This window comes from Fulmarus glacialis, unplaced genomic scaffold (genome assembly GCF_000690835.1).
Source record: "Fulmarus glacialis isolate BGI_N327 unplaced genomic scaffold, ASM69083v1 scaffold32951, whole genome shotgun sequence".
Lineage (NCBI taxonomy): Eukaryota > Metazoa > Chordata > Aves > Procellariiformes > Procellariidae > Fulmarus > Fulmarus glacialis.
Window position 1 is genome coordinate 1 of NW_009191426.1, and position 60,028 is coordinate 60,028.

A 60,028-nucleotide genomic window follows, 5' to 3' on the forward strand; every position below is an offset into this window, starting at 1 on the left:
CCTTTAAGACCTCCTTCTTGAAGTCTTAAATAGTACCTGCCTCCACATACAACAGTTGGGCTTTTATCAGAGCAGGAGCTGCTGTCTGCCATCAAAGCCAGGTGGGCTTTTGTCTTCATAAAACACGATTGCACTCAGCTTCTGCTGAGCTCTGGCTTGCTCTTGTGCAAAGCAGAGCCTTTGGTGTCTGCAGGTGTCAGCAAGAATTTAAGTGCTAATGGGAGGCTTCTTGTCTGTTGCATGGGAGTACCAAGATCCTCCTCAGTTTGTAAATAAAACCTCGTAATTTTTCACTTTATTTAGTAACTTGGCATGCACATATGACTCTACATTAAAATGCAAACTTAGGAATGGCCATAGCTTTCCTGGTTTTGGTGTGGTGTGCCTTACAGTATTGGCAATTGTAATGGAGGTGGTGGGGAACGGGGACAAACTGGGTGACTTCTACAAACAAGTGCTGCTTGTAAGAAGTAAGAGGATCAGAAATGTGAACCTTTGGAAATGTATTTAATCTAGTTAGCATGAATTAACCTCATCTTTGCTTCCATAGCTGAGGTAACATTAAAATACAACAGGTCCCGTTGACTCTTTTGGCAAAAGGGAGATACAGCAATGGGGGGATGTGCACATAAAAGGTGGCTTTTCATTAGTTTTTTGATGCCTAAGGTTTCAGACACTACTTAGTGTCAGGCAGAACTTCAAAGACATTTCACCTTTCCCAGGGGAATAATGGTAATGCAGATACATTGAGATAGAGCCAGTAAATTATTTTGGTTCCTATGAAGTCTGAAGATTCAGGGAGGATAGGTGAGGCTCAATCCAGGAATCACAGCCACAGAAAAACCACTAAAAGAGGCAAACTTCTTGCATTCACCTGAAAGCCAGAAAGGGAAATAAATAAGAGACGTCAGGAACTTTTTATTTTCTTTCTACGAGAGAATAACAAGTCTTGCGTATAGAGAAGAAGTAGATGTTTATCTTAACTTTACTTACTTTACTAAATAACTTAATTACTATCTCACATGACATTCTTACACGCAAGCTGGGGAAAAAAAATGGTCTTGATCACACTCCTATAAAGCAGGTAGAGAGACGGTGGGAAATCTGCACCCAGTCTGGAAACCAGTCGGTTCCCCACGGGGAGGACAGCCTGCCTCTGGTGCAGAAGTTTGTCTGTGATTTGGTTTTATTCAGCCCTTCTGTTAATGACTTGGATGACAGAACAAAAAGTAAACTGATTAAATTCACAGTTGACACCAAGCTGGAAGGGCTGTAAATACACTGTGGGGAAGGATTAGAAATTCAAAATGTTCATGACAAGCTGGAGAAACAATAAGAGGTGGGGGAAATAAAAAAAAAGGAGGAGGTAACTCAATTAAGACAAAGGTAAAACCCCATACTTGGCAGGAATAGTCAAGTATGAATATAAAATGGAAACAATTGCGCAGACAGCAGTTCTGCAGGAAAGGATCAAGCAAAGATCACATCGTGACAGAGAGAGTAATATAGCCTGCAAGACAAGTGCAGTAGTAGTCCATGCTGGTGCGCTGACGCGCTGAGATATTTGTGCACTTCTTTTCCAGAAAGAGGTGCACAGTCCATAGGAAAAGATCATCTACTCAACATAGGAGCCTACAAAATTTAGGAGTAAAGCTTAAAAGAATTGGGACTGCTTAGCCGAAAGAGGGAAGGGCCGTTGGTACAGAGTTAAACTCTCAAGTTTGCACGAGGTTGTTGCAAAGAAGAGAATAATCTGTCCCCCATGTCCGCAGTGGATACAACCAAAACACGGGGTCTAATCTGCAGCAAGAACCAGGCTAGCGCGCGGAAAAACCTGTAAGAGAAAGGATAGTCAAGCCATGGGCGATGGTAGATTCTTCGTCAACGATGAGTTTTAAGAATAGGATAGTCAAGATTAAGTCATGATTTACATAGGTATGGTTGGGTACGGTGTCTCTAAATCTCTTGGCACAGATACAAAACAAGGGGTCATGACTGGACACACCACCACTTTCCTAGTATTCTTTAAAACAACTTGTATTTCTTTGCACGGTTTTGCTTTCCTCCTACTCTTTAACTGCACTCCTCCTATCCATGATAGTCCATAGCCTTTCAAATAAATTTCGGAGGTTATTTAAAGAGAACACTGGGTTATGTTTTGTTGAAATAAAGCAAAGTGTATCTGTATTGCAATATGTGAATCAAAAGAGTTTAAACTCTCTTATTTGAAGTACTGTCTGCTGCTTAAGTGAAACCAGACCAATCCTTTACATACAAACAGAAGTTAAACTGAAATGTGTGAAGAAGGATCAGGCCAGTTTTGGGACTCTTAAACTTTTTGCCTGTAGAAGTACCTGTAATTCCTCCTTTCCTGCCTGTTTCCATCTCCACTTCTTGCAGTGGCTCTTATCTGCCCTCTCTCACCTTGCTGACGTGCTCCTGAGGACAGGGACAAGCCTGGGCGAGGACTGGGCTTGTTCCTGTAGGAAGGGACCGAGCTTCCCCTTTTTGGTCCTGGGAAGTCCTGCTGCCTCCTTGTCCTGGTTTCGGCTGGGATAGAGTTAAATTTCTTCCTAGTGCTGTGTTTTGGATTTAGTATGAGAAGAATCTTGATAGCACACTGATGTTTTTAGTTGTTGCTAAGTACCCTACTGGTCAAGGACTTTCTGCTTCCGTGCTCTGCCAAGTGAGCAAGAGGCTGGGAGAGAGCATAGCCGGGACATCTGGCCCAGCTGGCCAGTTGGGTATTCCATACCATGTGATGTCATGCTCAGTATATGAATGGTAGGCGTTCCAGGAAGTAGTGATTGCTACTTGGTTATTGGTCCACGTGGGTGGTGAGCAATTGCATTGTGCATCATTCATTTTGTATATTCTTCCCCCCGCCCCTTCCTTTTCTGTTCCATTAAACTGTCTTTATCTCAGCCCACAAGTTTTCTCACTCTTACCCTTCCGATTCTCTCCCCATCCCACTGGGAGGGAGGCTGCGTGGTGTTTGGCTGCCTGCCGGGTTAAACCATGGCAGCCCTACTCGAGTAGGAGGCCTCAAGTCTGCCGCTCCCAAGAAACACCAGGCGGCTGTCGGTACCCGCAAACCCACCTCCCGCCCCAGCGGTGACAACAGCAGCACCGCCGCGCACACAAGCAGAAGGCAGGGATTAACCCGTTATCAACGGTTGTGTCTCTTTAGTACACTGGAAGGATAGAAATATCTGAAAATCGTGCTCAGCTCATCTGTGATGATCATTAGACTTCTGAGACACCCGCTATTAAGTGTCATAAAAAGAGAGGCCGTTTTGTATTTAGTTATTTATACGTAACGGCTGCTCATATATCTGACCTGCTGGCCCAACCTCCCTGCGGCTCCTGAGCTTTGCCTTGAAGCTACACACAGTGCTGAAGTTGTGCAAATATGCGCAATGTGTGCAATGCGCACTTTGAAATAAAAAAAATAAAGATACTTCTATTTATGGCCATTGGACACTGAACTTGAGGAAAGTCTTGTGTTTATTTCTTTTCTCCTGTCAAACAGCAAACCCCTCCTCAGATTAATGCTATGCAGCAGAAAGGATAAACATTTAAAAAAGGATCAGGGAATTAATGGAAAAACAAATAATAAACTAAATTATCTAATAGCGGGGTTCCATCCCTGCTTTTTACATTACATATTTATATTTTATATCCACATGTGAAGATGAAATTCTGCTAAATTAGTTTGACAGACCTAGAATGAGTTTCTGAATGCAGCTTTTTCCAAAAGCTTACTTACAGTTCATCTCTCCCTCAGTCTCATAAAATGATTTCTTCTCAAGCTATTAAAGAGGAAGAATTTCAAGAATTTTTCAAATTGGCTGTTGTAGAGTAGTTTGACAGTTGCATGATCTTCTATTTTCAAGAGAAATTATTCCCCAGAGAGAACAGTGTTGTTTCCCTTTTGTATATTTATTTAACTTGATTTTTTATGGGTAATGCCCTGAAAAGTTGGAAATGCATATAGCTCTTTTGCAAGAATATTATAAATGGATGCTTATCTCAGGCACTAAATATCTTTATTTCTTTAAATAGAAACACCAAGTCAAGGAACAGGAATAAACAGAACAGTAAGCCTAGACCAGTGACAGGTTTTCTGTTTGCTACAGCAAGATTTTTCATTTTCTTTTCTTTTTTTTCTCCTTATAGCAATTGCAAACGAGTTCCTCCACCGTGATTTCTGCGGGACGAGGTGCTGCTTGCAGTCCAGCACCAGCCCCATGCTTACCACGCAGGCTAAAACCCCTCAGTCCGGGACGAAGCCCCTCTCTCATAAGCACCGGAGCTCCACGAGGCATTAACAGGCTGTGTTGGACAACACGACAGGCAGTAAATAGCCAAAGTCATTGCACCTTTGCGGACACCCTGGCAGCATTTCTGCTTTCTAAATCCTGCCTGACTGAGCAGCACTGCTCACAGCTCTGCGGCTGAAAATCAACACTGCAGGCTTTACCCGCAGAGCCACAGGCAGGTACGGGGACACGCCGGACGTCACGCGAGGCTGGTGCTGTGCTCGCAGGCAATTGCTGCGCGTAACAGGTACGATACCATGCCAAACTCAACATGTGGAAGTTTTGGTGCCCTGCAGCCCCTATACAGCAAGCAGGTAACTCCCCACACCACAGCTGCCCGGTGCCCTGCTGCTGCCTGATGACCCAACTGGCTCCCAGGCTGGGACCATGACTCAGACATGGCAGAGAGTGCCCTGGACTGACGGAGCAGGTTAGGTGCCCAAAGATCTTGACTCTGCTTCCCTCAGGCTACAAACATCCCCTTCTTTCAGCGGCTCCAGCCTCAGCCATACGTAGAGAAAAGCAGCCAGCTCCATCACCCACTGCAGAAGACGTAAAACCTGCCTTCTCCGGGTGTCATTTTTATGGAGAATCATTCTACCATAAAATCACTGAGAGCAGATCCAACTGCTGGAGACACAAAACAAGGCTACTGCTTGCTACGAAAGGATGTTGTCCTATGCAGCGTTTCTTCATCACGTTTAACTCTACACCAGACAAATCAAATGACGTTAAGTTGAACAGCAGGGTGATGCAATGCGACGATGTCACCACAAAACAAACCCACCAACCAACCAACCAACCCTGAAGGTCATAGCATGGATTGAGAACTTGTGAGCAGAGCCGCGTATAAAGTCCATTGTAAAGCCTATGAGTAAAGCTAAGTCTGTTTTTTCTACGTGGTCTAGAGAGCCTTGCAGAAGTTGTTTTGATGACTCTGTCTTGTATAGCCCAGGACACTCCAGGACATTGCATGAAATTCAGGATATGGTAGATCCTGTACAACTGGGACAAAAGCAGAGGTCTATTTTTTAAACAGGGATTGTAACACAAGTACAAGTGCATGGTCAGGTCACTGTGGGCTTTCCTCCCATTAACCGCACTCTGCTTTAAAGGCTGTTAGCCCATTATTCGGCACCTCTTTTTAACCAGAAAACTAAAACATAGGCAGTGGGTAACAATAGACTTTAATGATATACCTGGTTAGTACTTAGCGACTTCCATCTTTCAGACCCAGACTGAATGCCAAATCACCCTGGCAATTGCATTTCTTGTAGTTATCAGCCCTTCTCCTTTTTAAAATACATCTTTCCGACAGCAGCCCACAGCTAGTATTTTCTTTTCATTCTCTGAAGTGCAGAGCACTACAAATACATCATTTAGCTTTGCTGCAGTCCTTTCTGTCCCTTTGATCATCTCCTTTACACCCTTCTGCATTTCTGCTTCGTTCCCGCATGTGCAGTACATCAAAAAAGAGCTTTGCAGCAAGTATCTTGGGCTTTTCAGGGTGTTTTTTTCAAGGACAGAAGCCCAGCTGGTGTAAAACAGCACAAACGCCACTGAAGTCAGCAGCATTATTGTACTTAAACCAGCTAAAATTCTGACCCTAGTTCCTATTTCAAAATGCCTTATAATTCAACTAAAGCTTTAAAATTCTTTTCTGGGAGCGCTGACTGCTGGCTTGGAAATTTCCTTGCAGAAGTGTTAAAGTCAATTGCAGTGCACCACTTTGTGACTCAAGGGGTAAACCATGAACGATGCTCTTTTCTTCCTTCCATTCATCATGTCCCCTTAAAAATGGTTTATGATGCTAAGAAATAGTTTTTCTAATAGTACCTAGAGACTGGACAGTTGCTTCTTGCATTTTACAAACTTAAACCATTCCCCTTTGCATTTGACTAGTTGTTAGTTGAATATTTTTTGCATATATTTGTAAGACCTGATTATAAAACATGTTACTTCTTTCAAATGCTTTAAAACTTAGCAATTTCATAGTATTACCATGTAGCAAGTATGGATTTCCCCAGCTCAGAGACTGCCAGCGAATGAACTTGGGAAAAGGCTGCAAAGGAGGTAGCATTAGGCTTGGGGTGATGGGCAATCCTGGCTCTCGGTCTTGGAGTTCAGCTTCCACTGAACACTGCATGGTTCCCACGAGCACAGTAATCTGAACAACTCGTAAATACCCTGAAGAAAAGAGATACTAGTTGTCCTAATTCATAGATTAGGAACTGAAGCCCAGGGCTAAAGTAACACATTCAATATCCCAATATGCCAAGCAGAAGTCAACTCTCTTTCCAGTCCCTGGCTAATGATCCAAGTAGTGGACACCCCTTTAGCTCTACTCTCCCTCATAGAGAAAGAAAAAAACCCCAGCTCTCAGATAACTGAGTATCTCAGATCTGATGTAGAATATGATAGCAGTAAGATTAACACACACAATTTTACCATTCCAGAAGCTGACAGTCACATTCCTTATGCAGCTGGCAGTAGACATGAACCAGGGAAAAGGATTTTCTTTGCAATTTTCTTGCGTTGAGAATTGTTCCTGAGTAATAAGAGCTACTCTTCTCTCTCTACAGAAATCTCAGCCTGTTAAATTGCTCTTGTGACAGCTGAATCCACATTTCAGCTACAGCAGTGGGAAGCGCTGCAGGCAGGGCAATGCCCCCAAGAGGAGAGCGTTTCTCAGTTCACGGGATGATGAAACACATGTGAACTCTCCGTGCTCCAGCCAGCTTCTGGGAAACAATTTCTCTGTGCCTCAGTCTGATGTTGCGCTGCCTCAGTACTGCTTACTTCTCTCTTTGGAAAGAAATCACTGCTGTCTCCAAAAAAGAAGTAAAAATGGTTTCAGTGCTGCAGATAGCTTGGCGAGTAAAGCAGCAGACACTACCTAGCCCTAAAACTTCACAGAGAAGCATCGCTGAAACGTACCTCAACATCTACAGTTTGAATTCAGGTTTTAAAATCACAGAAACTTTGGTATACGTCCATGTGGAACAGTTGCTCAAGCACCACTTTCAATTTTGACTAATGAAGAAATAAAAATGCAAACCAGCTCCAGGACAACCCACACATAAGTGAGTGAACTGCCCAACTGTGCCTTAATAAAGCTCCTTCCTCTCCCCTCACTGCATGGTGAAGGTCACTGGTTTTAGATAAGCACATGAAGTCATCAAAAGGGAGATTAATTTAAAAGCTTGATGACTTTTTTCCTTTTTTTTGGAACATCGGTGAGGCCCGAGAGCCAGACTAACAAACTAACCAAGAAAGGACAAAGTGTTCACCCTGCCCAAAACAAAAATGCCTAAAACTTTTTCCGCCTCCCTCTACTCCCTCCCACGATTCTCCGGTGACGCCTCCCCTGAGCCAGCGTTACCTAACTTTTACACAAACACGCAGTTCCCATAAGCATCAACTTCAAACAGCTCTGGCTTTCTGTCTGATCACATCTCGTTTTAGGGGAGCAAAGAGCTACTCCTGAGGGGTTCTGCAGCAGCTCTGCAAGGTAATCAGCTTGTTGGATTTTTACTTTCCGTTTGTAATGCCTAACTAGTGGTTAAGTAGATGGACCAAAAAAATCCACCTGGCAAACTGTCTTGCTGGAATTTGTAGTAGGAGAAAAGTCTCAATACAAACTCAAAAATAGATTTAATAACACTTTGGCTTACTTGCTTCCTGCAGGGAAACAGAGATAGTTTTTAAGATCAAGATCTAGTGGAAAATGTATTTCTTTTAGTCACCGGGTGCCAGTTGTGTGTGTTTAAACATGCGTATGCGTTCCGATTTAGTTTCAGTTCATCACATTAGACAGATTTAGAAAGCAGCAGTCCACCGGGACCACGCTCCAGCTGTTTCGCTCAGCCCCGCCACAGGCTACGTGCCTTTCTCCCCAGCCCTACTGCTGCAAAACGCTCTTAATTCTTTGTAGCTTCTTGTACCTTTTGCAGGCTCTGAATTGCCAAGATGCTTCTGCTTCTTTCCCTGGTCACTGGGCTTGCCCTGTCTGCCTCTGGTGTCATGACAGACAAAGAAACTGATCCAAGCCGAGAGTCATTTCATGACATACAGAAAAAAGTGAACGACCTCTGGCAGAATTTGCTCTATCCGGTACTGCCTGGTAACGAGACTGATGGGATGATTTACGCCACTTGTGAAATGAAGCCCAGCTCCAAAATAGAGGCTGACAAGCCACAAGTGACTGGACAAGTCTTATTCAGACAGTATTACTCATATGGAAGATTAGAAGCCATTTTTTATTTGGATGGGTTTCCGCTGGATAATAATCAATCTGCTAGAGCTATACACATCCACGAGCTTGGGGATCTCAGCAACGGCTGCGATTCTACAGGAGGACACTATAACCCTTTCAGCGTGAATCACCCCCGTCACCCGGGGGATTTCGGCAACTTTTTTCCCAAAGAAGGCAAAATCAGAAAATGCAAAACAAATCTCTTTGCCACTATGTTTGGTCCATATTCCATCATGGGCAGATCCGTTGTGATCCATGAGCAGGAAGACGACATGGGCAAGGGCAACAATAAGGCCAGTTTGGAAAACGGAAATGCTGGGAAACGTCTGGCTTGCTGCGTGATTGGGATATGCAACAAGAACTTGTGGGAAGAGAAACTGTCTGAGGTTACAGACAAGAAGAAGAGAGGGCTCAAACAACGAACATAGAACCAGGCTTAAATGAAGACCAACAAGCCGACTAAAGCCTGGGCAGCACAAAGTACCTTAGGCTGTGCCACTGGCCACTAAGAAATACGGCTAAGGGATTCCCATTTCCATTCACTTGCTCCTCTAAGAAATGCCTATCACTTTGTAGAGCGTCCTTTCTGTAAGCCCATCAATAAAAACAGCATCAACTCAACATTGTAATGTATTTTCTTAGAGAAAAGATTCCCTTTTGTGCAGTTTGGGAGTTGAATGCATGTAAGTAAGAGTGCTAATGGATATGGTCGATAGTTTGTAAAGAGTCTGTGTGCTGTAAGGGGCTCTTAGGGGATCGTGAGTGAGATACCAAAGGGAAAAAAAAGTTAATATGAATAAGTAAGAAACTGCCTCTCATTAGATGCTATCCTGTATTTAGCTGCAAATCTGAAAGGCAAAAAGATCTCTACGCTTTCAACAGTGTTGGGTGTTGTGTTGCAAGACCTGGCTAATGGACTTCCCCTAAAAAGAAGGGAAAGTACAGACATTTCTGTTGTAAACTTTAGATCCATTACATTATTCTACTTGTATTTTCAGGTTTTATTCTCAAACATGGATAAGCTTGTTAAGCATTTTAAATTGTCCACCACACGGCTATAGCTAAGTCACACTGTTTACATCTGAAAGCAGACTTAAAAGAAATCCTCCAGTTTACCATCACTCCCCAGCAAAAATTCCCTAAAGCCTCTAGTTTGTGCCTGTTAGTTACTAAGCTGTATACAAAAGTTTTAGTGCTGCTGAGACAATGATGATAAAGTTAGCAGATCAAAGATAAATATTATTTTCAAAGCCAAAAAATACTGAGTGTGTTTCTTCATACAAAAGTGTAGGAAGTAAATCAGTCAATTTAGACTGGGAGAAGTGATAGTGAAAAGATTTAAGTCAGATAATTTTCAGACTTAAAACTCTCACTCAATAAAGCTTTTCTTTTTTAATTTAACATAACTCACTGAAAATACCTCATGACTATCATTCATCTGATACCGAGAAAAGAAAAGGAAACAAGCAGGTAGAACAAGCGTATCAGGAAATGTTTTTATTAAAGATGACAAAATGTATTAATATAGTTGAACAAAAGAGAGGTTTGCAAATAAATTAAACTGCATAATTTATAAAGTAAAACTACAAAACAGAAGCTGGTAAACAAAATCCTATCTTTTAGAAATGTAGCAGACTTTCAACTTAATCTCAGTTAAGATTTTGAAATACATTCCTGAGCTCATATGGATTAAAGAAATTCCACTGTCTTCATTATACAAATGCCCATATGCTTAAAAATAGTCTCACTTAGAAAAGAAGCAGCATTCTAAAAGATGCTTCTTAATCTGTCAGTTGCACACACTTATTTTACAAATTCAGTGAACATTGTTTTTTAAATAACCACAACATCGTAATTTCAAATGAAATCCTTCTCACAGATAATGCATGAATTCGCTTTTAGGTGAGACAACCTCCTTAAAATCCGTTTGTGAAATGCATCTTCTCCATACTCCTGCCACAATATCCCCTTCCCAGTTTGCCTCCCCAGAGCCCAACACCAAAAAGACCTGTATCTCTGGATGTGATTTCTGCATTTCTAAAGTCCTAGTAAAAGGGAGCACAAGTCTAAAAAAACCCCAAAAAACACCCAAACAAAACCACCCCCTCCCCCCCAAACCTAAAGTAGTGTTGATTCCACAACAAAACACTAATTAATTTACTGGGAAACAAAATCATCGTTCTAATAGCACAACAATATCAATTAAAGCAAAATCCAAGGAAGATGCTGACAAGAATATTCAATGAGTTATCACATAGTGCAGCAAAGATGTCTTACTTTTTCAAGTCTCCTGGCTTTGAAGTCTTGTGTTCCTGGGAGAAGGCTAAAAACGTAGCTGGAATACACATTCACTATGGCAGAAAGGAGAGGGACGGTATTGCAGCAGTGATTAGTACTAAAAATGAGGTTTCCAGCGATCTAGATATCTCACTGGAATTTAATGACTGCAAAGATACAAAAATGGCATCTAAGAGGGAGAATGGTGTGAGGATAATTACCAAGATGTCCTAATTGTTGGGTTGTTCATCACTATGTCCTTAGAGGAAAAATACACTAAAAAGAATGAGGCACTAAAAAGCTGTTGGTCCAGCACTGCTTCTACCTGCTCGAATTTTTGCACCAAGCTTTTAATTAATTAATAGCGTTAACTGACTGTTAAGAGACCAGGAGCAAAATGCTAACTCACACAACTGTGGGTCAGGAAAGACACAGGACAGGGAAACAATATAACACCCTCAACATTTCTGAGCTCAGCTACGTGAAATCTTGACCTCCTTATTTGCTTGCCTCAGTTCTGACTGCATTGATATTTAGCTCTGCACAAGATTAGTCTGAAAGATGGAAAAGAATACATCTTGAATAAAATGCTGCTTCATGTGACATTCAAGCACTAAAGGAAAAAATCCTGCCACATTCTCCCACAGATTTCAGTTTCTGCAGCTATTTCTCTTCCGACTTGTCAGTACTGTCATATAAATGAGTCAATAAAGCAGTCAGTTACAATTAATGGGAACAGCATAACAATCTTTCAAATACTTAAACTCTTCTTGGTTTTTCAGGTGGCGAGGAACTCAAACGGTGATCAGGATAATGAAATAAAAACTTTTTACTGCTTCATGTCCCTAATACGTTTAAATATACACATGGTTTTTGTTCCTAAGGGCTGCTGCTTAATATGAGTGAAATGCTGCAATGTCAAATTACCTTTAAAGAGAAAGGAAACGTATTTGAGGAGCACTGTGAGTACGGCTTTATTGCCTGCAGATAGACACTGAAAGGGTTACATGAATGCACCTGCTAGGGAAAACACATGAGAACAGAGACAAGCCACATTTTTCACCTTCCCACTATCACTCCTTATATTTATATGTAATACTTTACATACAGCCTTTCTTCTGCTGAATACAAACTGTTCATGGACTCTGACACCTTGATTATGGCAGCACCTGCTAGCTCATCTTCCATATACAGAAGAGTTTGTCAGTATTGCTAATATAAACTCTGTTTATTCAGTAGCTGACAAGTGGGCTGTAAAAATTTGCAGCTGGCAGTTACTTGTCAAAGAAGGCTCAATCTGGGAGGGATTTTCCTTTTTATTAGTAGTATTTTATTAAATTTGGTTTAATTCTCTCTGATTGGTTTCAAGTTCTAGGAGTGAGAAATGAACATTTACAGACAATTAGGTCCCAAGCCAGCAGAAAAATTGCCTTGATGGCTGCTGGCCCATAGAAGCTCCACAGCTGCAGAGACTATTCCTTATGCTACAAACAGGAGAGGAAGGACATGCCTCCCCCTCTCCAACAGCTGCTAACTTCAACATTAAGTATTCCCTTGTTGCTGCCTTACTAGGAGCAGAGTGGCACAGCTCCAGCATCAGGAGCGAGCTAGGGAATGACACAGCAGCCTCCCTTTTCCCCAGTTATTATAGGAATGTTTTCCTATGACTAAACATCAACAAGGGAAGAAGTTTAAGAAAGCGGCAACAATGCAAATAAACATTCTACCACACCATAGACTGGTGAAATGAGGAGGAAAGGAAGAGTTATCCTTAATTCCAAAACATAAGAAAATAAAAAAGACACAGATTCCTTTAAAAAGGAGGGCACAGATGGAGTAGGCTGAAATCTATCACCCATTACTCAGCCCGAGGGCTGTTCCAGCTCCTGTAAGTTGAGGAATGCAATTCCAGTAACAGAGAGCTAAGTGGGTGGACAGGGCATCACTGGTTCTCCTTTTGCTGTTCTCCTTGCTTTGGAACAGCATTGCTGTTTCTCACAGAAAGACTTCTGGCTTCTCTGATGATGTTTCCTTCAGAGCTTCATTCAATTGGGTTCTCAGTATCTGGTGAAAAAACTCCCTGCATTTTCATGAGATGAGCTGGGAAAGGGAAGGAAAAATTTTGTACAGTTGAGAAGATATAAAGGTTTGTAATGAGAGAACTATATACATGCAGGGATTGTTTTCAGAAACTACCTATAAGGGAATAGTGATTTTATCCTAAGAATGTACTTACAGTCACTATACGTAAAGAGAAGTAGAATGCAGTGTGAGAAACAAGCAAAAGCTTGCAGCCTCAAGATGCTTCTCAATTTATCCTTCGAAGACACTTCTAACCATTAAAATACAGTCCAGCGCTAGGACCGTACGCGTTACAGAAGCCTAGTGATAACATGATAAATCATTATCATGGGTCTCTTTGCTACACTAATGTGAATTACATCAATCTATGTAGAAACTTCAACTCATTACAAAAACCCAACATGATTAAATCTCATCACTAATTCCTTCCCTTAGGTAATTTAGGTTTTTGGTACACTGTAGCCAAAACTAACAGAAAAACACCTTTATTAGACAAATATTAACAGTTCAATGTAAAACTCAACCCTATGGCACACTGTTTCACTGATCATATTCGCAGCAGCACAGACACTGCAAAAGGATTACAGTGAGATGCTCGAGGGCCTGGATTTCATACCTCAGGCCAAACTGTTATCCAAATATTCACAATTTTCAGCAGATCTTGTTTTCAGATTCAGGGAGCTCCTCAAAGCTGTTATTTGTGTGTTCAGTTGTAACACTGAGCCGTCCATACCTTCCAGGGTCCTCAGTATGCATCACATCCATGGTGCTGCAATTTCGATCCCCTCTTTCATCTGGAATTTCACAATCGCTCTCTGAGGTTTCGTTGTTGTCTTTCAGGGCCTCAGTTTCAGCTGTTTGTTCATTCTCTGAGTTTGAGGGATCTGTGGGGTCGGATGGGTCAGGGCTGGAAGGTGGGAACTCTCCCTCAGACGAACCATTAAGCTCTGCTCCAACCACCGTGTTCTGCTCCCCTGCGGAAGCGTCTGCTCTTTTCCCTTCCATTTCTGCAACTGCCTGCTCTGTCAGTTTAATTATCTGACTTCCGAGCTTGTTTATTTCTTCTTCCTCGGAAGGTAGCTGGGGTAATGAAGGATAAAAATGTTTATTTTGGTTTCTGTTATTTAAGTTTGTTCCCTCTGGAGCCAGGGACTCACTTGCAACAGCACAAGTTTCGTCACGTTCTCCCTTCTGTTCTGCTAAAAGAGAAATGGAACATTGAGATGCTGTAGTCAGTCACAGGTATTCATTATATACCTCACCTGAACACAGTCACCACCACAGAGATGTTTACCTCAGGAAGGAATTTCTAAGAGTGACTCCTTATCCCATCCCAGGCCCATTTCTTAGATGATAAGCAATCAACACTAGGTTTCCTGCTGGATCTGGCCCTGTTTTGGAGCCTGTCTTTCACGACAACTCTAAAAGAGTCATAGTCGATACCATACTGTAGAACAGCAGGGTCAGGCAAACTTTTTCAAAAGAGTATCAAGTCTAAGCAAGGCACTCAGCTACAGAAATTTTTGTCACAGCTTAACATTCATCCCCACATCACTACCACTTTCAGGGGTTAACACAAGCTCCATTTATTCGGAGCTTTTCACAGGCTTTCATCCAATAATGAAGTTTCGTTATTGGTCCTGCAACATTTCTCCTAACATAAAAGATTATTCTAATTCGGGTAACAGCATAAAACAAAGCAGCAGTGGAAGAATTTTGAATATACCATTATACCAAAAGGCAAACACTGAACAAAGCGTCAGAATAGAGAAAACAGCAACGTGTAAACAAACAGCTTTGTGAAAGAGAGAGAATTTGTCCTCATCTCAGTAAAGGACAAAAAGCCTCATTGAAAATAAGGTTGCAAGTCAAGTAAGAAAAATTAGGAAATGCCAGAAGTACAGCTGCATTGACAGCTTAAAATGACTCTTGTCATGCATATGCATTACCTTTTAGTATATAAGCATTTACTCTTTTTCTCCTGCAAGAATCCTGCCTCTCGCACTGCACAGGACAGCCTGGCTGCAGGGAGGGATCAGAACTAGACAATACAGGAGCCTACCGTCTCTATCAGACCCGCCTCATTTATAATTTGGGAGCTGCAGAGTGAGTGAGACAAGGCTTGGCATGAAGGGAACAGACACTCTTACTACCATTAAGGAAGCTAGGAATGCTACTCTGAATAGAGCTGGAATTTAAGTCTGTGGAAAAGGCAGGGATAAATTAACTTTCAAAAGGTGATCACCCGCTGGATCTAATCCTCATTATCTGAGCGCTCAGCTGGAAACCTAGGAGCTTGATCTGCAGTACTGCTCTGCTCATGTTGTATATCTGAATGCACATACTCAAAGTGCTCCAAAAAGAGCCAAAACTTACGTACCTCAAATTGGCACTCAAAATTCGCAGGGACTCTACCTTATTCTTTGCCTGCCTCAGTTTCCTCCCTCTACAGTGGGATAACACCATCCCATCACGTTGCTGCAATTTTCTGAAGACAAATTGTTTCAAAGCACTAGAACACCAGAGAAGAGTTCATAGAAAAACGGTACTTTTGTCTTCAGGGAATGCTTGAAATAGCACACAGGCAATACAGCAGGAACAATGCGCTCAACAATGAAGAAGAAAAAAACGTGAATAGCTGTTCATTAGCAGCTGTGATGCTCAAGTACAATCTATCCCACGACACTATCCATCCTGTGCATTGGATAAAGTGAGATTTGGGGGCACACAGCGGTCTTTAATTCATATGTTGTAATATGCCATTATGCATTTTCACACAGGAACTGCACAGTATATCCTATAGACTTCTACCATCCAGCTTAACTGAAACAATTATTAACAAGTACAGACTAAGACAGGTCTTGATGAGATCAGGGTAAGCAGATAGATTAGATTAAAAAAGCCTGAAAAAGCCCTCTGATTATCTGTAGACCTAGCTAAAGCAACATTTGATGTATTATAGAAAGTTCTGATAAAAAATGTATGTTAGTGCAAAAGTTAAAAATGTTTCCTTGGCCAAACAGGCACCAAATATCAATGGTACTATTTAAAGGACCATAGCTGATCAAGGTGACATCAGGCCTAGTATTTAAAGGTATGTAAGAATTTCATTGCTATTCTGCTTATCAACTGTTTTCACTCAACTGATCATTCAACTAATAGGAAAATAAAAGTGGGTTTGTTTTTATTTCTGGAATACTTTTAAACCAAGGGCATACTTGCTTGGTAAACGAAGGCAGATGAACACATTCCTATGTTCTTCCCAGCTGCCAAGCTCCCCCAGATTTTGGAGGTACACTGTATAGATGTAATATGCACCAAGCTCCTAAAACTCAACTCAACAGTCATTCTCTATGCAGAGTGGCACAAAAGGTGACTCAGTGTATCACTCCCATATAGCTGCTGACTGCAGAGGAGCTGTGTGACTCCAAGCACAGGGACATGCCCTACAGCTGAAAACACACTGCTTCCTTTCCAGGCTGCGAAGGGAAGATGGCAGCCCCAAACATCTTCCCAAAAAAGGATCTGGAGCAACGGAAAAAGTTATTGTTGTTCCACCTACTGCTAGAAGCTATGGCATTCCCCACACAGCTGGTAATATATATGTGCTCATCTGTGTCACTGAGAAGTTGGCCCAGTTTATTTAAACCATCACAGAGGTGAGTTTTGTCTGAGTTCTCGCTGCAGGTTATCAGGTATACTGAGCCACATGCAAAGGAAAAAAACAAGCTGTTTGTGCAGGCAGAACAGTAATTTCTTAACCTACTTCAGTTTAATGACAGGATGTCTGTGATTGATCTTGGCTCTCTTATGGTTATAGGATGGGAAGGGGGAAGGAGGGTGACGACCTACTGGGAGCAGATTCTTCCCATGACTGCCACAGGCCTAATCCTTGGCTGCCTTATCATCTCCAAGGCTGTTTTATTCTACTCTTCTCTTCCCCTGCCTAGCTCTTTGCTCCTGCCCTATACGCCTTTGTTTATCCAGCCCCTACACTCACTCCGCCCATTTCTCATCCACCTTTCAATCTTTTTTATCACGCCTTGCTTTCACTGTCAGCAGTTTGATTCCTCGCTCCTGTGCTCTGACCTCTGCTCAGCCAGATACAAGTCCCCCCTCGCTCAGACTTCCTTCGACTCTGTCAATCCCCATCTACTCTAGTCTTCCGACCACTTGAGAGTCCTGATCTCAGCCTTCCTTTCCTCTCTGCTCCAGGTTTACATTATCTTGAAGGAATGGTGCATGCAGAGTTTTACTAGCATTGGTGGCACGAAGCAAGCTCAACAGAATCATTGGTTTGTTTTTCATTGTTTTTAGCAGATGAGATTTGATAGTGAATGCTTTAGAATGGGATGGAAACTCCAGCCTGTTTTCTCAGGGTGGAAACCTTTTCCCCAGATTTTAAATTCCTTTCAATTATAGATACACTAAATACTTGCATGTTTAAAAAAAAAAAACAAACAAAGGGGAAAAAAAAAACCAAAAAACCACGTGGTCATCAGAATTTAACACAAAAAAGTGATTTGGCTGACATGAAAAAAAATCAGCTGAAGTAGAAAACACAGCATGGAAAGCTTCAGCCCAGAGCTTAAGTTTGGCAGCGTTACAAAGCAACAGAAACAGGGTCTGATGAGATGTGACAGGCAGCTTTAATCAAAACTGTAATACCAACTTCACCTATGACAAATACATAAAGGAAAGAGAGTAATGCCACCAAGTAAACACTTTCAGTAACTGCAGATTTAATTAAAAATCAATGATTAAGCAGGCAAAAAATGAATATTTATGAGTTATTATTACTCACTATAGTTTCACTTATCTTCAGCAAAAATATCAGCTGATCAAGATTATAAAAACCGATCGGTTTGGATGTCAAGTTTTATCAGATGATGACATGGATAATAAAGTCAAAATTAAGCCACAATCTATTTAGTTTCAGGACTAATAAATAAATTGTTTATGATGCTTCATGGTTAGCTGAGTAAGATCTGGGCATACCAAAATGTTATGCCCATTAAAGAGCTTATCCAAATGCTGATAGGCAAGCATAGTAATCCATCCCCCATCCATTACAAAAAACTAAGGGAAAAAAAAAAAATGAAGGTTATCAGCAAAACACTGTCTTCTGCAACTGTCAAATAAAGTTAAGCTTGACTTTGGAGAGATTTAGAGCTTGCTATTGGGGAAGGATTTTTAACAAAACACATGCAAGACTATAAAAAAAAGCAGTCAATTTCTCTGGGAAAACGAGTTGGGTATTTCAATTTACCGGGCGCAATCAGGAAGCCTTTCATCTAGATATCAGCTATAATGCAGGAAAGTGCTAAGCCAGTTCCACAGACTGCTTTCCTACCGTGCACTTTAACTGAGGGGAAAAAGAGCAGGAGGCAGTTAACTGTAACATAGATGGCATGAATATCATCTCACAGTATCAAGTTATCTGGCAGGAAAATTCTTTGAGGTGTATAGACCTGATCCCTAGCCCTGTGCAATCTATTCAACAGTCATTTTTCAGTCGTTTCTTTGCTATTTGTACTGGGACCATCTATCCATTTTACTTGTGGATGATTTATTCAATCTCTGTGACCACTGAAACTTTGCCTTCTGCTACCCCACCATGAAAATTTATTACTTTTTATTTGGAAAGAAATGAGTGCTCAACTCTCATCATGTTCCTTACGTTCCAGGTGCTCACCTTGTACTTCAGTTTTCTGTGGCTTATCAGTAAATGCTAACAACTGTGATCTGGACCGCTGTATAACAGGCAAGGCTGGGTCACTGAATGTTATGGTATCCTTTCCACCTGAAACAATCAAAGTGTTAGAACTGTTATATTAATTCATCAATTACATCCATTGTTCACTAATGATATTCAAACATATACTACCATTTTTTTGCAATGTTATTGAAAAGTACAGAACAGGAGAAGCATCTCAAATGATCCTTCTACAGCATGGAAAAAAATACTCTGTACTGGAGCTGGAATATGCAAGTCAAATACAGAAAAGGCATATGTTTTTACCTGCAGTACTGAGTAAAGGACAGATTTTGAAAGAAGACCACTGCTGCTGTATGCAGCAAATTGTATTAGCAATTAGCATTCAATTCAGAATATTAATAATCAGATCATACCAAAAGTTTTACAAAGAGTAATGGATCATTTGCATGCTATTACCAGCAAGTGTTCAGCACTGACTCTTTACTCTCTATTACTCTGCCTCAATGATGAACCTGCTCGTATCACATACGTAGTTTTACACTACAGACTCACACACATATTATCCTACGATGCTCCCTTAGAAAAAAAAATACTAAAAGCGTAGCATACTTAAGAACTGAGGGAGCAAACAAGCATACATTGCTGGGGAATAGGAGGGATTTTAATCTGAAAATTCCAAACACATTTGAGCATTTTCGTTTTAAGCCAAATGGAAAAGGGCAATTTTCCAGCTCTTTTGCAGACAAAATAGTGCAAGAAACTCTTCAGCTGAGGACTCTGCTGTAGATGCCTAGTCTTTACATATTTTAACAATACAGAAAGCAACACCTGCAGATCCTTTAGGAAGTCCTCCACTATTCGGGATGCTTGTGTTTTTAGTGACTGACACTGCCTTAAACCTAGAGGGGAAATGGCAGGAAATGTGCAAGATCAGCTAAGCGTGGTGTTTGTGTGGCCTCCAGAACAACTGCCAACTGATAAGTAATGGCTGGGGAGGCGGCAAGCTACTGCTCTATTTATCTTCATAAGAACGGACATTTATGTAACAACCACTTCTCCCCTCTAAATCTGTTTGTACGTTTCACCTTAAGGTAACACCCTAAATCTAATCACCCATCCAAGACAAAGACTTTCAAAAGAGCACCAGGTCAGGAGATACCCAGAATAAATCCAGCTCTGAGAAAGTTCTGGTACCTACTAAGAAATAATGGAGGTCAAGCTGTTCCCATGGGGAGTCTAACTGGACTACCCCTATCCCTAACTAATTTTGAAAGCACTGGCTGTAAATACCTTGATCCTGAAGGTATTAAGGACGTTTTTATATCCTTAACATGTTGGGGTATATACTGCAGCAATATGAATGCAATTAATGCTTTCGAAACATGGATCTTGTCGAGCTTTGATCCCCCTGTCAAGTATGCATCAGAATTCTGCCTTCACCATAGCAAGTAATAAAAATAATATTAACTAACAGCAAAGTGGAGAACCCCCCCAGTGTAAGGCAAAATTAATCAAAAATTTTTTTAAAAAAGGCAAAATAAATCTGATGGCTATTTCAAAATGCAAAAGCCCTAGATGAATGCACTTTCCTGTAACAGTAAACGAATTTTGTGTTGGAAGAAGAACTAAATCATACAGGGAAGTAGTGGTATGAAAACATCCAATAGATATTCATACACAGTCAAAAGTAGCCACATATCCAAAAAGATACAAAAGAATCCAGAGGAAGTAAAATTAAAAAAGATGATGAATAAAAAAAATGGGGGGGGGGAGGAGGCTTTAACAGGAAAGTAGGAAGCAGAGTCTTTTTCTTTTTCTTTTTTTTTTTTTTTAATAAAAAAAAGTAAAGCCTGAGCTAAAGTCCCTGAAGATTGCAAGACAAGCTTCAGAAAAGAAACTTCTTGTCTTCCAGCCAGCATTTACACAGTAAACACATTTACTTTCACATTTTTCTCTGAAAACCAACTTGGTTACAGAAAATAAAGCTAAGCTCAGTATCCACATATCTAAGCAACAGATGTGGCCCAAAGAGTCCGATGCATGTTTATTTATTAACAGTGACTCACATCCATTCACGAAGGAGGGACAAGGGGGTATTGCTGCACTATATTCTGTGAATCACGATCGGAAGTTGGTTTACACACAGGGAATTTCAATTAGCTGCCGTGTAAGCTCAATTTCATAACTTATATAGTTTTGTGTTCCTCTATTTAATGAATTTTTCAAGGGCTTTAGTGAAAAGTATACAGATCTCAAAATAAGCAGAAAAATAAGTTTTCAAGTAGTAGTAAATGCTTCATTTTCTTCTCCAGGGTTGGGTATCCTCTTATAACCTCTGCTGCACCCTATACCGCTGTAACTGGCTATACCCACAGCAGCTGCTGAGCCCATTAATTCTACCTTGCCTCTGCTCCATGCTGATTACTGCAGAGCAAGAGGCAGCGCCGAAACTTTCTTATCATCCCCGACAGAAAAAGGCTGAGTCATGGTCAGCTCTTTTCTTAGGCTTTTTTTCAGTGGAAATCGGGAATTTTCAGGAAATGATAGATTTTAAAAAATACAGAATTACTTATCTGAATGTTTGGTGACATCAAGTTGTGAGAGGAATAAGGTGGTGTTCACTATGTACTATTACTCAATAGTAACATATTATGCATGCATATTTGAACCACAATGTACCTAAGACAAAGCAAAGAATTAAATGCTTCTGTGAACACCACATTCTCTGCCTCCTTCTCAAGGCAACTAGGCTTATAAAAAAAAAAAATCAGAGCCAAACCTATGCCCAAGCTTGCTTGCTTTTCAGCAATGAACCTCACAAAAGATTCATTTAATTAAAGCCCATTTTCCAAATATGGGAAGCTAAAGTTTGTGGTAGGCAGAACTTCTACAGAAAATGAGCTATGCTACTAGTTTCACCATTTCAAAAATTAAACATGCCCTTCCTCTTGATTTAGCTTCCCCATAGTTCATTCATGCATTGCTCAAAAAGCAGATGACAAATATGTCACCTAACAAAAAATTAGAAGCGGTCAAGCTCTTTCTTCAGTAGGATAAAGTTTAACAACATCATTTATTAACACCATTTGGAAGATATTATTATCATGGTGACAGTGGATGTTATAAATGTTATATGGACAATGATGCCTAAGTAGGAACATTAACTTCAGATTAAAAACCTGCAATTTATAATGTGTGTTTCTTTCAGTGCTAGACTGAACATCAGCTTTCATCTGCATATTTTTTCTAATGATAAAAAGTTCAATTCACAACCAAATAATAAATTTTTTCTCTCTGGATTTAAGACTGACTAGATGAGATACTCTCCATGTTCTGCCCCTCACCCAAGCCAACATTCAGCTGCAGAGTCCACTGTGGTAGTTCCCACCCTATTTGTTACAAGCTGCTGTTTTATGGAGTGGAAGCTTTCCACGCTCTGAAAAGAAAATTGGTGACCCATCAGGTGTTGCAGGGCTCTTTCTGACCTTGGGACTAGAGTGCACTTGGAAACAAAAGTGCACTCTTGATTTAAAAGGCAAGCAGCAAATCAACAAACCTTGGGACTCAACAGAACTTGCAATCCAGTGTAAAATTCCTTTACAACTATTTAAGATCATCCTTTCTTACTATTTTCCTCAATTTAAAGGAATTGTCTTGTAGAGCAGTCTCCATTTCTCTTGTGGTCATCTAACTCACTTGACTGAACATCTTAATCTATCGGATATAAAAATGTTCAGATAACATTTCCGTTTATTTACATGCAGTGACAATATTTAACGTACTGCTAAAATCAGTTACTAAAAATATACGTCAAGCAGAACCTACTCCCAAATCCCACTGAGACATTGTAGCTCAGGCCTTCAGGCAGCAAAAGAAAGGAAGGAAAGAGACAGTTGTTATTGTATAAACATTAATTTGATGTCTTACCTACATAGACCAACGATGGTACAAGAAGTTCCCGCTGTTCCATTTTTTTTAATACATTTTGCAAAGATTAGAAATGTTGCTTTTATTAGTGTATTAATTTCATGGAACACTGTTTTTGAAAAGAAAACTACAGTACCTTAAACTGGTGAGTTTATGATACACATTTGTACTAATGTACAAAACCGCATTAGGAGGGTCTTAGACAAATATTTCACCTGCATCTTTTGGAGAATGTAGGGAGGGACAAATGCACTAAGTATACTATGTATGTTAGGTGACTAAGTGAAGTGACTAAGTGGTGAAGAGTAATCCATGGAAACAAATTTGGGACCTTCAGTTCTGGAAAGCGTCAATAACAGAGCTAGTTCCAGAAAGGTGACTGAGAATGCCTACAAGGGGCAAGCTAAAGTGGAAATACACATCAGGCCAAACGGCTGAACAGTTTGTCAGAAGGTCTCCTCAGCTTTCTCAAATGTTTTCTTCTAGATGGAAAGGTTAGGTGGAAAAAACACAGAGCCAAAAAACTAGAAGCCTAAACCACACTATCTCCCACCCCCAGCAGCACTGATGGGAAGCTGTAAACAACGAAGCCTAATGATGCAAACACCAACAATGGAGTAGCATAATTTACAGTGGTTAAAGAAGACACAATTAGGTGTAATGGGAAGAAAAGAAGCAAAAAGTAAATGTAAATTAAATATTGCACATTTTCCTAACAGCGAGGTCTATTAGGAAGCAGATTAATCCCCCATTACTCGAGTAATTCAAAACCAAATACAATACTTAAGATGCTACAGGGAATAAGCCTGTTCTGGAGAGATGGACTAGAAAATTTAAGTTCATTTACATTTCCAATTTCTCAGAGTTTATAATTCTACAGAAAAACATTAAAAATACAGCGATAAAATCCATGGAAATTACAAGAAGTACAAAATTAATAAATAAAATTTGTTGAAAAACAGAATGGCCAATATCCTGTGTATTATTTTATACAACTGTTTAAATAAAATAGTTCCTTTTTTTTTTTGCCTGCAGACTATGGAGACAATGTGATTATTTCCAGTATTTGAAACTTTTTTTTTTCAGTATACATATCTGACTTAGAGTTTAAAGAATCTAGTGATTTTTGACTTCAACTTAACATTTATTAGAGGTTTCTAATTTTGCAAATGTGCTGAACAGCACATTCACAAAACAACTGTCATTAAAAAAATTACAGCCAAGCTTTTCTTAAATGCAAATATACCCTCGAAAACTAAATAATGCAAGCTGTTCTCTTGAATTTTTACTAACCTGGAAGACTCCACAAGCCAGCGATTTCCAAAGTTCTTAATTTCTTTTCTAGTTCAGCTACTCGATTACCTAGAATTCTTCGGAAAAAGAAAACAAAAACAAAAGCCAGGGATAGTCAGCTGAGATGAGATTCCCTGTTATACTAACGTAACCAAAGCCCAAAGCCCAATTGCTTACATGACTACAGTTGAATTTTTAACTTTTTACTTAACTAGTGCAGTAAACCTGTATACAGTCATCTCTTTTCACTAATGGCAACAGATAACCTCCCCCAGAGTTAAAAGAAAATGAAGTATAGTTCTCTAATCTATTCCATGTTTTTTTTAAAAAAAAAAAAAAAAAGATCTAGGATGTACTGGACATTCATCCTTTGCCCTTCAGTAAAGACAAAGAATAGCAACTCACAATATTTCTACTTCCTTGCCTGCAAATATCTCTTCCCGGTTACTTTTTCTTTCTCTACAGCTAAAACCAGAAGGTAAAAGCTATGCAGACAAAATATGGAAAACTCAAGACAACATCTAGCTTGATTTTGAAGTTCTAAGACACAATTTTCACCTAGTTTCTCTATCACTAAGCTTGCTTAAAATAGCAAGGGATCTTTTCCACTACATCTTTTCTTTTAGTGCTGAACTCTGTTTTCTACTTTACTAAAAAGCTTCAAGCTCTTCAGTGCCTTTATCACCCACTCTTAGTTTTCACTGCATTTCTTGGGTCATCTCTTCTTTTGTATCTGATTCCTACACAAATACTATTTGCAGTTAGCTCTCCTGCAGGATTTAACTTTTAGTCTTAATTCTCTCCCAAGATCAAATGAGAGATTCTATCTTGCAAAGAGAGCTCTTTTTTCCAATGAATTTTTGAAAGTGTTTCTCTCACAGGCACAGCAAGTCTCCTAGAGTTAAAAGTCTTTAAATAAATCCCAAACAATACTCAATAGAGTGAGAAACCCAGATGAGGCAGCAATTCTAAACATGACAGCAGAGATAATGGACAGCAAGTTTTACTCATCAAATTACAGCAACAGGATAAGTCAGTTAAATTTGAACTGAATGCTGAGAAGCAGCATATCACAACACAGCAAGGCAATAGTATCTTCCCATGTTCACCAGAGCTGTGTAATACTCTGGAGAGCTGCGTGCTCTCCACCGAGGGTTTCATGCTGCAGACATTTGAGCATACTGGGAATGTCATTCCTGACAAGACGGCAGAATCTGGGAAGGATGTGAAGAACTACAAACCCAGCAAATATCAAAGGCGATAGAAAAATTGATTAACAAGGACTAGGTATTTTTGAAATCTCTACTGCAATGACACAATAAAAGTCTGTAAGTATTTTAAAGATTACAAAAATATCAAGATGAGAGAAAGAATGTAAAAGAGAAAGAGAAAGCTGATAATAAATATCAAAGAAAGCACTGAGAGGTACAGGAGTGTATATCAACTAAAAAGCAAACAGTCCATCACATTTACAAGCAGAGAAGAGAAGACATTTGGGAGTAGTTATGTTTATTTCCCCATTGAAACTCAGTAGTCAAATAGGTGACTGAGGTTATGGTGGATCTATTACTGTCTTCTCCAATTACAATCAAAAATGTTCAAGTCTAGATTTCGCTTTCAGAATGCTTCCATCCGGTATGAGAGACTCAGCCTTAATGACCCTATTTTCATACCCCAGTGTATGGCCCGACATCCAGCAACTGCGCTCTGCAGTACAAAGCAACAGGTGACGGAGAAAGGCACAGAGCAACTTACAAGAAGCTCTACCTCGCGCACAGGGAGCCCACTCCCATCTCCCTGTCTAAGGCCCCACCAAAGGTCAGATGAAGGACGTGGAGTTTCCCTGGCTTAGAGGAACAGAGATGATGCAAGACTTCTTCCATGTCATGTTAGCTCAGCCAGGGAGCCGACAAGACAAAGTTGATGTGGCTAATGATTGTCACCTCAAACGGGTCATGAGTTTAGCACTTCTGCCAGGAAAAGAAAAAAATCCATATTATTTTCATAATTCATATAATCCATATAATTTTCATAGTTCACTAGTAGTTCCAGGGCAGAAAAGGGGGGGAAGATACTGCCCTCCCTGTCACCTAGCTGTATCATGGAAGGAAACTCAACCCACTACATCAAGTTCAGTTATTACTACTGCTCTTTTTATTCAGACAACAATATCAAAGTCACTTTTCTCTTGCTTCTCTTAAATTTTATAATTAATTTATCACCTGTACCACGCCATTTCTAAAGGGTTTCGAGCAAATATATCCTGATAATTCCTACTGGATCCTCAGAAGAGGCACTGAGCTATTTTTCAACCTTTGCTGTTGCAGCTTCTCACATAGAAGGATCATTCTGTGGCTCTGAACAATGGTTGGCGAATAGAGAGGACAATACTTAACCCTGCTCCTTTCATTCAGGAAGAGAGCAAAACATATTCAGTGATGAGTATGATTCTAGTTTGCTCCAAACTACATTATCTGAAGGCAGGTATGGGAGAAATGAACCCTACATAAAGCTGTGAGTTCTTACGGAAACATTTTTTGAAAAATAAACATATAAGCAATCCTGAACACAGCGTGGTTCATCCCATTCCCTCCTTTCCCCTGTGACCTCCAGATAATTTGCCACCTCCATATGTGCTGTGGGAAGACTGAGCTGTGGTGGCCTGGAACAATAGGTATTTTTAAAGGGGCTGCATGGTTGGTAGCATCAAATTCCCTAATCTATTTTTTTATCTCTAGCCATAGTGGACTAGATCCTTTGACTATAACAGAAGGATCATGTCATGGACAAAGGTGCCGATAGCTATTTCTGTTGTCCTCTGGTCATGTGTCTAATGCAACAAGGGAGTTAGTCTAAACCTCCCTCCAGGATAAGGTTTTACAGAAATCTGTTGTTCACAGCAGCAATGCTCCCACCTGAATTTAGAAGCTCCCTTCTAGCTCTCCCATGCTTCCCAGCATATATGGCCATAATCTGAAGGGAGCTGTGCTGATTTACAGCACCTGAGCTCTATTTGGCTCACTTTCAATTTAGATCTTTCTACAGAAACCATATACCCTCATACAGATACAATCACCCAAATATCTGTAAATAGGGTCTGTCATGGTCACATATCTAGTTCTATACAGCACATGGAAACATTTACTCAGTTACAGACTGACACAATCCTTTTTGTAATTTTGGTCATGACTGAGCTTGCTCAAGTTAGAAATGTTAAAATTAGTGCAACATGTCTAAGCAGCAGAGCAGCTTCCACACTGATCTGGCTTGCATGGGTGCTGGCAATTTCAGGAACAAATTGCACTAAAAAGAATATCTAATAAACGGTTTATTGCTGGTAGAAGAAAAAAAGATTTTTATCCACTTGCTAGACAGAGTTAGGACTGTTTATTTTTGCATTTATGTAACTATTCAAACTTGCAACACATTACCGCATACAGAATTCATTTACAACTGCCTTTTCGAACTAAACTAATGTGCTTGTGAGGAAAAACATAGGATGTTACTTAAACTTAGCAGTAGTAGCTACCAATCACCTGGGGAAAATGACCTGTTTTCTTTCCAAACAGCTTCTTTTTTTCTTAGAAGTGGGGCTAACAAAATTAAAGGCTGGATTTAGCCCACTCGTTCCTAGGCACATACTCCCACAGCTCCTTTTATCATGCCACATATTTAGAAAAGTGGCAATAATAATAGTGTGTCTGTTCCAAGAGCAAGTGGCAATGGATGTTTTTAACAACAGTGTAACAGCAGAAAGTCAACTTCAACAGCACATCCAAATTCTAATCTACGTAAAAAAATTCACTGTCTTGTTTTTGCTTCAGTTAATCAGAAAGCAAATCTACCATTCTGCTATTGTGAACTTATATAGTCATATCTCAATCTGCAAGCAACAAAAGAGGTTCTGACTTTAGAGTCAGTTACCTGTTTCGATGAAAATAAGTTCATATGGTCTGAAAAGTCTAATTTACTGATAATAGAATCACTAATAGGTCAATCATCTATCAAGTATCAAAAGCAGAACTTCTTCCCTGAATGAAATAACCACCCCAAAATCTCACATTCTGTACCCAATGGAATCTTACCGTCTTCACACAACAATCTGAAAGAGTAACTGTCTTCCAAAAAAGCTCTTTGCACAGGGAAAGCCAGGCAAACAGGACAGAGGGGTGAAGAAGACTTCTACCTTCTGATTTATGTAAAACCTTTTGTCATTACAATGCTCTCTAGCCCCACATCCTTCTCAACTTCCTACTTTGAATGGAGAAATGTCTTCAACAAAAGAATGCATCTTCTACTCGTACCAGTTTATGGACCTGTCCATTTTACTTGTGCACTGACCTCACTCTCACCTCTAACCTTCTCTGACAGGTGGGCAGTTTCTTCCCTGTTTTCAGAAGTCAGCAGTCTTTACTTGTAACTTTTTACATGGCAAATAAGTGCCCCCAACAACCAGCTAATGCACCTCAAATAAAGGATGTTTTTCCCTGATGTCCTACCTGCATTTCCCTTTTACGCTTTAACCCTTCTATGTCTTAGGTGTTTCTACTTGAAGTAGTTTCCATTTCTCCTAGCTCCTTAAAAGCTTCTTTAATCCAACTAAAGCCAAAGGTGACAAAAAGAATGAGCATACCACATAGCAGTGTTGCTGAGGCTCTTCACTCAACTTGCCCAGGATTTGTCTTTCTTCTTTTTCCCCTGAAGCATCCTGAACTGAACACAATACTACAGCTCTGAGCACTCCTGACCTGGGAGAAATGTGGACTGTCACCTCCCTCTAAGATCTGATCTTCTATTGGGCATAGAATATTAGTTTGTGCACACATCCAATCTCTACTCCCGTGGCTATATATGACCAGTTGGGCACACAGATAAAAGAATCGTATCTCCTTGTGAAGGCTTAACTCAGGCAAACCCATACTCAATAGTTGAAAGCAGAGACAGTGGTATCAGAAAGTAAAACCATCATCACAATGATACAGTTGAGAGATGCAAGAAACCGCATGTAATCAAAGAGAAATACAAAATTAAGAAAGAAGTTTGCTATGGTTATAGGCAAGTGTATGCAAACTAGAACATCAGGTAATGATACAGTATCAGGATGTAAAAGGCAAAGATTGGTTATACTTGAAATAACAAGTGTTATTCTCTGGATGTTTTCCTTCTGGTGTTACATTAGCAGTAAGAAAGGAGTAAGCAGGTATTAGCCCTTCATTAGCACTGCTCAGTGCAGGAACTCCTCTTGCATTACGCGACACACTTATAGACACGAATTGACTGAGCTGCCATCAGTTAGATCTGGGCTACATTTTCACCGCTTTAGTCTCCCTTTAGCTGATTAGGCATTTGCTTTCTCAAGAGTATTAAGAGTGGCTATAAACTGCTCTTCCACTTCTGTTGCCACATCACTAAGAATTATGTAATGGAGTCTGCCTAGCATCAAAGTTATCAATTTTCAAAATGAATCATCTATTCTAGTGCAATACAGTTTACTTCAGTACTACTCCTTCCTTTCATGAAAGATGTCTGCCTCTTTCTGGCATCTGGTCCTGATGTGCTTTTGAGAAGCCTGAATAACCTCTGATTACCAGTAGTGACTCAGTGTTTAAAAAAAAAAAAAAGGAAAAAAACTGAGCACAGAACCAAGGAACACTTCCTAGCTCTGATTTTCATATACTGTATAAGGACAATAATATCAGAATGTCAGAAAATGTGTCAGAAATTATTATATTCTGCCATGATAGGAGCTGTGAGACACAAAGAATTCTACTGATGAGTAGAACAGCTAAGAGTAAACAAATTCTCCTTCGAAGTTCAGTTCAGATTTTTAAAAAATCATATAGTAGCAATCCAACTGTGTTTATCTTCTACAACTTTTGGCAAAGTAACTATAGGAGCAACAGCTATCATTTGTATGACACATAGGCTGCTAGCCTGTGACAAATGTTACACTAAATCTTTTCAGACCCTTTCCTAGGTGCAACATTTACTATTCCCACCAGTGTTCATTAGCAAATTCCTACATTAACAACCAATTACCACATCTCTTCTCCTCCAGCTCAAGGGTGTCCTTCCTCCTGGCAGCTTTTCTTTAGCCCTCCCTACAGACTATCTGCTAGAAGTCCCCCCTGTGTTATTATGCTTTGTCTTAAACCTGAGCAGCAAACCAATCCTTGCCTAGCAGAGGCAGACAGGTCTCTGTCAACTCCAGACTTGACTTTGAAATGTAATTTTTCTCTAAACACATAGCTGATCTTAAAAACTAAAGAACCCACCACTTAACAATAACAATGAATTTTCTGTGAAAATGGACCTTCTTTCCCATTTCCCTGAAACTCCCCCAAAACGATGACTTTTCCATAGCTTGGTTAAGTTCTATTTTACTTAGAAGTCATGCTACCTACTTGTTGGTTTGCCTTTGGTGTTGTATGACCATGTTTTTTTCATGGATAGTTTCCAGCAATGCAGTGGCCAGTGATTTGAGATCTGAAATGGACTGTGGTGTGGCTGGTAGGCTACATCCATGATCCTCCGACAACAACTCTTGGACTATAATGTTAAAAACACAAATGAGTTTTGGCTTCTCATGCACAGAGATGTGACACAAACATTTACTTAGCATTAAAGAACTATGCTCATTACTTGAATGAATACTTATTTATTTCCTTCAATTAACAAACAAAGCCAAAAGACCAGAAATATAATCTCTAGCTGGCATAAAGATGGTGGCTTTCTAAGTTGATCGTTATTCCACAGCAATTGCCAGAACAAGCATAGGCAGACACATCTTATGTTAACTTAATTCTGCTTTTGGAAATTTATTTTTGTTCAGAAGGAAACAAACTCATTCTTCTACAGACTGCTAAAAATTGGTCATTTCTCTCCCACTTACATTAAAACATAAGCCCACGAGGAAGCTTTTATACTACTTCTTAGAATTATTATATCCTTCAGTTTATTTAACACTGATGTGAAAATACAGTCACCTATGAACTCTTCCTCTGCAGCTTAGAATCTGTACCTCTCAACCACATCAGGAAGTTCACTAGTATCATTAACTTCTGTAAGTAGAATCTCGCTCTGCCTCTTTTTTTTTTTATATATATATATACACACACATATACACACACACATATATATACACACACACACATATATATACACACACACACACGTATGCAAGTACATGGAGAAGAGGACAGAAAAGAAGTCAAAAACAGAAAAGCAAGTTTCAACCTACCATGACAAATACTACTGATCTCGTGCGTGCGTATGAATACACCAACACCTAAACAGTAGGGTGCCAGGTTTGGCTCAAATAATTTTCTCTTCTCCTTTCTTTACGCCATTTTGCAATCCCATGAAGAAACATGGGACAAAAGGATTTCTTGCAAAACATCTGAATGTAAAAGCTTCCAAGAACATGAGCAGAAAACCTGACTTAGGGCCCCTCCTCTACCACCGAGTCTATTTTTCATTGGAATATGAATTGTGATTGCCATTTTAGCAGAGCAAAGAGTTGAATAAAAAAGTGATTTGTCAGGGTCAAAGTTGCAGAGGAGTTTAGAGATTAAAAAAAAAAAAAAAAACCGATAAAACTAACGGGAGAGAATGAATGGCAAAAGAGTAACAAAAGGAGAAGCATTACTCAAGAGGCAAATTTTGTATTGTCAAGTCAACTGAGAAAAGGACAAAAACTAGGACATGATAATAAACAGGAAAGAGAAGAAAGATTTTGGTTTGGTTGGTGAGGAAAGGGTTACTGAAATTAAGAGGTAAAATGGAAGGAATTCAATGAGATATGCAACACCATGCTGCATTTATGTAATACCTTGCTTTGCAGACAGAACTCCAGTCAGAGCACTGCTACTGGATCTACTATGAGCCTTTGAATTTTTTCGTCTCTCTAGTGCATTCTAAGGAAACAACAAATATCTTATTTAGAAAAACAGTAGCCAACAAATCCTTTCATTAAGAGTAAAGAATCTGGAACTTTGGATTTTGGTCTCAGAACAACTCTGCAGGGCCTGGAGCTTACACCCATAGTAACCTATGGGAGTATGACTCTCCTGAAGTATTATTCTCCAGCCAAAATAGTCTTTGCAATGTTATGAAGACTCATCCTGTCTCATTGCAATCACTTTATTGCAGTCTCTCCCACCCACTCCCCCCAATGCATTTTTAAGACTTGCCTATTTTTTAATAATCTGCTGAGTGCCAGTGAAGATACTGCAGTATCCTGTAGAGAATATCAGTTCAGACTTTCCCCAGCATTTTTTTAGATAGGCATCAAAGGGAAAACTCAAACTCCTCTATCAGAGTTTCTAAAAGCCCTTTTAGTAGCAAACACTGACTTTGAGGAATTGGCAGCAGAATGATCCTGCTACAGAAGGATCCAGCTCTTCCAAAACAATTACAGTTCTGTGAAACCCACCAGACCACCAAGATACTCAGTTCTCACCAATAAACTAACTCACACTCCGAGAGACCCAAGTCATAAATGTGAACAGACACTGAAATGAACGTGGTACTTTGAGGAGCTTTGCTCATACACAAAAAGCAATTAGTGCTGTGACTGCTTCATAGTGACCTAAATGATTAAGAAGTCCTATTGGCAGTCCTAAGACAACACTTCTCATGCCCTGACAAGCAGCCCTCCCCTCCCACAACCCAAAATCACTTGCAGAAGAAAATAGAGTGCTTGACTTCAGTGAGAAGCAAGAATATTTTGCCCTCAGGATTCAGTCCTGAAGGTTTCATGCAAAACAGCATATATCTTAACCCAGGAATGGAAGAACAATGAAGACTTAGCAATCATTAAGACATGAAGAAATAGTGCGGCCATTAGGGAACGGGGAGACAAGACCTGCTTGTGACAGCAACACAGCTGCAGTCATTCACCACACACTGCGTGACCTGCTACTTTTCACCCACCAGCAGGCTGGAAGGCTGATCACCCTCACTAGCAGGAGGAAGGTTCCCCCACAGAACTTAAAAAACGGTATTTAATTCATTTTTCAAAGTACTATTAATGGGTATCCCTTTGTACTACATCAGCTAAGAAGCCTACAAGGAAGACTGAGCATGTGATGTGTATACATACTAATATTGTCAGGATGTTAACGGTGGATTTTTCTTTGAAGACACAATTTTGTTCTTTAAATGCATATGAACATGAGAATGAACAATAACCTCCATGAACAACAAAACACAGTTTAGATGCTACGCTGAGAGGATCTTACCTTGTATTTAGTAATATTAGACTTAAGAAGGTTGATTTCCTCTTGAAGTTGTTTTAATCTCTCTTGAAGATACCTGAAAAAAAATGTAATCCTTTACTTCATGTTACCTTCAAATACTGCCTCAAGCGCTCCTCTCTACTATTTCGCATGTCCTCTCTTTGAACTACTGAGAGTTCTTTTCCCCCTGCAGTTTTGTGAGGGATAAAACAACAAAATCTTACTGCTCTTGACCCCACAAAACTTGAAGTAGGGAAACAAATTGCATCAGAAAAGGAGGCTGCCCTTCTGTTAGATTTGTCAAGCATGCTGCACAACCATTTTATATCGATCCTCAGGTTTTTGGGGAGGGAAGCTAAATGGATATATTTATGTCTAGAGGAAATAGTCAGGAAGCGTTTACTCATGTCCTCTGTACTTGAAGGTTTGTGAGATGGACACATGAAGATTTGTATACATATATCAGCACAAGACTCAACTATGCAGAACTTTTGCATTGCAATATCCATCACTTACATGGCAATTCTCATTAGCAATCACAAAGTAGAAAATTTAACAGTATAGTTGAAAAATGGTATACAGCTAACAGAAACAGTACAGTTCTTCCGAATAGTTTATGCACTTGGATTAGATGGCTATTTTGACATAGGAAAACACCTTTTTCATGTATAAAGGGTTTATAAAATATCCTCTTCCATGTAGTGCAACTGCAGCTGTATTAGGGTTTGTGACAATTTAACTATTTTAGAGAAAAAAAAAAATCGTATCACTGTCAGGGGAACAGGGGGCTTAAATTGATACAGCACTCTGTAGGCCTCGCAAAACAGAAAAAAAACCTGGAGTTGCTGGGAGAAAGTAATGCCTTTGGTATTACACTTTCGTACCTGAAGCATAAGTCTCTGTAAATGGAAAGTGTCTTACAAGATCTATTTCACTTTAAGGTAATTGTTGACTTTAAGGGAGGTACCTGCTATGGCTCTGTCAGTGACTCCTCTCTGTGGTCCTTAGCAGAGACCATAAAACACATTCTTTTCCCAAGGAAGTGGCAAGAATATCTACATGGGTGATTTCACCAGCAGCTTCTGCTGGCAAATCACTCCATGTTGACGGCCTCTCCCAGTGGTGAGAATTATGTCCGAAACTGTTAACTCAGGGTACTCAAAGTCCCTGTTCCCAATCCAAGATTAGCCCATTACACCTCACTATGAGTTTCTGAAGACACCGATTTTTAATATTCTTGCTTTTGGTGCCATACAGTGAAGGGAATAAACAGGTCTGCACTTCTCTTCCTTTTCCTTGTTTAGTTCTATTTGGAAATATCACTGACATCTCTGTAGCCAAATAAAACATTAGTAATTTCCTGCAGCCTAACTTTCTCAACATTATTTGATGGTTAGCTGCAGTACAAACAAAACAGACAAAACAAATTACCAAAATCTCTTAACTTTTATTCTTGGATATATTTTCTTTAAAGTTTTGTTGTGACTGACTTCCTGATGCTCTGGTTAAAGCAATACACTGCTTCCTCTAGGGAAACAGTAAGGTTTGCAATCCACTCACCTGTTCTCCATACATAGAGCATCTATGTCGATGATACGATTTTCATGCCCTCCTAGGACATGATTAAGTTCTTGGTTTAGTCTGTCAGACTTATCTTGGTAAAAAGAACGTTCCTCTTTCACATCCTGTAACTCATCCAGTGCAGCCTGAAGATCATATCTCAGACTCTCGATCTGAGAAGAAAGGAGAGCTGTATGACTATTTTGAAGTTTAAACAAAAGATTACATGGCACCCAAACTGAAAACAGCAACAAGCACTGCATGTCTGAACAGGATTGATTTTCGACAGTCAAAAGTCTTTCCAAAGCTCATAACCACCAGTACTTTTACTCTATTTTGGTATTATTTCGTTGATTTGAAGTTAAGTAACTTTAGCAGTTAGACTTGTTTTACAAAATTTCTAGAAAACAACTAAAATGTAACAGCAAAAGAAACCTTAATCCATACTATAATTCTGCTACAAACATATTAAGCTGGTTTAAACATAAAATTTATAGGACTCCAGGAATGAACTGAAAAACAATTTGGCAAATTTGGAGGTTGAAGAAAAAGTCTGTAAGGGAAAATTTATACTAATTACGGGACTTTCAGCAATGAAGTTCCACAGAATAGGAAGAAGAACTGAGAAAAGTACAAAATAACCAAGCATGGAGTTGACACGGTGAGCTTTGCTATTAAGCAAAAAGCGTGAAGGAGCCCACTATGAAAGATACTCAAGGACAAAGAGCTTCAAACTTCCAAGGAGAGGAAACGGGAGAGTATGAGAAAAGTCTGCAATGAGTTGAGAAGTCTCCACTGGCACCTCAGAAAACACTGATAAGCCAGGAAGGACAACAGAGGACCATGTGAAAAGAGGCCAGATGAACAGAGAGAGCACGAGCTTGGGAACAAAGATACCAGAGAGAATCACATTGGAAGAAGACCAAGTGCAGTCAACAGTCCTTCTGGTAAGCTAAAGTAGTGATGCATTTGAGTAAAGACTGAAAAACAAGAAATACGCACCTCTTCCTGATCACAGAATGGCTCATTCAGGGTGGAACTGACATTGGTAGGAATGAGTGCGGGAATGACAGAGAAGACAAACCCCCAGAATTGTCCGGTATTGGGGACTGGATGCTGCATGGTACATAGTATTAATACAGACTTGAGGTAGGAAAAAGAGGTCGGATGCAAGAATTTTTCAAAAGAGGGAAAGAAATAGCTAAGAAGCAGGAAGAAGAGGAGACTAACAACACTTCTACAGAAAATTTGATTCAGGGAATATCTTTAGGAGATGCATCAGTCACCACATATTGTGCTGAATACTTGTAACAGCTTTCATTAAGGAGTCTCTTTCATAGACATTCATTGACAACATTCAGTTGTCACAAGTTGTTGCTGCACATTATAAAAAGAAGAGAATCAATAATCTAGAGAAGGAATTCCTGAGATTAGGAAACTCACTCGAACAATGTATGCATGTTTAAGTTAATGCTCGGTAAGAACTATTTCGGTAAAAATACCAACACCTTCACCACTATTTGCAATGTTAATCAGCTACCAGCCCTCCAAACACAATAGAATTAGTCATTTAGTTGCACTAGCTCTGTAAAACTTGACAGTATATGCCCATTTAGTTATTACCTGTTCTCGAGCCTTCTCCAATTGTTGAACAAGGTCCTCCCGTTCATGTGCTGCAAAGTGGCGAGCCCCAACTTCATCATCTCCAAGTCTTTGCTTTGCTATTGTCATTCGAAGGAGCTGCAATTACAGAAACAGATTTGGTAAGCAAGAGAACAGAGGCTGTAGCATCAAAGTACATCTGCATTAGAACGACTAACGCTGTCATAGATTTCTTGGCTTCCAGGCCAAACAGCTGGTATTATTTAAACCAGAGGGAATTTTCTGAGCTGAGGGCTCAATCCTGTTCTCAGTGAAAAATTCCAGTCGAACACTCAAAGCATCAACAGGAGCTGAATTAGACCCTGCAACAATAGTCACCAGAGTATACAAATGATGAAAGACCAAGTAAACACAGACACGTGGCCAATGTTTTTTAAGAGTGACAGGAACTAACTGTGGTCAGACTAAAACTAGAGAATTCTCAGAAAGCCATTTTCATATGTAAATCTTAAAACTCTCTGCAGCAGAAAACTTTTCCTAGTTAAGAATAAAAAGGCACGAAGTGGCTTGCCCAGCTTAATTTTACGGATACCACTTAAAATCCCACTACGTTACATCAGTGCAGAATTTGCATTAACAGCTGCTAATACATTTGCTTGTGCATTTTTTTTTCATTTACTCACAAAAGTTAATTCATGTTAAAAACATGAATTAAAAAAAATGGGCCAACAACAAAAAGATTTGGCCAAAATGCTCAACCAGCTAATGAACTCATAAGCTTTGTGACTGCTGAAAACAGTCTGACTTGAATTAATACACAGTTATATTCAATATCCAAAGCAAAAAGCGACTACCTTTCAGGAATTATAGAGTATTAAAATAACAGTCTATAAGGCATTCAGCATTTCCAGGTGTTTATACTGAGTACAACTACGCAAAAATATTGCCTCCCCATGGCCTCATTTGTAGGAGCTCCACAGAGACTAGAGAAACCCACCACAATAACCAGCCATATCTTTGACTGCACCAAGGAATTAATGTACATCATTATATTGCAGAGTTAGGAAAAAATCAATCTTCTGAACTGTACATTAAAATCTATCTTTGGTATTTATGGGATGCCAGTCATCATAACTGCAATGTGTCAATTAAAATCCTGCTGATGCAAGACAGACTACCAAAATCATCCTCCCCACTTATTTCAGCTCCAGTGCAGTGCAAGTCGCTGAAGCTAGTACAAGTTGTTCTGATAAGCAGTTCACTTGTTCAAGGGAAGCTGTGCCCCCAAAAGCAACTGGTTTTGGCAAACTACATTTCCCTATCCCCACAGGGAAGTACAAACCACTCTACAGCTAGTGAGGCAGAATGGACCCTAGGAGATATAATTCCTATTAATTTCTTTTTCAAAACAAGTAAGTCAAAAAGGCAACCAGCAAATCCTGGAATGGCTTCATGGCTATGGGACTGGTTTTTTAAATGCTAAAAGACTGATGAACAAAAGGTATGCTAATGTGATTTAATTCAGTTAGATTAATTTAATTTCTAGAACCTCTTGCTAGTGAGAAAGGCAGTAAGAAACAAATGTAATAACATTTTAAGGACTCAATCTTGTTCAGAAAAACTGGAAATGGGAAGGAGAATCACACTTTACCAATGCCTCCAATGCCTGCAGCAGAGCAAAACTTCTGTGTAACGCTCAGCACCAGGCTGGGAACTGGATCAGAGCTGTGACTCATACACTATGACCAACTCTCCTCCAGCCCAGGAGGAGGTGAGGCATAAGATGCAATTATAACTGCAAGCAATTATTACTTGCAAGGTCAAACAGTCTGCCAATAAAAGGAGAACTCTTTATTTACTATTAATTTTGATGTGAAAAAAATATGTATGACATCTTATGAAAAGAATGCTTCAGAAATCCAAATTCAGCCAGTAAAAGCAGCATTATAAACATACATAAAATAAAGTAAAATACCAATCCATAAAACGACAGAGTGCTTCTTCCAGACAGTTGGCCAATCAGAGAGTTGACAGGGCAGAACAGGCCAAGTCCTTTAATTCTGCATTGCGAATGTCTCATGAGGCAGCACCACCTGCTATAAAATTCTTCCCTGAAAATGCTGTGACCCAAAGAGACACTAAGCGTTATGCCAGAGGGTTAAGGGTTTATTTCATATATTAGTGCTTTGTTATAAACTTTATACACCTGCCCTCTGGCTGCTGTATTTTTATTTCTGTCATTCAGAAATCACTGAGGAAAGGACCACTCAACTTCATTTTGCAGCTAGAGAATAGGTTAACACTACCCCTCAGGATTCTGTGAACAGCATCCACAGCAGAGTGGATTTAAATTAATGGCACCTTACCAAAGATAGCTCCTGTTTGTCGAGAACGCATAGATTGTTAACCAAAACAATCCAGTGCAAGCCACTAGTCTTTATTATTTTAATATCACAGCTTTTTCTTAATCAGTGTCAGCTAAAATAATTACTTATGAAGTAGCTCTGTAGCAGCCCCACAATGCCCCAAACATGCTTCACTGCAATAGCTGCTGTGCAGGCTAGGAGTCCACAGACAATGCCTACGCCAAAGTTGTACATTCCTGATTATTAATAAAATATGCAGAAGGAAAAGGGAAACAAGAACAAGCAGTAAATTCTTCATGGAAGGCAGAAACCCTCATGTTTAGCCACAGTCACCCACAGCAATTGTCTTTACCACGTTGCCTACAAAATCTTAAAAAGTGGACCAGAACTATGAAAATTTGCTACCTTAAGTCCCAGTTCTGCCAAAACATATGCACCACATTTAACATTTCACACTGTTGCTGCATGAATGATTGCCTGCCTTACAATAACAAACTGTCAGTAATACTGCAGCCATTGTTTTCCATGCATCTTCCTCTTGCTTAGCACTGCCCTCAACAGCTTACAAAACCATTTCTTTGTGCGAGTAGAGATTGAAGCGAAGGCAGCTGAATCATCTAGTCTTCCAGAAGCCTCCAGTTTCTCTTATGCTTTCCATTTTCACCCTTTTACAAGAGAGAATTATATTTCCTAACTATCTTCCTCTAAGTTTTCGTAATTGTTCTCCAAGCATTGCTGCCAGAACGTTAGGAAGGAAAAAGATTTACAAATAACTATTATAAACATAGAATAGTTTTCATGTGTCAGAGCTGATAAGAGATTGTGATCAATCATAAAAATAAATACTTAGATATCTGTTGCTGGAGTGCTGCAGTCTAACTGCTGTATTTCTGAAACTGCAGCAACAAATCCTTCCAGAGACTGCCTGAAGAAGTTTTATTATTTGTGCCAACATAATTCTAGCTAAAATTAAAAGAAAAAACTAGTCCAGTTAACCAAATGCAAGTAATTTTTTATTGCCTACCTGATGACGTACTTAACACGATTTCAAGAAGTAAAATGTCACCACTTTAAGGTCTTGCTAATCCAAGTGACCGTATCCTGCTAATAGCACACATTAAAGCAGTGAAAAACAAGTCAAGCTATCAAAACAACTCTTTATCAATAGAGCTAATGTGTGATCTTTAAAGAGGTTTTTTTTCTTTTTTAGTCCTACAAAGCTCTTGCCACTCAGTGACAAAGCCTGCATGAGTCACTCCTGCTCAGACACAGGCAGAATTGTTCATCCATAAGCAGCTTCACTTGCTGCAAAAGCAGCTGTTTGTTCATCTCTTGCCAGAAGTAAGGTTGACGTAGACCAGCTGGGCAGGATGCCCTCCCTCACTTTGGAAAAAGCAGAGAGAAGAATGCAGGGGAAAAATGTAGGAATGAGCAAATTATTATAGTTCTTTGTTTTTGTATATACCATGCATTATCTGGACTCCAGTGCCTGAAGTAACCCAGCTGCCAGAAGAGGAGAACTGATGAGCAGAACGGAATGGATTCGGGAACAAGCCTAGAATTTTATCACCAACACTAGAAGGGAGCAAAATCTGACACAGGAGGAGAGTGTTAAATCCCTCAGAGAGATGGCAATGCTTTTTTAGGCACTTCAAAAATCAGCAACCTGACTCTAAAATAAGCTCTATTTCTCATTTACTAGGAAAGTGAAGAATATGTTCCAAAAATGAAAATCCTAGTCTAAATTAATCCCTGTCTGATGCAGTTCTTTCCTCCCCCTCTTTATTTAGTGATGCACTATTTTGCACTTTTTGGAAAGGGGCATAGTGGGCAGAATAACTCTTTTTGTATTTTTCCATTCCTTATGAGGGTCGTGAACTCAAATTCATGCCGAGAATACAGATGTCACAAAGATGACCAGCTGATATCAAGTTAACCCACAAAGACAAATCTAAACAAAGCCAGTTCAAGCACAAAGTAGGCAGTTCTGTGTTACCAAGATCATATTGTTATAAGGAATTAGAATAGGTACATAACCTTGATATTTAAATATGTTGTAGTTGTACTACCTTTGTGTTCTGTTTGTACTAACAAACCCTTGTTATTTGTTCAGGACTGGCTTGGGAAAGGCTGTATGGCATAATATTGGTACTGGAGAACTGCAAGGCACTGCCTTCCACACTGTAATATAGTTCAAACAATAACATGCAAATGAAAAGAAACACTGGGGAAGCTGGTCTTTGAAGATTTGAGCAAGTTACACTGAATGCTATGCATACCACAAATTCAGGTCTCACTTGACCCTTTCCCACTCCCTGCACACCTTCAAGGAAGTCCTTTGTGATAAACAATGAATAAAACAGCATTATCACAATATATCTATGTTTAAAATAAAATAAATAAAATAAAATGAACTTAAATGGAAAGAAAAAAGCCACCTGAATAATTAAAAGCCACATGATTTTTATTCACATTTTTAAATCCCGTAACTTTAAAACTGTAGTTGAGGGAAGGAAGTTATCATTCATTATTTGTTTCATTTTTTACTTCGTTAACCACCTCGACTCTCAAATTCAACCTCTCGCTAGTTTGATCTCTGAATGTACTTTTGCATACAGCTCCAGCTGTGAATGTTACACACATTTGGCTTGAGTTTAAATATTTCAATTAACAGAGACAACAGGAGTTTGATTAATACCAAATGGCAGATTTTGAGCAACGTTCCACAAACTTGCTACATTTAGCAATAAAATAAATTAGTTATATAAGGGTAATAGGATAAGGGTTTATTACAAAGCTCACTATATATATTTGTGATCACCTGCTCCATATTTTTGAAGGGAAAAATTATCCCTCCCCTGGTTTTATCATCCACTAAAATTTTGCATTTTCATTGCAAAAAAATTGAAAATTATCACACGATGAAGAAGAAATGCTTATCCATACTTATTTGTAAGAGGAAATACACTAATAAAATATATGAAAGAAAAGAAAGAAAGAAAGAAAAGAAAGAAAAAAAGAAAAGAGAAAAAAAGAAAGAAAGAAAAGAAAGAAAAAAAGAAAAAAAAGAGAAAAAAAGAAAGAAAGAAAAGAAAGAAAGGGAGAGAGGGAGTAAGAGGGGGAGGGGGAGGGGGGAGAGAGGGGGGAGAAAGGCAGTCTGAGATCATTAAGGCAAGGCCAGGTGCAAAATACATAGTTAAGGACAACAGAGCAAAAGCAGCATAAAAATATATAATAAGCTGCACTTACTGGTATCCTATACAAGCTTCTTTCGTTCTACTATTTTGAGCATTTATTGCAATCCGAGTATTCTAGAAGTTCTGCAATCCATTGTTTTATTTGTTTTCCTAAGATGTAAATGCAAAACTCCAGCCCCATTTACACATTCCATGCCATTTACTGATAACAAAAATTTATAATACCTTATTATCCCCTTGTACTTCTCCCAGTCTCTGCTGAAGCTCTCTAATCTCTTCTCCAAGATGTTTATTTCGATCTTGAGCCTCACTCAGTAGTTGAGCAAGATTTGCCTAGAAAAGGAGCAAACAGCAGTCAAAAGTTAGTGCCTATGGAGAGAAGGGTTGTGAGTGGTGATTGAAAAGAAATCGTAGGCTTACTCCTTATCTGCCAATGATCTTTACTTTTATTGTTGTTGGTACCCAGACTTCATGCTTCATTAAAGAGATAACAACAAAAGTTACCAGTTCCTTTATCTTTAATAGCAGGAAATACATACAGCATGTGTGCATACACACTCCCAGAACAGCACACAAACCCCAAACAAAACAAAGTGAAAACATCTACACTAGTTCTGATATCTTGGCTGCTGGGAAGAGCAAAACACAGAGTAGTTTGACAATATTTATAAAAAGTTGCCAAAATAATAGTTTTCAACTTGCCTATAATTAGACAAAAGGCACAGCTGAGAAATAATTATGATATAATTATATTCCCTAATAGTATTTAGAGCACATTCCTAGCCAGTAAAGAGGATGCCAGCCAGAGTCCCTGCCCCTATACAGAGCTGTACTATCAGTATCTAGTAGCACAAAACTTCAAACATGCCTTGACTTGTGTGGTTAGCTAGTACATAGACTTCTAGAAAAATAGAGGTGAAAGCTGGAGATTAAAAACAAACACTCCCCTCTTCCAATAATCCCCCCAATAATCCAGGTCAAAAGTTATCATTTACATTAACCTACTAAGTTAGCAGGGCAAGCAGTCTGGTCTATAATTTTATAATTAAATTCCATCAGCTTGATCAGTAATAAAAAAAAAAATGCAATCTCCTCCTTTCCTATCTATGATATCTGAAAATGAGCAAATACTACAGATAAATTTATTATATTTTTTCCCCTAACAATATCTCACGAATACACAAACGTTGACCCAGCACAGGAAAAGCCTACCAATGACATCTCTTCTAAAAGAGTTATCATCGCAGTGGCTAATGCGCAGCCTTACAAGACGTCGCCTATGGACAGCTAGGTGTCATCCATTGCCATAAATCTGAAGGGTATAAAAAGAAATGGAAGCAGAAATTTCAGATCTTCTAAGCATGACTTGGTAAAGCCCCATGAGTCAATATTTCTAAGCTACCCTTACACATGCTCCCTGGGTTTGAGGCCAACGCATCAACTGACCGTTTCCAGTTCTCTCTTGGTATTTTAGATTTAGTTTTAGTTGCCCTACTTGCTGTGCTTCTCTTTCAACTCCCCCATTTCTCTGTTTTCATCTCTCTCTCTCTCTCTCTTTCAGTCCTGCCTTTTTACCCAGTTCATTCCCACTACCACTTGACGTCTCATAGGATATTTTTGTGAGTTTTATCTCTAAAACTCATCACTATCAAACCAAAAAGATGCCTGACAGCCATTCCTGTGATCTTTCCCTTTGTTTACCAACAACTGCTATTTCCACACGTCCTGTTTTATATTTAAGAGAGCTATTAGCATGAATATAGCATGCATCTGACCATTTGCAGGATTAGCCTATTAAACTATAATCAATTGGAACTTTTGTATGCTACTATATGAAGAAGCCAGCTCCAAACTCCAATTAGACTAAAATAGCAATAGCTTCAAACTTTTAAACAGGAAATGTAACTCGAGAAACTGATATATCCTACCTGATGAACAACAAGCCTAATTCACTGCTACAGCTTCTGCACTTCTGGTGCTCTGAGATCAAAGGTTCAGAAGAAAGTAATGTAAGTTTCCCACAGTTTTGGAAGAAAATTAAGCATTTTTTAGACTACTGATATACCTGAAGACTGCAAATATATAATTTGGGAAAAAAAAGTAATAGCAAAAACCCCATAAATAGCCAATTGTAGGGCCAAAATTAAGCTGCCTCTAATTCTATTTTGAAGACAGCAACCATTCAAGCAATGCAAAAGGTTCCTCAAGTATTCTTTGGTAGAATGATTTTTTTTTCTACACATTAAATAAATGTGTAGTAGTCATTCATATATTGAATGAATCAAGGAGCTTCAGAATACATTCAGTCAACGGTTCTGAGAGGTACTTCTTAATGGCTGTTTAAAAGAAAGAAAACGAACCATGTTTGCAGGAAATTGTATTTAAACTGAAGTATCTATGGCTACTGCTCAGATGCAATTTTTTTTTTTTTTTTAAGAAAGCTGACTTTCAATAAAGGCCATCCAACCACCAGATTGAGTTAGTTAAAAGGAACATGATTTGCACAAACCTCTCCAAAACACTTCTGTTTGTAAAGTCCCTTTTTATGATGGATTTCAACAACTCCTAATACTGCAATAGCACATGTAATTTCAACACCTGAGAAGAACTCAATCTCACCAATCAGTGTTTACAGCCACAACACCAGGATTCTAGCAGTCTGTAGTCAAAACCTGGCTCCCAGTAACTGCAGAAAAGGCATTACAATGCCTATACTAAATCTTCCTGCTCAGATTTATTTCCTTTAAAACCATTTCTCTGGGATAGCAATTCTATGCTGAATTTTATTTGTCAGTCATATAAATGACTTAACGTGACAAAAACCTTTATGCTTGAGACAGGAATTTTGGAAGAAACTTTAAACAAAGAATTTTAGACACCAAAATAAAACAGCCTCATTTAAGCATGCTAAGAGCATTACAATGAGCTAAGTATAGACTTGCTCCTTAATGCAAAGCTTCTATTATACTTCTGCTAAACTAAAACAACCAACCTATGTCACAGAAGTAGCCTCCAGCAATTATTCATTTCCCTGGCTTAGAGGTTCCATAGAACTATAATTTAAATTGTTCCCAGTCTTAAAGGTTTTGGCAAGACTTCATTAAAGCTCTTGGTTAAATGTGAATAGAAGGAGAAATATTTGATTTTCAAAAGTGCTCTACTGGGCTTAAAGAGAGCCAGCCAAGAGGATATGTTGAACGACACCTGGACTTTGTACCATTTCTTTGGCATATACAAGAAAACATACCATATGGTTGAAAGATGATAAAACTAACAATGGAGGACTGGCTTCATGAACCTGTAAGCATGTGTTTTTTGAAGAAAGAGGAGAAATCTATGAAAGGAGAAAGGCGATTCATTTTTCCACCTGGCAACTTCTTTTCAATATTCATAGAATAAACACAGAATTCACTTAGAAATTTAAGACAAGTTACTTCAGCAACTAATAAAGCTCGTATCATTTACCCGTGCAACACAGAACAACTCTCTGAAAATTAGCCAAATTCAGCTTCTCTACACTCAATTTCTTCAACAGTTTCTTTTGATTCTAGGTGAAGCCTTAAAAGGGCTCCTGTAACTGCCAGAGACTTTACCTCCTTTGCTCACGCTATTCAGAACTGACTCCAAAGTACTGAAGAAGAGAGATTTCTGAGCCGTGGGTAACAGGAGGGAAAGACGCAGAGTCTTTCTGCCTCCTCATCTTGTCTTGCCTCTGCAACAATCCGCAACAGTGGAAACTGTTTGTTTCTCCCACCCTCTCTCAATGCAACTATTTGTAATACTAAATATCAGATAGTGCTTCACTCAAGTCTCTAATTGACTGCCCAATATCAGACAATCTTTCTGGAGCTCTGTCCACCTCTGGTGATGTTCAGTTTCCGGTAGGTATTCTTGAGCCTCTGTGGCACGACAAGCTATTTGTTTTATGTCCATCTGTCACGGGAAAACATACATGTACAATTTGAGTGCAGACCAAACCCCCCTAGACATAAGAAACTGTCCTTTTCCCTCTGACCAAAAGCAAGCGCGACCATTGACAATGATCCCAGCAGAAGGTAGGCCTCACCCTTCTCCACTTAAACTTTGTTAAAATTTGCAAGAACGTTTTTGAGACAGAAGGTGGAAGAGAGCCTTACTTTTAGCTACAGATAAGCATCTGAAACTACTGATGAAAATACCTATAAATATTTATTAACATAAGCCAATGAATACCTGTCAGACAGCAACAGATCTTTGCTCACTACTAACCGATGACCCAAGAACAAGGGGGCCGGGGTGGGGAAGTAACTCCAAATAAGTCATCCCTGGCATTATGCACTACATTTAAATTTGGCTCCTTTAACAATTTTGCAAATCTAGCCACACATACACAAAGTGTTATTTTTCTTCACACCACTTTAAAAATGATGGATAGTAACACAGTCTTTAATATAGCTCTCAATTCTCTTGCACATAAATCTTATCTGACACTTTAAAAAAAAAAAAAGTTTAAAAAAAGGACTTTCTGCCTTTAGATACTGCCTCAAAAAGTAATTTGGCAAGGGGGAAGAGGGGGAAACTTCCAACATACCTTTACAGTTTAAAAATATTTTTAAATACAAACAAGCATTTGTATACTGCAATTTACAGTCTTTTATGTTTCTTTCAGCCACACCTTCAAACAAAGAAGAACACTGAATTATAGGGCTGACAGAAAAAAAGTTTGATGAAACATTAAGCACACTTGATGGGTGTGACTGATAGCAAATTTAATTGCAGTTTCTCCTCCAATGCATTCATATGATTGCAATGGCTGAATTAATACAGAAAAACCTACTTTGCTTACCAACTACCACTATTCACTCCAAGACAGAAGAACTCATGACCTCCCCTAGCACTAGCTTCCTTATGATAGAAAGCAAAAATTATCGTATTTTTCTCTTTAAGTTGAAAAACCATGTAGAGAAGACTTCTGAAATTATAGGTCCTGGGCATACTAAACAAAATACACTTAATATGGGTCATATTTCCCCACAGAAAAACAACAGCTAAAATCAAAGCCTTGCCAAGCAGTCACTTGACATAAAACAAGAGAAGAAGAAAATCCTCTCCTCCTCTGAGTATATGCCGCTCTGAGAACCAGGCAGGAATCCCACCACAGAAGCACACCAGTCAAAACTTGACAAAGCTCTGCAAACCCAGAAAGACTCGCTCACGCTCACATACCTTCAAGACACTCAGCAATCAGAATTTTTACAGAGCTTATTAATAGAACCAAAAAGCCATTTTAGCAGTAGAGATATGAAATTAATACTTTTCCCCTCCTTTTTAACCAGTCCTCTGTGTATTAGCTTAGCATAGTACTGTACAGGACCAAACACCACGTAGCCGGACCTAGAGCATTTGCCAAAGGCTGACAAACAAAATAAGGTTAGCATCAACTACAGGCTCCTTTAAGAGGCCAGTTTTTGCAAAGCAACTTGTTAACATACATCATAAGCAGCAACTGAGGGTGTGAGTATGAACTACCAGTATCATGACAAGTTACTTGGCAGAAATTCCTTCACTGTGAAGGTTCAATAAGGTACTTCAGTCCCCCCATACTTCATATAGGCATCAAGTTTTTGTTGACAGCAGATGAACAAGCAAAGAGAAATTATTTATTTGTACTTATACAAAGACTACTATACTAGGATAGAAGAAAAGACTGTTTCATTGGCTTGTTTTATCAGAAATATTTTAGCTGCTTTGAGATCTTAAGGACAACTTAAACTTTGAGATGATGCACAAAAAGAATCAAAATCCCTTAAACATGTTGAGTGTTGTGACTAATTAACAGAGTATTTATCGAGAGCATTCAGGTGCAGGGGTGTGGAAACGTGTCTCTCTATTCCATCAAGGTAAGACACAGCAACCAGAGGAGAGGATGTTGTACACATCAGGTCTGAACAGCACTCCAGATTTTGAAGAGGGACCATCACATCTACCAGAATCAGCATTTCAGCTCTCCTAGACTCGCGCAGAACCTACGTGTTGAAGAAACAAGAGTGTCACTTCACAAAGCATGACTCCCTAGTGTCGTTAAGAAGTTCTAGCTTTTGCATACTGTCACCTGCTCCTACCAAGGAAACAGCAAATTTCAGTGTGCAGAAACCAAAATCTCTCCACTGGCTATGCTCTCATACAGGCACATTTTGAAATCCACGGAATATTGCTCTCTGATGCATTGCCAGGGCAAACGATCGCACTGTTTTCCATCTGCTACCTTACACTATGGGAGTCAAACACATGCACCTACAAACCAGAGCAAAGCGCACAGGTCTCAGTTTGGAACATGCATAATGTTTTTCATCTTCAAACTCTCTGAAGAGAGGAGGAAATCACATTAATCTTCACAGTACCCTTGTGAGATAAATAAAAAATGATTGCTTACCCTGTAGTGTACTTTATCTGAAGATTTTATCTCACAGGACTCTGAAGGCAGCTTTTGTGCCTTAGCACAAGACTAGCAAAACTTCCCAAATTCATTAATTAACAAGAAATAGTCACACTATAGTCACACTAGTCATTTTTTCTGATGATGTCAAAAACAGTCATAAGGTAATCCCTGAAGTTTGTTTTGAAAGTGAATTGCGACAGGTGAGTACATTAAGCTAAAAGTTGGAAGTGGAAGTGAAAGGGATCAAAATGGATCCATTTGTGGTATGTCACAACATACTCCTGTCTGGAACCTCCGGTCCTTCTGATGCTCTGCTTGCCCCAAAATGCCACGCTCATGAACTTACTCGCTAGCAGAAATGAAGCTGACTGACCAATGTCTTGATGACTGCTGTCATGTCAATGATCGCTGAGGCAGTCAGTCTTGGCTTGAATGAATCACCTTGGGACACCTACAGATAACTGTAACAGAGTTAAGGACCACGACCTTCAGGAAAGACGCACACAGGTTCTCTGATGAGACTTTTTGCCTGGCAAAAAGAGTAACTATCAAGTTGGGCTCTATACTAGGACTATGTCATCATTATGTTATGAGGCTCATTATTAGAAGCCTCAAAGAGGGTCCTATGACCATGGGATTCTCTCTAAAGCTCAACAGCTGCTTGGAAGACACTGGATGCACTTGACTACAATGAGGCAAAAATATCTTTGCCAATAGGCTGTCCAACTTTATAAGGAGACCTTATTGAGCGTGGCATGTAAAGAAGGAAGTGCCTGCAGAACAGCCTTGTGGGGAAAGCTCTCAAGCCTGTATTGTGAAACTGGCACACTTGGATGACCCTCAGAGGCCTCTACTCCAACGCATGCAGCACGGGGAAGAGTTCAAAGTCTGTGTGCAGTTACAGGGCTACAATCTCATTGGGATCATGCAGAAACGGTGGGATAGCTCACATGACTGGAGTGCTGTGATGGAGGGATACAGGCTCTTTAGGAAGGACAACTGCGAAGGTGAGGAGCGGGTGTTGCCCTTTATGTGAGCGAGCAGCTGGAACGCATGGAGCCCTGCCTTGGGACAGGTCAGGAGTCATTTGAGAGCTTTTGGATGCTCTTGTATTGGGTATCTGCTATAGATCTGATCAGGAAGAAGCAGTAGATGAGGCCTTCTTCACACAACTGGAAGAAGCTTCATGTTCACAGGCCATGATCTTCATGAGGGACTTTAGTCACCCCAATACCTGCAGGTATCTGAACACACACAAAAAAAACCCCAACACTGTTTTTCTGTGAGAGTGGTCAAATGCTGGAACAGGTTGCCCAGAGAGGCTGTGGAGTCTCCATCCTTGCAGATGTTCAAAATCTGACTGGACACAGTCCTGGACAACCTGCTGTAGGTGGCCCTGCTTGAGCAGGGGGATTGGACTAGTTGATCTCAAGAGCTGCCTTCCCACCTCAACCATTCTGTGATCCTGTGATGTTTAGCTCCATTTAACTTGATTCCTCATACATTTAAAATACAAATACAAAAAAAATACACTCGCCAGTGAACATATGCATTGCGGCTTTATTCTTGACACACAGCCCCACTGCAAACCCATTATCTCCAACTGAGTGGTCTCACTGAGATCAAATTAAGCAAAGCGTATTTAGGACTGTGGCCCAGCACAGTCATTTTCCTAACCATGCATTTCACTTAACCTTTGTTTATTCAAAGGATCTCATTTGTATTAAAAGAACTTCCATTTCACATAGAAGGTCAAAGGATTCACTGATCTGTTATTTCAACAACAAAGCTTCTCCCAAACTGAAGTTATACTGACAATTTAAGCAACGTAGACGAAAATAGTAGTCAGTATAAATCAAACTAGAAATCCCATCAATGTTTTTTTCTTTAAGTTTCCTGGCATGGCAACACTGTCCAACAGATATCCAGTAATTATTTGCCAATGTCACAAAAATGTTCTGTATCACAGCAAATGCATATAAATGTATACCACTGCAGAATGTTAGAATTTCTATTTATATAGGATGCACAACAGAGGCTCTATAGTCAGAGCAACATTTTAACATGCCTTTCAAAATGGGGAGTGTCTATTGTTTACTGTTTCTGGTGAATTTTAACTTCAAAATCAACTCTTCATTATTCCTATCCTCCTGAAACATTTCACCCCTCCATTACTTACCCAAAAATTACCCTACACCTGACACCACATGACATTATAAAACTACCTTCAACCGCAGCATTTAATTGTGAATGTTTGATAAGAGGGGCCAGGAAAGCACTGACAGCTCACAGGCTGTGGCAACAACACTAATGTTAAAACACCTACTGCAGGAAAAGAGATTTCAGTAGCACAGTTTCTCATTTCCTACTTTTGTTGGTTGTCAGAAGGCAATACACATGGAACAATCTTTGGATTATGTCAGAGATGTGTACCACTGCACACACAGCTTTGAGAGGGAAAACACTGCAGAGCACTGCACTTTAAGGTACCTTTAAGTAACACCAATTTCACAAAAACACATTCTGAGTTAACCGCTTGCTGACAAAAATTGTGTGTTACATGATATTTCCATACAAAACATGAAAATTCTGTGTTGCAAACAGGAAGAGAAGGCACGGTGTGGAAAACAAGAACAAGGTATTTTAAGAAGTCACAAAAGCGTAATTGATAATAAAGGTGAAAAATGAAGGGACGAAGGAGAAGAAAGTAGCAATTCCAACCCACCTACTACATTTAAGGTTCTAGATCGCAATTTCAACAATAATTTCTCAGTTGCGGCAAAGAAACATAACAGATAGCAAATTGTTCAGCATATCATGTTTTCATCTCATTTCTGACCATGAGAAGAGCATGCACTTTTGTGTCACACAAAATTCATGATAGGATCAGGGTCTCTGTTTTTATAAAGTGACTGAGGTCACAAACTTCTCCCAGCAGGCAACTAGGCTTCTGGGCAAAAAGGGGATGGAAAAAGTCCAAAAGAGTAGAGAGAACTTCACTGTTACTTAGACGAGAAAATGCTAAGAAATGCACGTACAGTAATAATGGAAAAGTATTCATAACTTTATTTTATTATTCTTTGATACATTTCTCAAAGCAAAACTATACTCTTCTTCAGAAAGGTTGCCCTAACTACTCCAGATTATCCACCTTGTATGCTACAGACACACTTCTCGGGAAAATGAAAACTGAAGAAGTGCACTAACAGCCTATTACTGTACAACCTAAGGTATATACTGTCCTTGGGGGAGACCTATAAATAACCCCATCTGAGAACAAGATTTTCCTTCTTTCACTGTTACCTAGCATGAACACATAACTTCCTCAGAAAAAAAGACTCCTAGCTAGATTATTAAATGGCTTTCCAGGCACTTACCATGGTAAGATTTGCCAAAACTTAATATAATTGCAGCTTCTGAATTTAGACTAAATTTTGCTAGTATTTTAGAAACAAGTGTCAGATTTATTTGTTTTGAAAGATGGAAGAGGAATTAGAACAACATCCATGGGATGGCAAATCTCCCTTCCTACTTATCTCTGTAATGACCCATATACTGCATTGTTTTTTCTCCATTTAATTGTATATTCTTCAGCTCCAATTTTAGTAGTCAGAATGCACAAACATATATCTGGTCATAAACTTTTATTAGAACTCTGTTGAAATAACAGAATTTCAAATAAATTATGCTAAATAATGAGGAAGTTAAATTATTCTACACTGAGCCACTGACTTCTTGGCAGCTATTTGTTTAAGTGCCTGAAGGAGTAATTATATTGCCTCTGAAAGTTTAGTTTAAAACAACCAAAACCGCAAGCCTTTAAAATTTTAAGAAAATAGCAAGAACTACATGCAAATTCCCAGGGAAAGGATGATGAGTAAAACTTCTGACCCATTAAGAGAATGCAATAACCATGTTTTAAACACGGTTAAAAGACTTTCAGGACTAGCAATTACAGTAACAATTTTTGTTATTTTGGGTTCTCCTCTCCCTGCTCACACATTGTGTTTTGGGTGCCATTTTTCTCTAAAAACTAAGGTAATTTTAAGATGCGATAACCAACACTCCGTAATAGGGACACACTACGTGGATCTCCATCCCAGGGCAGGAAGGGGGACAGGGAAGTGAGCAGGCCAAAGTTTTTCAGGAGAACCATAAAATGCAATTACCACTGTGCTTACCATTTATAACTCATAGAGCCCAAGTGACCTGAGAGAGTACCTAATGGAAAACAGTACCCACAACAATAAATTAACAACTATGGGATGCAGACAGTGCATTCCCAAATTGCTTTTAAGTATGAGAAGTTCTATCACAAACCCATTTTAGGACTCAATACAAGAAGGATAAACAACAAGGAGAACAATCTCAAGTCTCCATACACTGACCAATTTCAGTCTCAGGTGAAGATAAAAGCAATAGCCATATATTCTAACCAATGATAGTTCAAATATTTCAGAGTGAAACATGTTTAGACAAAAGCACAAGAAGCCACACTTTAAAGACTGAGCTTTTCAACAGACAGAAATATTTGCTTTTTATCACATTTCTTAGTTTATATTTTCACGCTTTTGCAAAGTACTTTTGTAGCAGATAAATAACATCAACTGAAAAATAAATTTTACCTGTTTCCTCTTTTCAGGTGGAAGGGATGGATCCCCATCCTACAAATAAAGAGACATATTTTATTAGCAACTTATTTCTGAAGCCAGCAATTATATTAACTTTGTGGATAAAATTTTAAAACACGTATTTTAACTAAAATGTTATCAAAATTGTTTCTAAAATACTGCATCTTGATTAATATCAGTAATATTAATTTAATCTCAAAAAATTGTCAAAGGCTGAAGATTTGTTTACATTTCTAGAACAGCAGGTCATTACAAATTTATGTTGCATTATTTTTCATAATGGTACATTAAGTTGCCGTGGAATAATAATACTGCAGTCAGTTTTTAAATGGAATTATGACTGAAACTAATTTCCTCAGAGCGCGCACTGCCTTTCCGTGTCTTATAACAGGCACTACCTCATCAATGTGGAACAAATGAGTAATAATATGATCAGGGCTGTACAACTGCAGGACTACTGTAAACAAGTACCCAACATTTTTACAGCACTCATTATTGGAAATGATGAGTGGAAATGGAAAAATTTCCTTTTTTTTTTGAGGTTGATTCTTGTGCCCCCAATTATACAGTATTCATAAAGAACAACCTACAATCAGCTCCCGATACTTCTTTTTCAGAGACTGGTGTCGTTCCCGCAACTGGTTGGCCATAAGCTTGTACTGGTCTCTTTCTTGTTGACAGGTGTCCAGCTCTTTGGAAAGGATTAGCAATGCCTCCTTTTTACTTTCGAGCTTCCTTTTACACACCAGATACTGCAGAAGAGAAAGAAAACCATAACTGTAACAAGCCATTTCTACCCCAGCCAGTACTGGATTCAGGAGGCTCAAGTTTTTCTCTGAAAAGACGGAGGAAGACTCTCTGCACGACATCAAAGTCTGCCACAAGTCATCTTAGCTTATTAATAACAACCACGGGAAAGAAATCTGTTGTATCAGAAGCGTGAAATGCATTTGTAAGGCCACATGATCACCTGACCACTGTGAATTAGAAAATTCAGCAATTCAAGTTTCTCCTCTTTTTCCTCATATGCAATAGTACGAGGTACCTCACAATTTGACCCGCAGCCCTGGGAAGGCTGCTGGAAGGAAGAAGCCTTTGCAAACTCCCTTTGTGTCCACAATATCCAGCTCTCAGTTAGCAACGAGCACTTCCCACCTCATTCCCCCTTCCCTCCTCCCTGCTACCAGCAATGTCCTCTGGGCTCAGCCTCCTGCCCGGACAATGTTACAGCAGAAAGGGTAGCATGAGTGGCAACCAAAATTCACCTTGAGTCTGAAACAATTACAGTGTGATACCCTATTGACACAGGTAAAATAAACTAATTTAGCTGCGATACTATATGCATTTGCTTGTTGAGTCAAAAGAATGGGAAATAATGCAGGAATATTGCAAGCACCTGAATGGGGAGGGAAGTCAGAGGTGAGCCTTCCCCTTCAGCCACCGCCTCTTATACATAGGGCTCATGCACAAAGCAAAGCAGAACTTGCAAATCTTAGCTGTTCTGCATTAGTCTGATCTGCTTCATTGCCTTTCCCCACTGAGAGGAAGAGAGAGTAACGTGTATGTCATCCTTCCCTGCAGTGGCTAAATGTTACCTATCAGAAGTTTCAGGGAACTTTTTTCACTTAACGTGATGTTCAATCAGCATTCTTCTTACCCATCACTTGACACTGCTCATGCTAAAGCATATATTTCTATTTCTGATGTTACTCACATAAGACGTGGCACTAAATACTTTCTGAATGTGCTCTGCAAGAGATCAAATATCACAGCAGTCATGAAAACAATTTATAGTTTCATTATATACTCCGACAAGAATACTTTGTCATTATGGGCTCTTGTACAAAGCAAGAGCATCAGCAGTTCCATACTGTTCAAGTCGGTGCTGTCTTTGGGACAAAAATCATTACTCGCATGTACTACTTGCCTGGAATTGACTTTGTTAACCTCAATTTCAAGTCAATGAGAAAGGGAAAAGTGAGTTTGGTACACTAGTACAGCCAACATTTTCCAAAAATGGTAAATGTTTAGTTGCAAAAAAGTGGGAAGGGAATGAGAAAAGCAATTCCAAGAAGGATTTGAACTCACAAAAAGGACGCTTCCACCTTGGATTAATTTTATTTCTGGCAACACTGAAGTTGGAATCCTGCCATAAATTTTCTGGATTATGATGCCTTGGCATCAACTTTACAAAGGCAACTGCACCTATGTACTTATGTCCTTACTGATACCTTACACAAATGTCAAGTCCCCTGATAAAGCATTGAAAGGTATCAGAAGCTAAACTTTAATATTGTCAGCAAGTGATTATAGTGACATGGTAAATCTGCTTCAAACTAGATAAAATAATTCCTTCCCTTACAGTGAAATATTTGCCTCTGACAGTTTGTCTTCTTTTTTCCAGTTTCATCTCATGTCTTAGTCAATTCTAAAATATGCCTTCACTAAATTGTTTTTAAATACTAACAATCTGATACAGTAATTGCAAATAAAAATGACTAAAAGCAAACCTCACAATGACTTTAAAAACCCAACAGCCCAAATCCCTGAACCAAGTAGCCTGTCCTGTTCCTTTAACCACCAGGAAGAACGAAGCTGGCCCATCCAGCCAACGCCTACCTGGAGCAGAACAGCCTATACAAAGTACACAGTGGGAGGGGAGCAAAGTTAAACATCTCACCTTGGGACACCCACACCACCAGCAGGTGCCTCCGAGCCTTGCCACGAGTGCTGGTATATGAAACAGTGTATGAGAGTCGGAAGCTAACCGGAGCATGTGGATAAGACCATAAAAAATAATACATATCAGGCAGGAAATGCAGACCTAGTGCTAAACAAGTCTTGCTTCTGCCATGAGTCACAGCCCTCCACAAAGGACACACTCAAAGCATAAAAGAAAGCTTCACCTTTCACTGGTGGGGGCAAGGGAATTCTCCATTATCTATTAGGTTGAGGATAATGAACCATAAACAGATTGTGGGGACAGTTGTGTTCAGGGTCTGAATGAAAAGGAATAACAATCTCCTCTTTGTTTAAAGTATATTTTAACCTGATGAATTATATACTGATGATGTGCCATACGGAAGGAAGGGGCTTGGCATCGCTCATCAATATACCATTTGGATTTTACCATAAAAATGACCACCTAGAAGACTTTTTGAAGCCATTTTTGCCTTTTGCATATATTTACTTTCCCAAATAAATGCGATAAAAATAGTAATAATGTATAGTAATTCGTTTCCATGGGCTTATGGTACAAGAAACAATAAAGCCACAGCATTTCTGTGGAATTTGATTATTTGACAGAGCTATGTTTCCAATTCCTATTACCATTTTTGAAGGAAAAACAAATTAGACAGACCTCAAAGAGGTTATTCAATATACATGCTTCTGAATGTTAAAAAAAAAGTACCAATAACGGCCATAAACTGACCTAACAACTGTACACCAGAAATGAGTTCTATTCAGGAAAACAACTGAGTTCCACCAACAATTTCCCATATATGGACAAATTAGTACAGCAAAATTGGTATGCTGTCAAAAGGAACATAGGAGTTTAACAGTCTTTTTGGAGCAATGCAAGCAATAAGGGAAATTTTCTGATGTAGTCTGAGAAAAAGCATTCAATAGATGCTTCTGGCATTCCTATAGAGATTTATTCCTCTGCAACTGAAGGAAAGTCTATGTCTCACATACTGTCTATCAGCAAGACGAACAAGTGAATTCTGTTATGCACTATAGTTACTACAAAATATTCTTATTGTCTTTTGTTTCTTTTTAACTGATGTTCCAAAATAATCTTTGAGTTTAAAAAACAAAGTTAACCAAGAACCAGCTGCTATACTTTCAATCTAAAAGCTACAACGTACAACTTTTCATATCTGTCTAGCGACTTTTATCTACCAATTCGCTGTTATCTGCAATAAAGCAAATTATAATTGCTACAAGGAAGATCATAATAATTAAAGGAATATATATGACATCCTACATTACTGCCTGAACTGCTTTACAGCCAGATAACTACTTTAGTGAAATTGAGTAAAAAGAGACTGACATTACAGGAGAGTGTAACTGCTCCAAGGTGACCTTCTACATCGAACACTTACTATTTGTCCATTGCTATTTTTAGTGACAAATCTGGATAGATCTCATTAACAACGCTGTAGACATGGTCTAATAATCTGATGAAGCTGGGACACTGTCAAGGTTTTAGACTTTCTTTTTTTAAACCAACACACACACCGAATTCCTATCACAAAATAATTTCTTTTAAATTTGTACAAATTACTGGCCTATACTTGGGTATTTAACAGCAATTAGTGCCAAGAAGGAAAATATCTAATTTTCTGAGGGTAAAAGTAGAGATACTATCTCCATACTGTGCTTTGGATTCGCTGTGGATCATATTCTGTGTCTCTTAACACGCCAGGACCTAGTGTCCTCCCAAATGCTGATGGACCGCCACATTGTGCGTGGGCCTGGAAGCCTATCATCCGCCATGCTCTCAAAGAAACCATGAACTCTATTCACCATCTTTTGGACAAGAGATCCAACTGCTATTGAACTGCCTGAAGTTTTATCAAATTTCTCCTCACTGTACTCTTGGAGGCAATTTTGTTGTGGAAATGACAAACTGAAGAGTCCCAAAATGCATTGCAACATCACTATTTGGGGTGTTTGTTGACTGTGTTTCAGTAATGTTGCTCCCCTTGATTTCAGATTAAACTGTTCAACTTATCTGAAAGAGTCAAGCACTCAAACCCAGAGAAATACACAATTACTGGCCATTTGCCTGCTATCTCACCTCATGTCCTCATCTCTAATAAAACTGAGACAATGCAGTGTCCTTGGTTTTATCCTGCAATATCAACTCTGCTTTTCCCGCTGCCCAGCGCTTGCTTCACTAGCTGCCTCCTGAAACACAGAGCAGGCTGGTATCATTCACTGATGACATAAGTGATACAGGCAGCTCCCCAGAACACCCCGTCCTGTCTTGATGACAATAGTACACCACATCACCTTCACTGGTCATTTAAGAATTACCATCATCTGATCTGACTAGTCAAAATAACACTATTTTGTGATGTGGCCTAGCCCTTAAAAGTTTTGTATGCTGTGCATCGGATTACATTATTAATTTCTCCGTGTTTGTTCCTCAACATCCCTGTGGGTATCTTAGTCCAACCTGGAACATGAAAACATGAGAAGCAAACACTTGTTTTGCTGCCTGAAAGCCCAGCATGCAGGTCTCCATAGCACCTCTCCCACAGCTCCCTCCCACTGCTCTGGAGAGCAGTAAGTCACAGTGCCAGCTCTTCTAGCATTTCCACTGCCTTTTCCAAAGGACAAAGCCACGCCGATGCCAACCCAATCACCTAGGGACCTCAGAGCATCAGCTCCACTTTGTTCTTCCCTACAGCCACTGGCATGTGCCCGTGTTTAGAAAAGCTCTGAAATTAGTGTCTCCAAAGCCTGCCTGGTCCCCTCACGTAGGTTTGGTGAATTACATTTTACACTCTGAAAAGGTGACATGACAGAAAATTAGAGAGATGTTATAAACGTGAAAATCTCACTAGTTTTCCTTCCTCTTCTCTCTCATCCACATAAACAGAATTGTGCAACTAATGGAAAAGGTATGTTCTGCCAATTACAAGCAGTTTAGCTTTCTTACTCTTATTCAGAATTCATGTCTGGAACATTTAGGTATTTCAACTAGAACTGCTGCTTAATAGTTGTGCGTTTGATAAATAATTCCCCAAAACTCTTTCTCCAAGTTTTAAGTTGGCGGTTACTAGGCAAGGGAGCTCAAGAGACAAGCATATCACTTCCCTCTGTGATGCCAAAGACCATACACAGTTAATAAACAAGAAATAGCCTCTTGAAAATGACTAATTAAATGGAGACTATATTTCTTCAAACTAATTTTAGGAGGTACAGTCACATATGAGTAGCTGTAAATAGCATACAGTAAATGCTCTACTGTGTGGGAAGTGACAAGGAAGAGCAAAGCATTTTGACATTGGATTTAATTCTAGAAGTTGGCAAATGCGAGGGAGAAGCTAGCAGAAAGGACGGAGGACAACCACTCTAGTCTGATGGGTTTCCTAGGAAACCTTTCTTGCTTCCAGTGGAAAACACCGCCAAAAGTGCACGTTCTCCAAGCAGTATTAAATTAGGACTAGTGCCAGCTCTCAATGAACTGAACGGAAGCACGCTCACTGACTTCAGCAGAAAGGAGACCGAACTCATAGAAGTCAGCTCTCTAAAGCAAGGACAGAGGTAGTCTTGCAGATTATGTAAAAGTGTTTTTTCCCTACCACATATGATCTCCCAGTACTGTTCAACTCATCCCACCACCCCAAGATCATGCTACCACTTACTCCTTTCTCCATCACTGATTCTGTCATCATCCTTAGATCACATGATTCCAAGACAGATTACGCAGAATTCAGGCAAAAACTGAAATCACACCCTTTTCCACAGCAAAACACACAGAGTTGGAAGCCTCTAGAACCTTTCAAAAAGAAGCCCCCAACTACCCTTGAACAAAGTTCATATATCGTGTTTTTCATTCATATTCGTGGGATTTAGTTATATTTCATCTCCCTTATAGAGACAGGAAAACTGAGCCACTAAGGAGTTGGCTTACATGGAGTTCGTGGAAGTCAACAGCTTAGCATATCCATAAACATGGCTGTCAGGCTAAGAAGTAAGTATGGATATTTAAAAACACTTAAAAGCAAACAAACAAAACTCTGCAACCAAGATTTTGGTGACCAAATAATCTTCAAGAATTCTATTCTCTTCAGTATATATGATTGCTTTCTAGCAGTGCACTCAGCAAAGTAACTAGTAACTGTCACACTCTCCTCTTTTCATCCTTCCAGGTGGGAGAGGTATTCTGTTTGCATCAAGGATTTTATTTTTTAAAATAAGAGACATTCGAAGGCATGTTCAAAGGAATGGGCCATACTCTTGGGATAGTATTTTGGGATTTATGAAGATCACTTGTTTCTGGAGGACTTAGGCCACCATTTCAGTCCAGGCAGCAAGAAAGTTCTTGCTACAGCTCAGTTTCATTTGTGTCAAACAAGCAGTTATTGACCAGATCTTCCGTAAGAAGAATGGGCGGGGAAGACG

The 60,028-nt window shown here is 39.4% G+C and overlaps 2 protein-coding genes across 2 annotated transcripts; one reads left to right on the plus strand and one right to left on the minus strand.

Annotated features, from left to right (window-relative positions):
* Positions 1-8,277: 8,277 nt before the first annotated feature.
* On the plus strand, positions 8,278-9,005 carry SOD3 (superoxide dismutase 3, extracellular). Its single transcript, XM_009586696.1, has one exon. The coding sequence runs from the start codon at positions 8,292-8,294 to the stop codon at positions 9,003-9,005; it is 714 nt and encodes a 237-aa protein (XP_009584991.1). The 5' UTR covers positions 8,278-8,291.
* A 4,582-nt stretch (positions 9,006-13,587) lies between these two features.
* On the minus strand, positions 13,588-55,664 carry CCDC149 (coiled-coil domain containing 149). Its single transcript, XM_009586697.1, has 12 exons — positions 55,569-55,664; positions 53,479-53,640; positions 52,883-52,921; positions 42,065-42,172; positions 36,298-36,414; positions 34,675-34,847; positions 33,118-33,190; positions 31,707-31,791; positions 30,280-30,424; positions 23,876-23,952; positions 18,617-18,739; positions 13,588-14,132 (listed from the first exon to the last, which is right to left on the minus strand). Exons 1-12 carry the CDS (start codon positions 55,662-55,664, stop codon positions 13,588-13,590), a joined length of 1,743 nt encoding a protein of 580 aa, XP_009584992.1.
* Positions 55,665-60,028: the final 4,364 nt, after the last annotated feature.

Bases quoted from the DNA above. Each gene is read 5' to 3' on its own strand.
- SOD3 (XM_009586696.1), top strand. From the start codon at position 8,292: ATGCTTCTGCTTCTTTCCCTGGTCACTGGGCTTGCCCTGTCTGCCTCT.
- CCDC149 (XM_009586697.1), bottom strand. From the start codon at position 55,664: ATGCTCCGGTTAGCTTCCGACTCTCATACACTGTTTCATATACCAGCA. The intron at 30,425-31,706 runs GTATTACATAAA...TTAACATTATAG, and splicing joins AGTTCTGTCTGCAAAGCAAG to TCCAAGAGTTGTTGTCGGAG. The intron at 23,953-30,279 runs GTAGGTAGCATG...CTTTTTCCGAAG, and splicing joins CACCAAAGGCAAACCAACAA to AATTCTAGGTAATCGAGTAG.